Raw genomic sequence first — 71,436 nt, 5'->3', positions numbered from 1 at the left:
CCTACAGTAATTATAGTCAATGATACTACGAAGGTAACAATGAATTGTGTAAAACCCATCGGTTTTATAATAGAAACAGAAATATAAATGATTTATTTCATTCGTCTTTGAAATTAGTGTTTTTCCTCATCTATATTAAAGCTACCTGCACATAAAATAGAAATTCTTATTTTTGTAAACATTGATATACTTGCGATTGACAGTTGACATGGTCAATAAATTATGAAGTCATTAATTAAAGTGTAGACTAGATTTTTAATCACGTCCCTTTCTCGTCATGTAGTGTATTGGATGGGTATGGTATCTGGCATGTGATATGCAGTTCTATTGGCTCAGTCCACCAATACTTATTCTGCTTTACAGGTACGTCACTTTGATAGTCTCTATTTGCTACGAGAATATGAACTAGTTCGCATCAGTCAAAAGCACTATTACAATTTTTTGAATATTCCAATTCCAACTGTCTTTTTTGTATTATAGGTCTTGGAAATGGGGCATGAGGTTAATCGCATCATTGTGTGTGGCGTGTTGGTGTGTCGTCGCTCTTATTTCTACTCATTTTGGGGAAGTTGCTTCAATATTCCATGAGTAATGATTTGTATATTATTTCACTGCAAATTAACTAATAAATTAACCACAATGTCGTCACATGCTGTAACATTTTTAGAGCTCTGCCACAAGTAGATTGTACTAATAATAGATGCATTTTTGTAACCAACTGTAAACATAAGTTTTTAGGGCTAATAGTTCACCCAATTAAAAGTTATACAGGCACATATAAGAAAGCTACTGTAATTTTCACATAAACTAATTGGTTACTGTTTTAAGAATATATACCAGAGGCGGTGGCACGAAATTTTGCATGAGGGGCAAGATCTGCTCACCAACATTGCGCGATATTTCTGGGGGTCCGGGCATGCTCCCCCTTAAAAATAGGAAATCTAGACCCTATTTCCTGCATTTTGCGGGGAAAATTTTGCTGACACAAAGGGTTTCAGTTTGATTTTGGAGGGGGTCGCCCCCTCTGCCAACACCCCTCCCCGTACCACCGCCGCTGTATACTTGATTGAGATTCTAGAAACACTATTTATTTGTGTATAGCATTGTTATGTGGCATAGAAATCTCAAATGTTTGCAGTTTTAATGTATGTTCCACTCACTTATGAATTTCGATCAGAACGGCGTTGAACCATGTAAATATACAGTGTGGTCCGAGTATCTAAGTGTTCATGAACCTGGATATCTGAGTGGCTATGAGCCGGGGTATTTAAGTGTCCATGAACCCGGGTTTCTGAATGGATACACGCCGGGGTATCTAAGTGTCCATGAACCTGGGTTTTTGAGTGGCTATGAGCCGGGGTATCTAAGTGTCCATGAACATGTTTTCTGAATGGATACAAGCCTGCGTATCTAAGTGTCCATGAACCTGGGTTTCTGAGTGGCTATGAGCCAGGGTATCTAAGTGTCCATGAACCTGGGTTTCTGAGTGGCTATGAGCCGGGGTATCTAAGTGTCCATTAACCTGGGTTTCTGAGTGGCTAAAAGCCTAGGTATCTAAGTGTCCATGAACCCGGGTTTCTGAGTGGCTATGAGCCGGGGTATCTAAGTGTCCATGAACCTGTTTTCTGAATGGATACAACCCGCGTATCTAAGTGTCCATGAACCTGGGTTTCTGAGTGGCTACGAGCCTGGGTATTTAAGTGTGGCATGAACCTGTTTTCTGAATGGATACACGCCTGCGTATCTAAGTGTCCATGAACCTGGGTTTCTGAGTGGCAACAAGCCTGGGTATCTAATTGTCCACGATCTTTAGTCTCAATTCTTGGTTTCTGGGTGAATGTAAATCTTGGTCTCTAGCATCATTTCTTGACCGAATCTGTGACCCACGTAGACATGGTTATGTCTAGTTAAATCAAATTTCTCTTTCTGACACTTCCCAAGGAGATACAATGATAACATCAATGATGCAAATGGTGACGACGTTATATATGGGAAACCATACACACGGTGGCCTGTGTACATGGTTGGCATGGTTACAGGATATATACTCTATAGATTGGAAGGGAAAACGTTCAAAATGAATGTGGTAAGTATCCGCCAACACACGACGGTTATATTCTTGTGGTAAACTTATTATTAAATGTAACATCTTTTTCATTGTTTGATTTACTGCCATGCGATAATCAAGTTTTATAGATCACATACCAAAATGGTGTCACGAAATTCACTGGAATACGTATCAAGTTATATAATACTTGGTGTATGATAGAAAGCTAGATATATAATGATAAAATAGGATAATTATGAGTTCCATTTTATGCATGGCAGGCATATGTAATTAGTGGTTGGTGTGCTGCCATTGCTACAGGATTGGCTATAATCTATGGTCTATGGTACACAGTAGAAGGACACTATATGCCACAATGGTTAGCTGTGTTATATATCACACTTAGTCGTCCAGCATGGGCTGCAGCATTGGGCTGGATGACAATATCATGTGTCACAGGATATGGAGGTAATAGTAAATTTCATTACATATTCATTACATATGCCAGACAGACATTATATAACTGAGAGAAAGACCACCCAGAAAACACTATTTTCTTCAGTTGATATATTTTGTGGCCACCTAAAGCCCGAGGAAACATAGTACCACATTTATGCACTGTAACATGGAAGTTTAGTGGGTAACATCCACTGTTTTGACCAAGTGGGAAAATGCACTATACAGTTTGTACTATGACTTTGGTAGGTAATTTGCATAGTTCAGCCCAGGAATTCGGTTGGCAACTTGCACTATTCGTTTTAGGAGTTCGGTGCGCATGAGTTCTAGTTTTAATTGTGACCAATATTCAATACTTTAGTTCTTCTTGCAACACAATGAATGTCACTCATAATTACGTAGAAATAGAATATGACAAATGTAGACATTTTCTCCATAAACGTTATGCGCAGCAAAGTACTTAGTGTTCAATTTTATTTACTGTTTTGGTAACTATTATCAGTGACGTTCTCTCTGTTCTCACTCGTTTTCAACAATTCAATTGTAATTCAACAAATTGGTAAGAGTAATGAACAATATTGAAGAAAATGTCATGTACTGAACAAAAACTAATTTGCATACATTTAAAGAGTTTACAGATACGTTCAAATAAAAATGAAATTAGGTTGAACCATAAAAATAGTTGAATCCCATTGGTTATACAATTTTTCTTCAGAACCACAGAACACATTGATATGTTCAATAGGAATTATTGTTTTCACAATTGCAACATTCAGCTGATTATTTTGTAAAAGCCGGATTTTCTGTAAATTACGTCATCTCCGGCAATTAATATTTAAAATAATCACGTGATTTTATCCTCCAGGTCCAGTCAACACTATTCTGTCATGGAAGATTTGGATACCATTGTCACGACTCACATTCAGTGCGTACATGATACATCTTCCTGTCATTGTCATGGGATACCTGAGCCGTGATAGGTTGTTATTCTATGACGTATACAATGTGGTGAGTAAACATGTGGTATATGTTGATATTCTGTGGCGTATACATACACATTTTCTATGACGTATGCAATATTTAGTCAATTTACACTGATAATTTGAATTGAGATATAAATTCCAATTCGCTACAGCGAATACCTGCTGATACATTGTGAAAGAAAGTAGAATTATGAAAATTCGTTCTTTTTAAGTATGCCAAGGGAACCATTGTATTTTAAACAAAGGTTGTATTTGCGAACATATTTAATTCGCTTATTGGGTTCTGTTTGATAGTGAGTATAATCTAGATAGTAGTTGGTCATTTTAATGGTTTATCTAGCATAGCACACTTCTAAAACGTATTCAGATGAGCTGAACTTAATTTAATGAATGGGGATGAACCCATATTATATTATTGTGCCCAAATATCATAATATTGATGTAAATATATTGAGAATTGTCACCTTGAAATTGAGGCTATACTTTCAAATCATAACCCCATTCTGCCCTTCAGTCTTATTATTGAGTTCGTCCCTAGAGGTGACATTTCTTTCGTCGTTCATCAATGGCAAAATAAAACATATACACTTTTCGATTTTCATTTGCAGGTTTATTTGATACTTGGGGGAATTGTCCTGACTTTTGCTGTGGCGTTTACCATATCCGTATTTTTAGAAAGCCCAACCATTGGCTGGGAGAAAATCGTACTGAAGAGAAAGAAGTGAACACTGAGAATCGTAACACCTGTGTTACAGGTGCAATGTTGATTTCCATATTCATGCAATAATTTGTTCTGTGTTTTGAATACCTGACGTTTTCTCCAAAAAGTATGTCACATGACAGAGAAAGTGATATGTTAGATTAGAACGGGAACTTGTACCGTACGCCTAATTTATACTAAACATGTAAACTAAAAAGAAATGTGTGTGGCGGTCATTTTTGAATCACTTGATTTTGGAATCACGTGACAATTCACAAAATCGAATATGAAGTACCTTGAAAAAAGACAATTATTGTGACATGAAATTATAGTAAAACACAGAAATGATGTTTTATAACAATGACAGGTAGACATGCTTTGAAAATTAGATCAAAAGTTTATTCTCTAGAGTGCAACCAATCACTTTTCTGTTGTAGTGAGAATAACGTTACTCGAATTACATCATTGAACTTAGAGTCTTATTTTAAATTGATAGCGCTCCAATAATGAGTGATTTTCCCAGTACCAAAAGAAAGAAAAGGAAAACAATCAAGAGCTCCAGACCTGCCCCTGGAACTAATTAAACATGTATGAATTGCTGGTTAAGAGTTATTATCAATAATTCATCATAATGATGACTTTTCAGTCAAATATGTTACGAGTAAATAAATACAAATTCGGTAATATGCATGGTTTTCACCTCTAAAATAATACGAAATGTATATTATTAAAAAAAGCAATGTATCATGATTCATTAAAATTTGTGCCACTGGAGATATCTGGAGATATTATTCAAGTAAAGTAATTAATAATCTCAAATTCCGTCACGCGGTGCTCGATTGAACAGACATACATATGCAAACTTTTTAAACAGTGGTTTAAAAACTTTTAAACCAAGAGTTTTGTAGGAGCGATTGGCTTTTTGAACATTTTAAAAGTTTTTTTGGCAGATATAATGAGCTTGTGGTTAAATACAATAACACCAATACAAATATGATCACAGATGTTATCAATATAACTTGGTTGATTACATCAGATACAATACAAAAACACTCTATTGTGACTCAGAATGATATATTGAGGGTGCCACGTGTGGGCAGATATGTGCACTCACTCGACATCACTTTGTGTATACTATGGATCGATATACTATTCATTTACTTATTTGACTGTACTTGTCAGTTGTTTTGTTCTCGTGAATTGTCGTTTGTTTTGTGTTCTTATACTTTTGTTTTAATGATCTACGGCTGAATATGTTATATATATTCACATTGTGTACTACGCACATGGAAGTCCAATATAGTTTGTACTGGATGAATGGCAGCCTGCCTCAATCATTTACCACTAGTATCCGTCTGTTTCACTGATATCTAATGAATCACTAATTTGATTTCAATGAAACTTGTACATAGATGATCTAGGACTATTTACATACCTGATGAGTTTTTGCTAAACATATGTGCATATTAACTACCTAATTCAAATTCCAATATACTCTTATGTGTCTATATGTCCGTAATATGCCTGTATACTAGTTCTAGTGACCTAATGACCTTAACAAATATTGGCTTGTTATGTTCAATTTAGTTCATTTTGTAATTTCACCAGTTAAGGATTCGTTATGTTGTACAAAAGTATTAATATTAGATCACATGACAAATTGTCAGAAGGACTTCATCCAATATGGTCAAAAGGAAATTTACGAATCCAAAACACAAAATAAGACAACCAATAAGGCCATCAGTGCCTAACATAAATCTTCCATAAAGTGCTGTATAAGGCACATTTACACTTTACCTCAAAATTGTTTAAATTTTAAATACTTCAAGTGTGGTGTTTCAACCTAAAACGCGTTAATTTTGTATTCGGTATTTGATGTCATACCCATAACAATCAATATTGAGGAATGTATACAGCTTATTGATGAGATAACATTGTTTTGAGTGAGAGGTTTCAGCACACGTATCAGCAAAATTATTGCGCAATTTGTAAAATAATCGTAGCTATAAATTTATTACCAAACGCTTCAGCGTGATATTTAGGGTTTGTTTTCAGGGGTGGGTGATACCAAGGGGGAAAATGCATGCACTTATGGGGAAATCCTGGAATTACAATAGAAAGGGTTCAGGCCGAAATGCAATATATAGTGTTTTCATGTTTCGTCTGATATTTCTGTGGTATTCTGCTGCTGTAACTAATGCAAGATTTGTTCCGAATTTCTCTGTGTTTTGTGCACTCTAGGGTTATTCGTTTTTTTGCTGAAAACACCCCTATTGTTTAATGGCAGAGTCGAACCAGTTTCACTCCCACTGGGAAATCTGCATTGTTGCTTGAATGAGAGCTAATTAAACACTTTTCCAGACCGGCGAAAGTATATGTAACAGCCAATTTTAATAGCCTATCACGTGATTTTACTCAAAATGTCAAACATAGAAAGAGGCTTTTCCATTTTACGCAGGAATAATTGGAAGTAGAATATGTGAGGGATAGTATCAACAGAAATGTGTATACTGAAAAGTAATATATGTCCTTCTTTTGCATCTCTGAGCATTTCCGTTTTAGTATACTGGTTTGAAAATGTTGAATTTGCATGATTTGCGATTTTTTTACTGAAACTCTCTTATTGATTGAATCCCGGGTTTGAAGGAGAACGACACACCACGTGATTCGTTTGAATAGAATGGTGAAGGGCGCAGATAGGCCGCCGTCAATGATTGGATAGAAAAACAAACAAAATACAAATACTCCAAGATTTGTTTGACTTAATTTAAAAATAAAATCGTTTTTGTAGGATGGAAACTGACCCCCCCCCCCCAAACTAAAGCAAATAAGTTTTTTATACGACATCGATCTTTTGACGTCGTCCCTTAAGTTGATACAGTGTAACAATGTCGGCGCCGGTGATCTCTTACCGGTGTGCAACGTAGCCAAAATAAAAGGCATGATCATTTGAACACTGTTATTACAAGACTGGTAGGAGGTAATACATTTTGGGCGAAAGTATTCAAAAAACAGTGTGGCCAGAATTTGTTTTCAAATGTTTACAACCTAACTAGAGTGAAGGTTTGACTTGCCTGCCAAGTTTGAGCCAAATCGGCCCAGCCAGTAAAATCACAGAAGAGTTAAAAAGCCATTCCCGGTGAACAGTTATCCTAACTTTGGGGGCAAATTTCTCATTAATGAAAAAAGGCATCAAAAATGCAAATAGTAACTTTGTGCCCACACTCAAGTTGAGTAGAATAAGCTATGTCAGATGTGTTGTATCCTAAATTTGTAGGAGGAGATACATTTAGCGCGAAGCTATTCAAAACAGGGTTTTTTTCTGCTGTTGCTATGTTCCTAGTAACCAGGGTGAAGGTGTAACCTACCTGCTAAGTTTGAGCGAAATCGGCCAAGCCAAACAAATCACAGAAGAATTAATACGTGAACACATTGGAAATCACACAGACACACAAAAGTGATTTTAAGGGCAATCCTAGTGGAGCGGATCGCCAATACCATGTTCATTTGCATATTGACCATGAAAAACATTATTGCATAGGTGATACGCAAATTAGTTTTAGTCAAAATAAGTGACTACCTAGAAGTATCATTACTGTTGTTCAAGTATATTCATGTATCCAAGGGTAAAATATCGTACTTCTAAATATTGGCGATCCGCTCCGCTAGGATAGCCCTTATAATTGGCGATCCGTTGTGCTAGGATTGCCCTTATAATCACTTTTGTCGTTTTGTGTGTGTGTCTGTGTGTGTGTGTGTGTGATTTCCAGTGTTTTCATGTATGATTTCTTATGGCCACAGTCCCTCGTGGAGGTACTGTGTTCTGGCCCACCACTGCCATTGCAACATCCAAAAACTGTTTTTTGAATACTTTCGCCCCAAATGTATTACTTCCTACCAATTTTGTACACAGTCAGCTGGCATCGGTGTCGCTGGGTGTATATGATATTAAAAGAGAAGTTGTGCAACCAAATTTGCCGAGTTCGCAGTTTTTCGCTAATACAAAAATAACTAAGGCAAAAACTCACGGTTTTTCAGCATTTTTGTAATAAAGACATTATTCTCTATCAATAATCCGCCCAAAACAGGAACATTTCTACTAATTCTTGTGTTTTTTCGACGTTTTTCGAAAAACCTGCGATTAGGCTGCGAAAGTAGAACATTCCGAAAGGGGTGAAACGGAAGAGCCAAACTTAAAGCGTAAAAATAGAACGCGTATTTTAACCTCTACGTGGCCAACCAATGGCTGAACACGGATACGTTTGCGGTCGTTGCCAAAGAGCCCTGCGTCCATCGCCTGGCGATATGCTCTTCCGTTTCACCCCCTCCGGAATGTTCTACTTTCGCAGTATTGTACTGAATAGAAAAAAAGAATTAATTTTATTTTTTCCTGCCCTCCTCAAAAAAATTGCCTTATAAAAACTCGCGAGACAAGGAATAAAAAAGTCTGGCCTTATGTCACACTATGGAAACAACCAAAAACATGTTGCTTGTTTTTGAGCGGATCGGATCGCCATCCAGCCTAGCGGCTTGTTGTTTATTTCTGCTATGTTTCGAAAAAACGCTACTCTTGAAAGGACTACTTTGTATGCTCTCAGACTACATTTGCATATGGGGTGTGGAAATACCGATTTTGAATTCGGGACGTGTTATGATAGCGACTTCACGTTCGCACATTCCAATCCCACGCCGTTGCACTATTGTTTAGAATCTCAACAACTTGCATGTTTAGGGTGGAGATTATAAACATATATTACATGAATTTTATTAAAAGAGTGTTTACTTATTGTATTTAGTAGTGGCGACTTCGTAAGGCTTTAACCGTGAGACACAACCCTGATAATCACGTGATCGTGCCAACGACTGCAGCGATTGGCTGGTCGCATGGTTACTCTGCCACGTCTCAGAGATTTTACTTTTAATATAGAGTTTGTAAACTTTTGTAAAAGGAGGGAGAGAATGAGAGAACAGTGCAGCTGGGCTATCTGTAATGAACTTATGCGTATTCATTTGGGTCGAATCTGGTACATCTACGTATGAGTGACATCAGCCAAGCGAGACGAAGTTCCCTGATCCCTGAACACAACGCTTGTGTTCACAACAGACGAATTAAAATAAATTACAGTACATATGTAATAATGTGGAATACTGCATTTTAACTGTAAACATTTTTCCGCAAAAATAAATTCCAGTGAAAATGCCATTTTCCCCCTACTCTATTGAGACTTGACACAGCACAGTGAAAATTGGATTCACACGTAATGCTTGAAAACTTTTCATGCATAATAAATTAAGTGAAATTCTATGTGACTTCATGAGATTTGGAAATGAACAAATTATATGACACTCGACCCTACCACTCCATACACAATGTAAACTACACCCCAAAACATTCTTTCACCAGTGCTATTAATTGCATGGGAGTGCCAGTCTTTTATTTTCTATTGTAATGCCAAATTCTTGCGATTACTCGGAACATGAAGCTGTAACCACAGACCGTCTAGGTGCTGTAACTAAATTTTGGTATAAGCACTGGTTAGGCAGGCTTGAACTATGCATGTGAAGCCAGCTGAGAGGTATATCCAATCCTATATATTTCTCATTGTTTGGTAACTATTTGCTGCAAATGCAACAAAAATCAATATTACCCACACAGCATTCTACAGGTTACTTGTAGATTTTAGTATTTTCAATAAACAGTTCTATATATATTTATAGTAGTTACTACACACTCTGCTTATGAATACGAATGATAAAAACAAAGAAATGTGTGGATTCACTAAAGTAAACCAACGGTCAGAACAATTGGTCACATGACAAAAGGTATTAATCAATGATAAAGCATAGTTCGATTTATTCTACAGTATGAATCAATTCACTAGTAAAAAATATTTCTTGTTTATATTCCACCAGTAATTCTTTAATGGATGTGTTCAGTTGTATGTGATCATTTACTAACTTCACATCTTTTAAATATTTATGTCGTCATGGCATCATCCGTGATCAGCATCATCAATTTCACTCGAATTGCAAATGAAAAGTCTCATATTCTGCTGTAAATTTGCATAGAACCTAGTTTCAGTCAAAACTATTTTATATGTATAGCATCAGGTTAGCCCAAAAAACGATACGTCATACAATAGCAGACTATTTTGTAGATGGTGTCTTATGTTGACTTTGGCATTGATACAAGTATACAATTTCCTCCATCGAATCAATCTATGACATATATTATAGGTATAGTGAAATAGATCACTACAAGACACACATTACCAGCCTTTTGTTGAATAATACAACAAGGGCAGGAATATGTCTGAAGGGTCCATCGATGTCAGTAAACTCGTGGTCTCCAAACCTGGCCCAAACTCTGTTAGCAGTTGATTGTTCTGTGTCTCCGTACTAAATGTGGGGTATTTAGTCCCACGCAGGTTCTCAGCACTACTAATTTCCGGAGGTTAGCATGTCAACCAGATTCTGACTGTGTGGTCACCACAACACTGGTAGCTGGGCTAAGTTCTTTACAGTTTTCAATGAACTAGAAGTATATACAAACGCTGGAATGTCAAGTGGTTTCCACAGTTATATACTCGTCTTCTGGTTGCTCTATTCTCCAAAATTTCAACATTGTCCACGCAAGTAACTTCAGTTCTGCCAACTTCAGCTGCACTAACCGTTGCTCCTACTTTAAAGGGTTTCTGTTCCTTTTCATTTGATTGTATGTAATTTGCACCAAAGAATCTCCCCGTATAGAGTAACAAATGCCATAAAAAGATACAGACAAAAATCATTATACAAACAACAATCTCTTTATCTCTTTAGCACTACGTCATGTCTGAAAATAAGTGACTCGTGCCATTGACGCTACCGGTCAGGGTCCTCTCATTCATTTCAGTCATTTCCTTACCAAACTATACTAGTCCTAGCAATTGCATAATCAGAAATAAGTTTATACTGTCAATTCCGTGAGTGGAATGCGTAGTTTCACGAATAAACACCAGCGGCAAAGCGCTATTTTAGCCAAAATTAACTAGTAAAGCGTCATATGACATAGGTCTATTCTTGGACAGCACGTCTTTTGACGACACAACTAACTCTGTACTTTGTTTAAAACAGTACTTTGACCTACGCTGACTACGGTGTGACCTTTATCCCCACGTTCTCTATCACACAGTGCTCAGATGTTACTTTGTCGCAGGCCAAAAGGTAATTTTCATTCCATTACATATTATTGGAATGTTTGTCCTATGCATATTACAAAAGAAATGTCAGCAATTGCCCACAGAAAATCCCACCTATTACAATGTTATTTCCCTGACTTAGGGATAGAAAAACATTTGTTTTTAAATGTCACTCTAGTTTGGTCTAAAATTGCAACTTAATGTGCAAATATTTCAAACTAAATAATCTGCATATGTATAGTGTCTCTGTTTAATTTACATTGATGCATGTAAGCTATTTAAATATGGCGGATTAGTGACTCATCTTTGATAAATATGCATGATGTGCACATACCTTTTGTGAAATATGACCAATGACGTAGAGATGACTAATCGAAGTTTGTGATTATCAGAGCAAGCTGTTCAGTTGATGTTAAGTACAGTTTCATCTCAGAAAACATGGAACTGCTGTACAAACTGGTGATATTGATGTTGTTGCTTCCAAGCCACTGCTCCCACGTATCAGCGCACGCGCTCAGCAAAGGTTTTGCACCATTTGCCGCCAAACTATCTGTTTCTGAATCGCTCCTTCCAGATATTGTTGGGACTGTAGATTCCAATCACTTTAAATACTTGTCGTTAGTGGACGACGTTTGGAAAGCAGCGTCCCGCCTCCCATGTGTACGGAACAATGGGTCGAGTAACTTGGTCCACAGCACAGCACGGATGAATATATCTGAGCAATGTCGTCGAGATCTGGAAGAATATTACTGCGATCTTGAAGAATCTAAACTATACGCCTTACAGAGTATGTATTTTTATCCATCGCTTTTATTGTCGCCTGTTTTTGTACGTCAAGGAATCCACATTTGTGTTCGCCCTGAAACTTAATAGTTGCCTTATTGTTCAAGGTTAAGACAATATTTATTTGATCACTGGCATACAATAAATACAGGTAAAGGTCAATGTCAGCGGGTGTAACGACGCTGTTATGTACAAAATAACACCGACAACCCAGAATGTGCGAAATAACAGAATTCTTTGTTCTTTAAAATTTCCGACCACAATTTTGGTTATTTCTTATCAAAAAACGTCCCACGTCGATGTAATTGGCTGCAGAGCATTCCTACCCAAAATAAAGTTGAATACCTCCCTGAGACCGCACTACAAGTGCAGCTATTAAACGTGTTATTATTAAATAGAACAAGATAGTCCGAGATTAACTGCTTAGCAACAGAATCACACTTGAAAAGGTCGACCTGCGTTTACCTAGAACATTGCTGGCGTGTTTCCATAGACCGCACCTTTATGATGTATATTCTGAAGTAGATGTGTCATATGCATCATGCAATACTACGTAGTTGATCATACGATAAGATGTTCATTGTTTGCAGACAATCCAGGCTATCACTTTACTACATCTTTGAAGACTTTGATGATGGCAGTTCAGACATTGCTTGTCACCTTGTTTACGATTTTTTTTGTTTATCCCGATTTACTCATTGTACAGTGCAGTGAGCCGTCACTACAAGCGAATACGATACATAAGGTCATTCCTGTGAACAATACGAGTTTATACCTTTACATCATTGCAGTTCATGTTTTCTGTGATGTACATAATTATTCATTTCCGGAATTTATGATGATGAGTGAATATGTCATATGCTTGAGCGATAACCTTACATATTTGCAGTTATTACACCGATGGCTACACACTGCTACACAATTTTGCTGACGTAAAAACAACTTAGTGATAACAAATATTTTATTCGCCTATTTTGTTTACAGTGTTTTCTGCAAATGGCGAGTTGCCTTTAGATTTCATGGTTACAGGAAACACCAAATCACTTGGAACGTTCAGTCAGTGTGAAGCAGTCAAAGATACCCCAACTGAGTCGTCGTTTGATGCGAATTACTGCTTAGTTACTGTTGATGCATTAATACTACCAGTAAGAAATTTGTTATGTATTTAAGCGAATGTACCACAAATGTAACAACATAATATGTTTCTAACAAAAACTTCCCTCTAGCAAAGAATGGCTTTCGTGACGTTAAAATATACAATGCTGTTCAAATAATTTTCTCTGCAAGTTGTCTTTTATAATAAAACAAAAGCACTACGTTTTATTAACGAGCGACAGAGCAAACCAATATCGATACTGTTAAAAGCGACCATCTCTGCATTGCTCAAATGAACGGGCGAACACCCATATACACTAATTAAAAAACTGACAAATAAAAATCATATTTTAACTATGAAAAGAAATATGCCGTGTTCTGAAAAAAAGACGTTTGTAAAATAAAAGATTAAAAACTGTAAAAAAAATAAGTTGATAAAATGTCTTACTTGTAAACATGTTGTATCACAGGGAGCCCAGGAACTATGCTCAACTGTACACACTCCCTGTGAGCGAGGGGGGGTATCGGCTGGTATCTAGTGTAAGAAATAGACGCACGAACGGACGGCACAGTTGGAGGCGTGGCCTGTTCAGCATTTTGTCAACAACCAATCACAAGACTGGTTACGAACCAGTTGAGCAAGGCTAACCGAGTCGTGACCTCGATGTGGTTCGTAACCAGTCTTGTGATTGGTTGTTGACAAAATGCTGAACAGGCCACGCCTCCAACTGTGCCGTGCGTTCGGGCAAACCGTTAGGAATTCCTAGATGGAGTCCAATTTGTGTAGTTTTCTTGATTTATTCTGCAGATATCGGTAAAATGTAGGTAAGGCTTTGGCGAAATTTGAAGGAGCAACTAATATTCTTCAACCTGGTATTTTTTTTTAGATTTTATTTTTCATTCATTTCGTCTGTTTTTTTCGAGTTTAAAAAATGTGAGCTGACTGGAGCCTTCATCCCTTGTCTATTTCTTACACTGGATACCAGCCGATACCCCCCCCCCCCGCTTATAGAGACTGCGTACTACAGTTGATTATAGTTCCTGGGCTCCCTGTGGTTGTATGAATAATTTCGTGATTACGATTACAAAGTAGAAAAGTAGGTATGTAGTCATAAACATTTTATCATACACAATTATTTAATTTTATTTCCAATGCACTAAACCATATTCCAACTAATAAGACCTCTCTTAGTCGTTTAAATTAGGATACTGTGTTCCAAAGTCGTGCGGAAACGAAGATGTGGTCACAATAGTAGAAACCGGTAAGTTTGATTCATTTTATGATAATGAGATAATGACGTGTTTTCCGTTTGCATGATATGTTAAAACGTCGATACTGTTTTGTCTTTCAGTGACCAGTATTCTTCCTCCCCATCTACGGATGAGTTCGACTTCTACGTGTAACAAGGATTATGATCTGGATGCTGGTGCCATAGCAACAATGTAAGTACAGAACTGAATTGAAAAGTATGTGACTAGAATAATCACTGTCATTATTATTGTAAAAATAACCACATCTTCGAATAAAAACACGCATAGTCAGAAAGTGAATATCCAAATGCTTTTAGTGGACATTTGGACACACAACAAACGGACAACAACATGGTAGAAAAGGACAGACTTTGGTAATATTACTGAATGTTTATTAAAACCATCGTTAGAAAATTGAAAATCTGTAAATTTGGAATCCAATAACCTTGGACTAATTACAATTATACTCATATGGCAAGCTACGAATGGGCGCATTTCTCCGGTCGAGGTTGTACGTGACTAAACGGAAATTGACAGTGAAGCGGGCAGGCCATCGGATGAATCATTTTACTGATAGCTGGTAGTAAGACTATTGGCTGTCATTCATTTATTCTTTTATTCCAGATGTTTCTGTGTCATATTTGGTGCCTTGGTTGTCATCGGTACAATATATGATATATACATTAAAATCAGGCGACCTACTCACGAAAAGATTTTAGTTCACAGTAACGCTGGTGGCAGAGTCACACATAAAGGTACTTTAACATACAGTAAATGTTTGTAGTTTCCGGAAATGTTTTTTTTTTTTAATTTGCCATGACTAAGCCCAAAACCTATAACAAGACTATTTTGCTGCATGATACATCAGACAGGTGTCTACAAACTTCATTTAAATACATCCGTGACCATGGTTTCGTAAATAGCGTCCTCTGCTATGAAGCAACTGGTCACAGCTATAGAGGGCCAAAAAAACAATACGAGAGGTTTATTATTGAAAAGAATTTCTGAAACATATCAGTAGCTTAAACTATATATAATAACAATAATTTGTATTATGTATCAATGTCGACGTCTGCACAATGATTGATGACTCTCTCTCTCTCTCTCTTATTCGTTGATGCAATTCCAAGAGATATTAGCTGCGATACAACCACTGTATGATATTATATTAAAATACATGTTGTAAGAAAAAGACAGATTCGATTTACATAAGCCATTTAATAATAATTACTATCAATACGAACGCAATAGGAATAAGTTGCAAGTTCGATTTAAAGCTGATATATCAACATTACTATCCAATCATTGTGTTTCCCAATTTTTAATCCAGAGGTATGAATCTTACTGAACCCTATGATAGGGCACCTCACTGTATATTTTGTTCAGTTGCAACAGTTTTCTTCAGTTTGTTGTAACAATGCAATAATAAACAGTGTATTGTTTAGATGCACATCACGCTGCCTTTATTAGGCTGTACAGTCCAATGCATGCAGCTTGAACCCGGTCGAATGTGAGCGAATATTATCCACGAGCTATTTCATTGAAGACAAATTATTTGTGTATATCTATTGGTTTGCTGTATAATGGCTGGGTATAGTGTGAGAGTTGACTGCGTTGCAATATCAAGAACTATCATATATTGGTCGGACTGGTACGGTTTGACAGATAAAGTGTGAATCGAAACATGGTGGCCCCTATGTAGAAATATGTATGTTGTTTCCAATAATTTGTTTTCAATGGGAGAGTTAGCTTATACAAGATTTCCCAGCCATGTATGCATGCATGTTTGCTCTTATATGCTCCCATATACTGTATCAATCTGCTGTGTACTATAACGATATATGCAGATATCATAATTAGCATGGTTATGTATAATGCAGAATAAATATCATCGCGATGGACTTTCAAAAACCACCTATATAACCATTCGTCTTTTTATTAGGGTATATCCATCAGTTCATCTTGGCGTGTTCGTTCCTGGAAAATGGTCGTAAGATTCTGTCGGCCAAGATAACCACTCCATATCTGCTGTGTTTGAACGGAATACGTGTACTTAGTTATTCATGGGTGTTAATTGGTCACGTGTTTACAGCAATGTTTCTTGTTACCGGTATGTATGAATTTATCTTTAGTTTTTTTCTGTTTTATTTCTCTATTACTATACTGTTCAGCTGAATTATTAATCAAACAAACGACAAACAACACTTTGAAACAGAAAAAAGTCCGAAGTTGTTCTTTTTTGCTTCATCTATACATTAAAAGATAATATCAGTATGTGTAATTAACATTATCTTGGCAATATAACTCAAATTGCGTAACCGATTTCAAAAAGTCATAATACAATGCACTGCTCTATTACTTATACCGATCCAGTATCTAAAACAAATTAATCAAACAATTGATGAATTGATATTTAATAGATATTTCTATTTTGTTTTCAAGAAAATTATTAGGAATCACTGTTTTGTATACGCGTGGGCAACAAATAACATATATGAAAGATAGGCGTTGTGGTTTTATCGATGTAAAATTTAATAGATCAGTATTTAATCTTTAGTACATAAATCAACAAAAAATAAAATTAATGATAACAAATTTCAATATAAAAGAAAGCCACGTTTGTTTGGAGAACGTACACATTCCATCAAACAAATACTGTTTTGTTTCCAAATTAAAGTTTCTGTTCTACAATATTCGATTGTTCCTTCAATGACCAAGACATCTGAGATTAGTGACAACTATTCTCAGTACCTGCATTCAACGCGCCTGATCAGAGTTAGCGACACGATATTTGCATGGCGGTGGCGAGATCGGCTCACCATCCCTAGTGCCGAAGGCGCAATTGTTTTCTCCGAAGGCCCAACTTTTCAAGGAGATTCTGGGGCGTGTTCCCCCGAAATTTTGGAATCTAGTCCCTCTGAATTTTGCTGACATAAATAACAAGATAATACAAAGGGTTAAAATTTGATTTTTTAGGTAGGGCGACTACGATATAACACATCAACTCACCAACATATTTGAAATATTGCTTGACCAATATATTAAACTACAAAACATTCCACGAATGTCAGGAGTATAATTTCTACTATCCAATCTCAACTGAGAGTCTGAAACAAGAAATATTTGCTCATAAATAATGCAATTTTTCCGGGAAAAAATATTTTTATTCAGCATTTTGTTTTATTAAAAACAGTTCACACATGGGACCAAGTTCAGATCATGACCATTATAATAAGCCAGTTTCATTATGTCTTAATATTACGCGAGTTTCTTTAGTTTTACGTATTTAGCTTTATAATAGCAACTTCGATCTTTCTCCGTCACGCAATACGTGAAACACAGAGAACAGGTTTCAAAGATGGCGCAGTTATTATATTCTGCGCATTCAAAAGTCGAATGATCTTTGATTTTTTTATACAGAGAACTTCAAGTATTTTCTCAACTGTTTCAAAGGATTTTGGTATCAAGCGATATGGAATGCAACGTATTCTGTGGACTCCTTCTTTTATTTAAGGTTGGTAAATTGTGGATCTTTATATCGAATCAGATGTGGAAAACTGGTCTGCATGATTAATCATATACAATATAAAAATTTCACATTTGTGCTTAAAAATCAAAATGGATTAGGCACACACGTAAGACAGACGCGCCAATTGGTGTAATACGTCAACGACTCAATTGGCGCATATAACCCGTGGTTTACGACAATGAAATCGAGGTAATGTCTTCATTGCAACCAGATCCAGTCAATTGGTCTCGAGGGCAACCCCTTCCAAAGATTGACAATTATTCACGACATTTTGGGATCTAGCAACAGGTTGAAATTTTTTCTTAGACGTTTTTCTTTCTAAGAATTTCACAAAGATTCGTCCAGTTATCCTGCTTGAAAGGCGGTGGTCGTCGCGCTTTGCGTGCTTAAATTTTGTGTATACAAAAAATGTATTTAACACATATATATTGTATACGCTATGTATGTATAGCCTTCTCGTCAATTTGTGAAAATTTGAGGCACTTAATAAATGCATGCAGCATGAAGTAATTTCGAAGGTAAATCTGAAAGTCAACCCTCATGTCCGAGTAAGATTACTCGATGCTATCAGCATCACCAAAATGAATCCGTAGAGACATACGAATAAAACTTACCACCATGTAAACAACCAGTAACAGATCCGACCAAAAAATACCGTGAATTATACTCTACACATATTTGACATTAGACAGCTTGATAAAATAATACACATTTCCACCTTATAACGTAGATATAATTGCTGAATGTATTCTTCCTAGGTGTAACCTACTGTGTGATATTTTCTGTTTGTAGTGGTTTGTTAGTGACATATCTATCAATGAAACAGATGGCTAGAAACAATGGTAAAATGAACTGGTTGGTGTATTACATTCATCGCTATTGGAGAATAACATGGGTGTTGCTGTTTGTAATGTTGTTTTATACATACCTCATTCTACACATATTTGACGGACCGATGTATCAATCGACCTATGAAGAAATGGCTGAGTACTGCAAGGAGTATTGGTGGACGAATATTTTGTATATAAACAACTTGTATCCGTTTCCTGGCGTTAACGGTCCAGTAAGTTTAACGTATATTTATTAATGACAGTTGCAGTCGCAGCAACGTAAAATGTGTATATAAAAAGTTGTTTTAGATAAAAACAAATATCGAATATATTTAATTATTATCCTACCCTGACTTAGTAGCAAGAGAAAATGTTTTAAATTAAATCTTAGTCAAAATAAGTTCACTGACAAGGCTAATTGACATGACGTGTAACTTCACTATGAAGTAGACAAGCACATTCAGTACATAACATACATTGTCAAGATGAAATAATTATTCTGCAACATCATAATCCCTAACGTTACAACGAATACTATTGTAAAATCGCGCTCAGCTGCCTAATATTACAAACAATAACTGATGTTTATTCTTTAAATGACAAAAATGTTATATAATATAGGGTAGTTAAGACGTAATACAGCACACATCAAATATACATATCACTAAGTTTGATTATTATTCAATCGTTCCAAAAAAATCGATTTTAATTTCTTCAATGACCATTGACTTTTATTTTTAAATGTCTATGTTCTGTTGATATCTTGGGGGACTTTTCCATGTGACATACATAAATACATACTTGACCAAGTCTGCAGGCCCTGGCTGTAAATAATACATTGACCGCAAAATGTGGTAAGGTCTCGCTAGTCCCATGTGAAACATTTGTGCAAATTACTATAGCACTGACTATTTTTCATAGGTAGTCTAAACCTATATAAGTTTAATGAAATACAATGCAAATAATAGAAACAAAATCATACATTTAGTAACTTTAAAGTGGATGAGTGGGGTAGGTAGAGTTATATTAAATGTAACATGAATGAAACCATATCTTACCTCTTTACTAATCCTAAGCAAGGCAAACTTAAGTTAAATTTAATTACATTGATAAAAATTATGATTATTATAACAGTAAGGGTCATCACTTGGTTAGATTGGTAGTTCGGTTGCCAAACTCCAGTTTCTATACCTCTGAGGTCTGTACTATAAGAATCTGAATGATGCCACTATGTCAATCTTGGGCATTCCGCACAATATGAAAATTAAGGCAGCTATTATGGAAAATCTTGTTTTTGTCAATATCTCATTAACTACACATAGTATCAAAATTATTTGGGTTTCTATTTCCATGTTTTATGGGCTAAAGGATCAGATTAAGCCATTTCAGTAAAGTGTACACAAATATTTTTTTGCTGAATAGGCATAGAATATGCAAATTAGGGCGGTCATTACGGAAATGTTTGTTTGTGTCGATATCCCATTAACTACACATAGAATCAAAATGTTTTTGGTCTCTATCCCCGTGTGTTGAGAGGTAAAGAATCCGAATAAACCATTTCTGTAAAGATCACGGCAAAGTTTTACTGAAAACATAACATAACATGATTATGATTATTTTACTGACTCAGTACTCTAACAAGTCGCTCTCACTTGTCACCCATCTGGTGTGCTCATTCTGGCAGTGTGTATCCCCGTGACATCCACAAAACATTGTATATGGCAAGTGAGCTGCTGTGGAACAGGGTGTATCCGTACCACAACCACACTTTATCATTTCCAGCAACTCCGGTGGAGCAACACTAACATTTTTCTACCCATTCTTCACGTCCAGACTTCTCCACGGACCTCAGACATGTTCGACGTCATCACGTTTTTGAACCCGTAGCAGGCAGCCATGAATACTATTGCTTCTTCAATGATGTCACCTATGTTCTCAAATAACACGCCCAATGTGTGCAGTTCTACACCACTCTTAAGGACTTTGAAGATGTTGTTTTTCCTACACCAAAGCACTGAGCCACGGTGTCACAGCCTTAGAGAGCATGAGTAGCTAGCAGCTGTGAAAGCAAGTGTCCATCCTCACTTGCAGTTGCCCCAATGTCTATAGTGGTTCGTTCATAACATGTTCCTTCCAGAGTGAGATGGCAAATCAGCAACTCCCTGTAGTAGTGCAGCATAAGGACGAAAACATCTGTGTCCTCACATACAACATTTATTCTTTGCACTCTACTTTCAGCAGTCTTAACCATTTAATGTGTGATTATCACATCCGCTTCTTTTTGCCAAGTCCGGAGATCTTCTCTGTGGAAGACAATGCCGTCCTGAATTACATCTTGTAAAAGGTCAGTAGAGGTAATGACCAGACTGTGATTACTTGGCTCTTCCTGTGCTTTATGGATCAAGTCCTGACATATCAGATATATGACCTGTATCTTATTCAAGGTAACTGTAAGGACAAGTTTCAGAGGTGGCAATGGAGTATGTAACTGCAGTCTGTGTCTTGGGCTCGCTTCATCACCAGCTCAAGCTGCACACGTTCCACTTTTAATGCTAAAGTTAAAGTAGCGATCAAAGATCAGGTATGTGTCCTGGTTGGCAACCCTTTTCATCACTTTCCTCGTGAAGACGTTGACAAAATCTGCCACAGTTCCATGATTAGGCCAGTTTATAACACAAAGGAGAGCACATCCATCTGATATTTCTACCTCTGATTTCTCAACTAAGCGATGTGTCACCTACAGCTTCTTCTTCAGTGTGGATTTCGTAGTTGCGATTCTCATATTGCCCTCATCATCAAACATGGAGGTAGAGATGGGTGACAGTTTATGCACAAGGACAGTTTTGATATTAATTTCTCGAGACTGTTGCAACCCTAGTACCTGAGAGTAGATTGGATTTGTGTCATACAATTTACTGTTCCCAATCTTTACTGCCTTCTTCTTCACTGCCATAGTCGCCACAACCTTGGACAAGGACTCAATAAATCTTCCAGGCCAGCTCTTTTCAAATGACACAAGTTGACCACTCCCAATATCCACTGCATCATGTGTGTTTCAAGTGCAATCTGTCCAGTAAAGACACTGATCAAATCAGCAGGACGAGCAGTTGGATCCAGGGGATTAATGCAAGTCAAAATTTTGTCCCGTTGCTTGCCTCTGTCCTCGACATTCAAAGTGATGCGTGACGGCTTATCTTCTTTACAACTTTCTTTACGTCACCTCTTTCTCTCCACTGTCATCCGACATATCCGCAATATCCTGAATGATCATGCTGCAAGAGTGCATACTGTACGCCCATCGTTTCAAGGTTTCAGGCTTCAGAGTTATGCCTATAATTCCATTTGGACTATACTCAGAATGCATGAAGGTCGTCTCCATCCATATGTCAGACCAGATCCCATTCCAGAGTCCCAGCGTGTGGCACATGGTATGTTTACCACTCATGAACCACTGAAGTACTTCAGGTGGTAGGTACTTCGTTGTCATCAGGTAGTACAACCTGTATCTTGCAGAGACAAAAATAATGGCATCATTTACTCTACTGCCCAGAGGTGGAGTGGCCAGTCTACCCCTCGTTCTGCCCACACTCATACCATCATGATGAAGGTTTTATCATGTTTCGAACCCAGAGGCGGGTTGTTATGTTTCTTAATGAGAGAATTGCAAATGCTTCAAGCATCTCCTCATGACTTTCACATCCTTCCAGATGTGGATGCAACAGTTCTTCTGTCACTGACCAAAGGACTCTAAAGTTTTGTAGGAACACAGCTAATAAAACTATGTATGTGCATGCCCCCGAGCCATGGTATGAAATCTGAGAATCTCTCTTGCTAAGCCCACTTCACATTGACTGCAACTCTGTAGAGATGCTGATCATTTGTCAGAATAGTAATGTCCTGTCCATATTCCTTCATTAGACGCTGAGCTTCAGTAATGGCTGTGATAATAGAGTCTGGATGGGCTAGATTCATATCAAGCAATGGCAGATAAATGGCCTTTGTCACTTGTTTCACACTCTGCCCTTGTTCTCTACACAGTTTGGTGTTGAAGCCACCAAACTCGATCGGGTTTGTGCTTGTAGCAACACACTTAAAGAACTCAAAGTCTAAATGATGGGCCTTTTCTAAAGCAACAACTTAGTGTGCCATTACTTTAAGTGGACTGAACTGACCGAACAATTCACTTCACAAGGCATGTTTGGCTTCTTAGGATCATAGTATCTCAGGTCGATAATCTATTCTTTCCTATGCAGTGAAAGATCTACCTATTGGAATCATCTCTACCATGCTTATCCACAAATTATAGTAGCATTACGAGAGTGTGTGGATAGGAGCCCAGTATGTGATGAAATCTTGGCGCATCAAAATTGTCAGAGACAAGTTGAACAAGTCTGTCTTCAGCATGGACATGTCCTCTGATGCATTGCTTACAGCTGCTGCTGCCACCGATGCATTGAACCTAAGAACTTCATCATAAGTACAAGATGCAAAGAATTCATGAAATTGTTTCTGTTTAAGACAAAGCCTGGATCGCGATCTTGAGGGTTGTAAATCTGGCATTGGTAACAATGTTTCCAAAGAGAGTGGCTGGTAAGGTGAAATCCAACTTTGTAGAAAGCTTAGATACCAAGGATAACAAAGTGGAACTGATACATTCATTGGCATTGTCCATATCAACCCTGGCATGATAGTTCTTGTCATCAACTGATGACTGCGTTACATTGATGAGCAACCTTTTCCAGCCCAATCTCAACATCATCTTCATCACCACTCGGCATTAGTTTCAACAAACTTACTTCGCCTTACTTCGAAAGATGAGAAGACCAGCAACACTTATGCCACTCAGCAAGAGAAGATCAGAACCAAAGTGAATTCCATACTCGTGATGAATCTACTCTCACTTCACTGACTGTCGCTTCAAATTCTACATCCATCTCCTCCTGGCTACTACTACATACTGCAGAAGCTGACTTCATTGACCAAGGTGGACAAATCGTCTCGTAATAGTCTTTGTGGTAACTACCATTAGTTGCATGCAGATAACTCACTGCCCCAGCTAAATGTGTCTCTACTTCGCATCCCCCAGTTGTCCTGAGATCTACAGATATCTAGAAGGGTTTTCGTGAAATTCTTTCTGCCCTAACCACTGTCCTACAAAGAACAACCCTGCGCCAATGGTTCTGGATGCTTGATGTCAATGTCAAGGCATTCCTCGCTGCAGAAAAGGCAATGTTGCATAAAGTTGAAGGTTGTCGATCTGGACCGATGCAGACGTTTTACTGCAGATCTATCTTCATAACTTTTTGATGCACTCAGTTTATTCAAGTGTCTCTTGATGTGAGATTTGGATGTATAACTGGATACACCTGTAAATTCTTGTCTGCCAACACTCTAGTTTCAAGACTTTCATGGATATCATCAAATCTCCGTTTATTGATGCAATGACAGTCTATATCCTGCCAGTCCCTGCGATACTAAGTTCCTTCTTGCTTCCATCTTCTTTGAAAAAGATACAACACCCATTCATCGTTCAGCTCTAAATAGAACAGAATATCTATATGAGCTACTTTTACAGAACGCTTGAATAACAAACAGAGACGTGGCTACTTTTACCATTGTGTAGCTACTAAGATATTGCCAAAAGCAAGATTGTCAGTAATGGCAAATTTTCAGTAATGGTGGCCTTGATATGCCTAATAAATTTCTCCGTTTCCTTAAAAATGTTAATACAGGTTTTGCCGTCAATCTATACAACCCCATCAGACACCCCACCCCCACGCATGCATGTTCTGTAATTAGGTACAAGAAGATTGTTGGATAGGTAATCAGACACGAAAAGAAACACGAAAAGCAGAAATATTATTTACCTACCACTAGCTATCATACATAAGTTCTGTTTTTTTGACAACAAAGCACAGCTTATTTACAGGCAAAACAAGTGGAGAAAGACCAAGTGGTAATACACACACATAGTGAATAGTAACCCTGATTGGTGGACTGATTTTTTCTTATAAGCCTTCTGATTGGTAGATGTTTTTTGAATGGCTTTTTGGCGGGAAATTCAAATACATTAATCTGATCGCTGTTTTGCGGGAAATTCAGAATAATTAATCTGATCTAAAACAGAAATTATTGTCATACCATGTGTAATACCATGTATTGACACAAGCAAGATTTTCCATAATGACATACTTAATTTGCAAAAGAATATGTCCATTCAGCACAAAATATTTGTGTAAACTTTACTGAAATAGGTTTATGTGATTCTTTACCCCTCAAAACATGGGGATAGACACCAACATTATTTTGATACTGAGTGAAGTTAATGAATTATTGACGAAAAAATAGATAATAATGGCCACCTTAATTTGCATATTTTGCGGCTTGCCCAAGGGTAACAGACAGGCATCATCCAGATTCTCAAAGGTAGAGAAACAACAACAAAACTTTGTTTGGACCGTATTGCACGCTTTTCGGTCTCTGCCACCAGACTATGGCGTCATTTTCTGTTATTCATTGAAAATCGTCTAGACATGATTCACAATCCACCAACATTCCACACGCGCCCCATTCATTCCCACAAATACTCCATCCTACCCCACACACACACTCGCAAATATATTTAAATGAAATATGCTACAACAAATATTTGTTACGCAGTGCGCTTGTCCTTCGACTTTGTAGTCATTGGTTTGTAAAATAAACAACTTATGAATATTTATGATCTAATTCGTAACATTGTGTGTCCAACACCAATGACCAAATATCCGGGTGAACATTAACTTGGCAAATATGAGGTTTAACCCAGCCAGCCTTCTATTTAACACAACAAGAGCATTGACTTGATGAAGTGAGTCAGACCCGGAAACATGAGATTAAGTGCGTGAAAAGTTCAGCAAAATCATATTTCAATTTACAATCACGTTCTTTGTCACGTAGTGTATTGGATGGGTGTGGTATCTGGCATGTGATATGCAGTTCTATTGGCTCAGTCCACCAATACTGATTCTGCTTTACAGGTAAGTCATTTTGATAATCTTCATATTTTTTTGAATAATCTGCTCAAATGTTGTTTCAAACAAGCTAACAACCTAAAAAGAGAAAATATTTGCAGTAAAAAAAACCAAGCCTGAATAAATAACTTTGAACTATCTGACAGTTATCCGACACCTCGATGACGTAAGAATATTTATTTAATATGGATGTTTTTGGTTCTTGTCAGTCATACAAGTACTAATCACTCATGTCCGTTTATGTTATAGGTCTTGGAAATGGGGCATGGGTTTAATCGCATCGCTATGTGTGGCGTGTTGGTGTGTCGTCGCTCTTATTGCTACACATTTTGGAGAAGTTGCTTCAATGTTCCATGAGTAAAGATTTCATTTTATTGCACTGAAAATCTAATCTGTTTACCAAAATGACATTAGAAATTAGATTGCCATAATGCTGAGGAAACTTGCATATAACTGCATGGTGCATAAATTGTGTGTGCCATCATGTCACGAATGAAGCATATTACTATAACACTGTGATACACATGACGGGTTAGGTAAAGATGTGAAACAGATAAGCGAGTGGAAACTGAAATAACTCTTAGAGTATAGTTCCGTTTGATTTAGAATGTCTACACTATGTATGCAGGCTTTTTATCTAAAAAAGAACATCCAGGTGTTTTGATGGAAAATTGTGTCCTCATGTAATGAAATTATGTGTTTAATTATGTGGCAAACGCTATGTCTGGTATGGAAAAACAAATACAACAAAATTCCCGTATATAATATAATATAATATAATATAATATAATATAATATAATATAATATAATATAATATAATATAATATAATATAATATAATATAATATAATATAATATAATATAATATAATATAATATAATATAATATAATATAATATAATATAATATAATATAATATAATATAATATAATATAATATGAGTGTTTTAAGTATGTTCATGGTTGCATCTTTTCCCAAGGAGGTACAATGATAACATCGATGATGCTAATGGTGTTGACGTTATATATGGGAAATCATACACACGGTGGCCTGTGTACATGGTTGGCATGGTTACAGGATATATACTCTATAGATTGGAGGGGGGAAAGTTCAAAATGAGAGTGGTAAGTAATGACAGTATTGAGTTGAAAGAACTGTATGACAAAAATGCATAATTACATATGATTAACACGGATTTAGTTATGAAACCTTAATCAACTATGTCTAAAATAAATTTCACATGGTTTGGAAAACTACGATGTTAACTTAGTGAAATGTATCTTCATCACGTGACTATAATAGTTCTTATTTCTATTCTCCGAATGGAAGGCGTATGTAGTTAGTGGTTGGTGTGCAGCCATTGCTACGGGATTGGCTATTATCTATGGTTTATGGTACACAGTAGAAGGACACTATATGCCACAATGGTTAGCCGTGTTATATATCACACTTAGTCGTCCAGCATGGGCTGCAGCATTGGGTTGGATGACAATAGCATGTGTCACAGGATATGGAGGTAATAGTCAAATTCATCATTACATATGCCAGACAAACATTATATTAACTATTGACTGGCCATAAAGACATCAGTTCATCTCTGTTTCCTGGAGAGTAGGTCATCCATAAAACAACTTTTTCCCAAAAGTTGTTTAAGTTGACCCACAGTTCCGAGATGGACACATGTATAACACACCACATTCTACGGTGGTTAACAAGTGACAACATATGTTTATTCATCGCAGCAAAACTCTATTATTTCACGGCAAAACTTTGTTATTTGATGGCCAAACACTATGTCTTCACGGCAAAACTCAATTATTTCACATTGACCAGTCTTGCGTTTGATTGAAAAACAGCCCCAGAAGTGAGAATTATGGGATATCATGGCAACTTCCGCCGTGGGAGATGGAGAGTTTTGCCGTGACGCGGAGAGTTTTGCCACGACAAGTGATAGAGTTTTGTTGCGAAGTAACAGAGCTTTGCCGCAACTAATTAAAGTTTTGCCGTCAAATTGTGGAGTTTTGCCGTGAAGTAATAGTGTTTTGCTGTGAAATAATATAGTTTTGCCGTGAAGTAGTATTGTTTTGTTGACTTATTGGGAATTTTGTCAGTAACTTGCACAGCTCGGCACATGATTTCAATGGGTAATTTGCACAGCTTGAGTCATGAATTTTCTTCGTAACTTGCACAGTTTAGCCAAGTACACTGGAGGGTAGCTGACATGACAACGAGTTATGTGTGTTTTTCTCAGTTCAGCCCAGCAGTTCATTGGGTAACTAGCAGATCATTGTTCAGCCCAGGACTGTGGTGGATGACTTCCATTCAAAGTTCAGATTAGAAATTCAGTGGTTAGCCTGCGCTGTACAGCTTATTATTTAGGTGGGCAACTTGTATGTGCACTGTCATTCCAGAATTTGTGTGGCCGACATAAACGGTTCGATGAGAAGCTTGCGCAGTTTAGCTTAGAGGTTTGTTGGGTAAATTACACTCTTTGGTGCAGAGGTTGGGTAGGCAACTTGCACGGTTCGGTCCATGAGTTCAGTGGGCATCTTGTACAGTTTGGCCTAGCATTTTGGCGGATAACTTCGACGGTTTTGCCTAGTTTGCAACAGTTTGGTGGGTAAATTGTACAGTTCGGTTCATGATTTCGGTAGGCACAGTGGGTAACTTGCATAGTTTAATGAGCAACTTGCAGAATAATCTAAGAATTTGGTGGACAACTAACATCAGATATGCATCATGTGACAGTTCTTCCTCGGTCGTAAGAGTAGCATGTATGTTCAGTGCGTCGTTGACGTCGTCTGCTAACAAGTAGAATCTTGTTTGCAAACGGCATTTACGCATTGCAACTGTTTCAAAACTAACGCCATTTCGGGATCAGTTCAACAACTGTTGTTTCTTAAAATACAGTCGTGGACGATGAGCAAATGTGAATTCAGTCTTACAACGTACAATTATATTATAAGCATCCAAAATATTTTGTTACAACTTTTATGTTATTGTCTATTTATTGTTTATTTTATTCTCGAATGCTCTACGAAGGTTTTTCCATTGTTAAACTTAGATTGGAATCCATAATAAATTCTGCCATCTCCACAAATAATATCTCCACTGATATTTATATTAACCATGTTATATTATTTCCAGGCCCAGTCAACACTATTCTGTCATGGAGGATTTGGATACCATTGTCACGACTCACATTCAGTGCGTACATGATACATCTTCCTGTTATTGCTATGTGTTACTACAGCCGTGATAGGTTGTTATTCTATGACGTATACAATCTGGTGAGTAAATTCACACGTGATAGATTGATATTCATTAAGATTTCTTTTGCAAATGTCTTTGGGAAAGGGTCGTCACGTCATGCTACTTATGTTCAACATTTGTGTTGATAAACATAATTGTCCCGCTATCTGGATACGATTGTGCATTCACTCCGCAGAATATTTGGCGATGTATTAAAATCATCCGGGAATTGCCCAGTTGAATCTGCAAGACTTTATGGCCGTATGAGACTCATATCTAGCGCGCGCCAATCACTGGCCTTTAATCTAGACAGTGCTCATTCTGGTTAAGCTGTAGTTGTCTAGTTCACGATTCTATTCGTAAATTACAATACTCAGATTATGTTACAGTTTTAGTGTATTTAGTCTGTGAAATGCATAGGGATAAACAAAGTAAAGTACATGCCCTGTTGTGGATACAAAGAACAGAGCTCTCATTGACATATGATAAGGGTATGTGAGGCGGTGCGGCAATTCAGCTGACATTTTTTTCACACCTGAACTATAAAATTATGGTCCACACTTTATCGAGTTCGACGCCGAATACAAAATACTATACCAGAAGCGACAAATTAAAGAATAAAATATCCTTTGATTTTCATTTTCAGGTATATTTGGTACTTGGTGGAATTGTTCTGACGTTTTCTGTGGCGTTCGCCATATCGGTGTTTTTAGAAAGCCCAACTATTGGATGGGAGAAAATACTACTGAAAAGAAAGAAATAGATTCTGACAATACACGAAGACAATTAACTCCGTTGTACAAAAACAAGGATTATTCAGCTGCCGGCTAATATCTATATCATACATTATACATATTATTTAGAATGTAAATCATTTTTTTTATATTCATGCAATCATTTGCTCAATGTTTGTTACTTTATTGACGCCCCAAGTATGTCACATAACACAGTAATTTTTGTTAGATCAGCTCAGGTCACCACGTCTCTCTATTATTGGAAACAGTCCGGGTTAGACACTGGGACGGCATGTGATACCGGATGCGTCCATCATTCATACTAAAGCTCTAAATATAGAAAATAAATCGTTATTTGAATAGATCTTTCTTTCTATTTTAAATATACCCATTTATATTATTGTATATGCAGATTCCCTTGTAGATTTGCTACACAACAAAAATATTGTTATCAGTGCATCAGTAAAATCTTTGATTGCGATTATTGATACATTTCTTCTGTGAAACTCATTAGTATATTTATTTTGATAATTATATCAAGAGTGTATTAATTTACAATTTCTGACATGCAACCAATCACTTTTTATTGTATGTAGCAACAATGTAAATTACCTTGAAATGTGCTTAAGTGAGAATAATATTACGGGTAATTGGTTCATTAACTTTAGTGTCGCTTCAATATGAAGTGTTCTTCAACCACTAAATGTGTCACTCATCTTCACTGATTTGTCATTTGAGTCACACAATCATTTATTTTGGACACATTGTATGACAATAGTCAGTTCACTCCATAATCATAGAAACCATAGATCAAGTTATGAAAGTATTCGAATACAAAAAAAAACAATGTTTAGAATTATTAACAGATTTATTATTAGTTTTTATATCAGATGCATGTCGGCTAACATAGATTTTTCTTAAATCAGATACATGTCTGCTAAAATATCTCCGTTCTTGAATAAGCGGCATGTTGGCTAAGCCAGCTTTGTTCTTAAATCAGATACATGACAGCTACGGTAGCTCTATTCTTAAAGCAGATGCATGCCAGCAAAGATATCTCTGTTCTTAAATCAAATTCAAGTTTGCTAAGATAGCTCTGTTTTAAATCAGATTTATGTCAGCTAAGATAACTGTGTTGTGAAATCAGATGCATGCCATATAAGATTACTCTGTTCTCAAATCAGATGCATGCCATATAAGATTACTCTGTTCTCAAATCAGATGCATGCCATATAAGATTACTCTGTTCTCAAATCAGATGCATGCCATATAAGATTACTCTGTTCTCAAATCAGATGCATGCCATATAAGATTACTCTGTTCTCAAATCAGATGCATGCCATATAAGATTACTCTGTTCTCAAATCAGATGCATGCCATATAAGATTACTCTGTTCTCAAATCAGATGCATGCCATATAAGATTACTCTGTTCTCAAATCAGATGCATGCCATATAAGATTACTCTGTTCTCAAATCAGATGCATGCCATATAAGATTACTCTGTTCTCAAATCAGATGCATGCCATATAAGATTACTCTGTTCTCAAATCAGATGCATGCCATATAAGATTACTCTGTTTTAAATCAGATTTATGTCAGCTAAGATAACTGTGTTGTGAAATCAGATGCATGCCATATAAGATTACTCTGTTCTCAAATCAGATGCATGCCATATAAGATTACTCTGTTCTCAAATCAGATGCATGCCATATAAGATTACTCTGTTCTCAAATCAGATGCATGCCATATAAGATTACTCTGTTCTCAAATCAGATGCATGCCATATAAGATTACTCTGTTCTCAAATCAGATGCATGCCATATAAGATTACTCTGTTCTCAAATCAGATGCATGTCATATAAGATTACTATGTTCTCAAATCAGATGCATGCCATATAAGATTACTCTGTTCTCAAATCAGATGCATGCCATATAAGATTACTCTGTTCTCAAATCAGATGCATGTCATATAAGATTACTCTGTTCTCAAATCAGATGCATGCCATATAAGATTACTCTGTTCTCAAATCAGATGCATGCCATATAAGATTACTCTGTTTTAAATCAGATTTATGTCAGCTAAGATAACTGTTGTGAAATCAGATGCATGCCATATAAGATTACTCTGTTCTCAAATCAGATGCATGCCATATAAGATTACTCTGTTCTCAAATCAGATGCTTGCCATATAAGATTACTCTGTTCTCAAATCAGATGCATGCCATATAAGATTACTCTGTTCTCAAATCAGATGCATGCCATATAAGATTACTCTGTTCTCAAATCAGATGCATGCCATATAAGATTACTCTGTTTTAAATCAGATTTATGTCAGCTAAGATAACTGTGTTGTGAAATCAGATGCATGCCATATAAGATTACTCTGTTCTCAAATCAGATGCATGCCATATAAGATTACTCTGTTTTAAATCAGATTTATGTCAGCTAAGATAACTGTGTTGTGAAATCAGATGCATGCCATATAAGATTACTCTGTTCTCAAATCAGATGCATGCCATATAAGATTACTCTGTTCTCAAATCAGATGCATGCCATAAGAGATTACTCTGTTCTCAAATCAGATGCATGCCATATAAGATTACTCTGTTCTCAAATCAGATGCATGCCATATAAGATTACTCTGTTCTCAAATCAGATGCATGCCATATAAGATTACTCTGTTTTAAATCAGATTTATGTCAGCTAAGATAACTGTGTTGTGAAATCAGATGCATGCCATATAAGATTACTCTCTTCTCAAATCAGATGCATACCATATAAGATTACTCTGTTCTCAAATCAGATGCTTGCCATATAAGATTACTCTGTTCTCAAATCAGATGCATGCCATATAAGATTACTCTGTTCTCAAATCAGATGCATGCCATATAAGATTACTCTGTTCTCAAATCAGATGCATGCCATATAAGATTACTCTGTTCTCAAATCAGATGCATGCCATATAAGATTACTCTGTTCTCAAATCAGATGCATGCCATATAAGATTACTCTGTTCTCAAATCAGATGCATGCCATATAAGATTACTCTGTTCTCAAATCAGATGCATGTCATATAAGATTACTCTGTTCTCAAATCAGATGCATGCCATATAAGATTACTCTGTTCTCAAATCAGATGCATGCCATATAAGATTACTCTGTTTTAAATCAGATTTATGTCAGCTAAGATAACTGTGTTGTGAAATCAGATGCATGCCATATAAGATTACTCTGTTCTCAAATCAGATGCATGCCATATAAGATTACTCTGTTCTCAAATCAGATGCTTGCCATATAAGATTACTCTGTTCTCAAATCAGATGCATGCCATATAAGATTACTCTGTTCTCAAATCAGATGCATGCCATATAAGATTACTCTGTTCTCAAATCAGATGCATGCCATATAAGATTACTCTGTTTTAAATCAGATTTATGTCAGCTAAGATAACTGTGTTGTGAAATCAGATGCATGCCATATAAGATTACTCTGTTCTCAAATCAGATGCATGCCATATAAGATTACTCTGTTCTCAAATCAGATGCATGCCATATAAGATTACTCTGTTCTCAAATCAGATGCATGCCATATAAGATTACTCTGTTCTCAAATCAGATGCATGCCATATAAGATTACTCTGTTTTAAATCAGATTTATGTCAGCTAAGATAACTGTGTTGTGAAATCAGATGCATGCCATATAAGATTACTGTGTTGTGAAATCAGATGCATGCCATATAAGATTACTCTGTTCTCAAATCAGATGCATGCCATAAGAGATTACTCTGTTCTCAAATCAGATGCATGCCATATAAGATTACTCTGTTCTCAAATCAGATGCATGCCATATAAGATTACTCTGTTCTCAAATCAGATGCATGCCATATAAGATTACTCTGTTTTAAATCAGATTTATGTCAGCTAAGATAACTGTGTTGTGAAATCAGATGCATGCCATATAAGATTACTCTGTTCTCAAATCAGATGCATGCCATATAAGATTACTCTGTTCTCAAATCAGATGCTTGCCATATAAGATTACTCTGTTCTCAAATCAGATGCATGCCATATAAGATTACTCTGTTCTCAAATCAGATGCATGCCATATAAGATTACTCTGTTCTCAAATCAGATGCATGCCATATAAGATTACTCTGTTTTAAATCAGATTTATGTCAGCTAAGATAACTGTGTTGTGAAATCAGATGCATGCCATATAAGATTACTCTGTTCTCAAATCAGATGCATGCCATATAAGATTACTCTGTTCTCAAATCAGATGCATGCCATATAAGATTACTCTGTTCTCAAATCAGATGCATGCCATATAAGATTACTCTGTTCTCAAATCAGATGCATGCCATATAAGATTACTCTGTTTTAAATCAGATTTATGTCAGCTAAGATAACTGTGTTGTGAAATCAGATGCATGCCATATAAGATTACTGTGTTGTGAAATCAGATGCATGCCATATAAGATTACTCTGTTCTCAAATCAGATGCATGCCATAAGAGATTACTCTGTTCTCAAATCAGATGCATGCCATATAAGATTACTCTGTTCTCAAATCAGATGCATGCCATATAAGATTACTCTGTTCTCAAATCAGATGCATGCCATATAAGATTACTCTGTTTTAAATCAGATTTATGTCAGCTAAGATAACTGTGTTGTGAAATCAGATGCATGCCATATAAGATTACTCTGTTCTCAAATCAGATGCATGCCATATAAGATTACTCTGTTCTCAAATCAGATGCTTGCCATATAAGATTACTCTGTTCTCAAATCAGATGCATGCCATATAAGATTACTCTGTTCTCAAATCAGATGCATGCCATATAAGATTACTCTGTTCTCAAATCAGATGCATGCCATATAAGATTACTCTGTTTTAAATCAGATTTATGTCAGCTAAGATAACTGTGTTGTGAAATCAGATGCATGCCATATAAGATTACTCTGTTCTCAAATCAGATGCATGCCATATAAGATTACTCTGTTCTCAAATCAGATGCATGCCATATAAGATTACTCTGTTCTCAAATCAGATGCATGCCATATTAGATTACTCTGTTCTCAAATCAGATGCATGCCATATAAGATTACTCTGTTTTAAATCAGATTTATGTCAGCTAAGATAACTGTGTTGTGAAATCAGATGCATGCCATATAAGATTACTCTGTTCTCAAATCAGATGCATGCCATATAAGATTACTCTGTTCTCAAATCAGATGCATGCCATAAGAGATTACTCTGTTCTCAAATCAGATGCATGCCATATAAGATTACTCTGTTCTCAAATCAGATGCATGCCATATAAGATTACTCTGTTCTCAAACCAGATGCATGCCATATAAGATTACTCAGTTTTAAATCAGATTTATGTCAGCTAAGATAACTGTGTTGTGAAATCAGATGCATGCCATATAAGATTACTCTGTTCTCAAATCAGATGCATGCCATATAAGATTACTCTGTTCTCAAATCAGATGCATGCCATATAAGATTACTCTGTTCTCAAATCAGATGCATGCCATATAAGATTACTCTGTTCTCAAATCAGATGCATGCCATATAAGATTACTCTGTTTTAAATCAGATTTATGTCAGCTAAGATAACTGTGTTGTGAAATCAGATGCATGCCATATAAGATTACTGTGTTGTGAAATCAGATGCATGCCATATAAGATTACTCTGTTCTCAAATCAGATGCATGCCATAAGAGATTACTCTGTTCTCAAATCAGATGCATGCCATATAAGATTACTCTGTTCTCAAATCAGATGCATGCCATATAAGATTACTCTGTTCTCAAATCAGATGCATGCCATATAAGATTACTCTGTTTTAAATCAGATTTATGTCAGCTAAGATAACTGTGTTGTGAAATCAGATGCATGCCATATAAGATTACTCTGTTCTCAAATCAGATGCATGCCATATAAGATTACTCTGTTCTCAAATCAGATGCTTGCCATATAAGATTACTCTGTTCTCAAATCAGATGCATGCCATATAAGATTACTCTGTTCTCAAATCAGATGCATGCCATATAAGATTACTCTGTTCTCAAATCAGATGCATGCCATATAAGATTACTCTGTTTTAAATCAGATTTATGTCAGCTAAGATAACTGTGTTGTGAAATCAGATGCATGCCATATAAGATTACTCTGTTCTCAAATCAGATGCATGCCATATAAGATTACTCTGTTCTCAAATCAGATGCATGCCATATAAGATTACTCTGTTCTCAAATCAGATGCATGCCATATTAGATTACTCTGTTCTCAAATCAGATGCATGCCATATAAGATTACTCTGTTTTAAATCAGATTTATGTCAGCTAAGATAACTGTGTTGTGAAATCAGATGCATGCCATATAAGATTACTCTGTTCTCAAATCAGATGCATGCCATATAAGATTACTCTGTTCTCAAATCAGATGCATGCCATAAGAGATTACTCTGTTCTCAAATCAGATGCATGCCATATAAGATTACTCTGTTCTCAAATCAGATGCATGCCATATAAGATTACTCTGTTCTCAAACCAGATGCATGCCATATAAGATTACTCTGTTTTAAATCAGATTTATGTCAGCTAAGATAACTGTGTTGTGAAATCAGATGCATGCCATATAAGATTACTCTGTTCTCAAATCAGATGCATGCCATATAAGATTACTCTGTTCTCAAATCAGATGCATGCCATATAAGATTACTCTGTTTTAAATCAGATGCATGCCATATAAGATTACTCTGTTCTCAAATCAGATGCATGCCATATAAGATAACTCTGTTCTCAAATCAGATGCATGCCATATAAGATTACTCTGTTCTCAAATCAGATGCATGCCATATAAGATTACTCTGTTCTCAAATCAGATGCATGCCATAAGAGATTACTCTGTTCTCAAATCAGATGCATGCCATATAAGATTACTCTGTTCTCAAATCAGATGCATGCCATATAAGATTACTCTGTTCTCAAATCAGATGCATGCCATATAAGATTACTCTGTTTTAAATCAGATTTATGTCAGCTAAGATAACTGTGTTGTGAAATCAGATGCATGCCATATAAGATTACTCTGTTCTCAAATCAGATGCATGCCATATAAGATTACTCTGTTCTCAAATCAGATGCTTGCCATATAAGATTACTCTGTTCTCAAATCAGATGCATGCCATATAAGATTACTCTGTTCTCAAATCAGATGCATGCCATATAAGATTACTCTGTTCTCAAATCAGATGCATGCCATATAAGATTACTCTGTTTTAAATCAGATTTATGTCAGCTAAGATAACTGTGTTGTGAAATCAGATGCATGCCATATAAGATTACTCTGTTCTCAAATCAGATGCATGCCATATAAGATTACTCTGTTCTCAAATCAGATGCATGCCATATAAGATTACTCTGTTCTCAAATCAGATGCATGCCATATAAGATTACTCTGTTCTCAAATCAGATGCATGCCATATAAGATTACTCTGTTCTCAAATCAGATGCATGCCATATAAGATTACTCTGTTTTAAATCAGATTTATGTCAGCTAAGATAACTGTGTTGTGAAATCAGATGCATGCCATATAAGATTACTCTGTTCTCAAATCAGATGCATGCCATATAAGATTACTCTGTTCTCAAATCAGATGCATGCCATATAAGATTACTCTGTTCTCAAATCAGATGCATGCCATATTAGATTACTCTGTTCTCAAATCAGATGCATGCCATATAAGATTACTCTGTTTTAAATCAGATTTATGTCAGCTAAGATAACTGTGTTGTGAAATCAGATGCATGCCATATAAGATTACTCTGTTCTCAAATCAGATGCATGCCATATAAGATTACTCTGTTCTCAAATCAGATGCATGCCATAAGAGATTACTCTGTTCTCAAATCAGATGCATGCCATATAAGATTACTCTGTTCTCAAATCAGATGCATGCCATATAAGATTACTCTGTTCTCAAACCAGATGCATGCCATATAAGATTACTCTGTTTTAAATCAGATTTATGTCAGCTAAGATAACTGTGTTGTGAAATCAGATGCATGCCATATAAGATTACTCTGTTCTCAAATCAGATGCATGCCATATAAGATTACTCTGTTCTCAAATCAGATGCATGCCATATAAGATTACTCTGTTTTAAATCAGATGCATGCCATATAAGATTACTCTGTTCTCAAATCAGATGCATGCCATATAAGATAACTCTGTTCTCAAATCAGATGCATGCCATATAAGATTACTCTGTTCTCAAATCAGATGCATGCCATATAAGATTACTCTGTTCTCAAATCAGATGCATGCCATAAGAGATTACTCTGTTCTCAAATCAGATGCATGCCATATAAGATTACTCTGTTCTCAAATCAGATGCATGCCATATAAGATTACTCTGTTCTCAAATCAGATGCATGCCATATAAGATTACTCTGTTTTAAATCAGATTTATGTCAGCTAAGATAACTGTGTTGTGAAATCAGATGCATGCCATATAAGATTACTCTGTTCTCAAATCAGATGCATGCCATATAAGATTACTCTGTTCTCAAATCAGATGCTTGCCATATAAGATTACTCTGTTCTCAAATCAGATGCATGCCATATAAGATTACTCTGTTCTCAAATCAGATGCATGCCATATAAGATTACTCTGTTCTCAAATCAGATGCATGCCATATAAGATTACTCTGTTTTAAATCAGATTTATGTCAGCTAAGATAACTGTGTTGTGAAATCAGATGCATGCCATATAAGATTACTCTGTTCTCAAATCAGATGCATGCCATATAAGATTACTCTGTTCTCAAATCAGATGCATGCCATATAAGATTACTCTGTTCTCAAATCAGATGCATGCCATATTAGATTACTCTGTTCTCAAATCAGATGCATGCCATATAAGATTACTCTGTTTTAAATCAGATTTATGTCAGCTAAGATAACTGTGTTGTGAAATCAGATGCATGCCATATAAGATTACTCTGTTCTCAAATCAGATGCATGCCATATAAGATTACTCTGTTCTCAAATCAGATGCATGCCATAAGAGATTACTCTGTTCTCAAATCAGATGCATGCCATATAAGATTACTCTGTTCTCAAATCAGATGCATGCCATATAAGATTACTCTGTTCTCAAATCAGATGCATGCCATATAAGATTACTCTGTTTTAAATCAGATTTATGTCAGCTAAGATAACTGTGTTGTGAAATCAGATGCATGCCATATAAGATTACTCTGTTCTCAAATCAGATGCATGCCATATAAGATTACTCTGTTCTCAAATCAGATGCATGCCATATAAGATTACTCTGTTTTAAATCAGATGCATGCCATATAAGATTACTCTGTTCTCAAATCAGATGCATGCCATATAAGATACCTCTGTTCTCAAATCAGATGCATGCCATATAAGATTACTCTGTTCTCAAATCAGATGCATGCCATATAAGATTACTCTGTTCTCAAATCAGATGCATGCCATATAAGATTACTCTGTTCTCAAATCAGATGCATGCCATATAAGATAACTCTGTTCTCAAATCAGATGCATGCCATATAAGATTACTCTGTTCTCAAATCAGATGCATGCCATATAAGCTTACTCTGTTCTCAAATCAGATGCATGCCATATAAGATTACTCTGTTCTCAAATCAGATGCATGCCATATAAGATTACTCTGTTCTCAAATCAGATGCATGCCATATAAGATTACTCTGTTCTGAAATCAGATGCATGCCATATAAGATTACTCTGTTCTGAAATCAGATGCATGCCATATAAGATTACTCTGTTCTGAAATCAGATGCATGCCATATAAGATTACTCTGTTCTCAAATCAGATGCATGTCATATAAGATTACTCTGTTCTCAAATCAGATGCATGCCATATAAGATTACTCTGTTCTCAAATCAGATACATGCCATATAAGATTACTCTGTTCTCAAATCAGATGCATGCCATATAAGATTACTCTGTTCTCAAATCAGATGCATGCCATATAAGATTACTCTGTTCTCAAATCAGATGCATGCCATATAAGATTACTCTGTTCTCAAATCAGATGCATGCCATATAAGATTACTCTGTTCTCAAATCAGATGCATGCCATATAAGATTACTCTGTTCTCAAATCAGATGCATGCCATATAAGATTACTCTGTTCTGAAATCAGATGCATGCCATATAAGATTACTCTGTTCACAAATCAGATGCATGCCATATAAGATTACTCTGTTCACAAATCAGATGCATGCCATATAAGATTACCTCTGTTCTCAAATCAGATGCATGCCATATAAGATTACTCTGTTCTCAAATCAAATGCATGCCATATAAGATTACTCTGTTCTCAAATCAGATGCATGCCATATAAGATTACTCTGTTCACAAATCAGATGCATGCCATATAAGATTACTCTGTTCTCAAATCAAATGCATGCCATATAAGATTACTCTGTTCTCAAATCAGATGCATGCCATATAAGATTACTCTGTTCTCAAATCAAATGCATGCCATATAAGATTACTCTGTTCTCAAATCAGATACATGCCATATAAGATTACTCTGTTCTCAAATCAGATGCATGCCATATAAGATTACTCTGTTCTCAAATCAGATACATGCCATATAAGATTACTCTGTTTTAAATCAGATTTATGTCAGCTAAGATAACTGTGTTGTGAAATCAGATACATGCCATATAAGATTACTCTGTTCTCAAATCAGATGCATGCCATATAAGATTACTCTGTTCTCAAATCAGATGCATGCCATAAGAGATTACTCTGTTCTCAAATCAGATGCATGCCATATAAGATTACTCTGTTCTCAAATCAGATGCATGCCATATAAGATTACTCTGTTCTCAAATCAGATGCATGCCATATAAGATTACTCTGTTCTCAAATCAGATGCATGCCATATAAGATTACTCTGTTTTAAATCAGATTTATGTCAGCTAAGATAACTGTGTTGTGAAATCAGATGCATGCCATATAAGATTACTCTGTTCTCAAATCAGATGCATGCCATATAAGATTACTCTGTTTTAAATCAGATGCATGCCATATAAGATTACTCTGTTCTCAAATCAGATGCATGCCATATAAGATAACTCTGTTCTCAAATCAGATGCATGCCATATAAGATTACTCTGTTCTCAAATCAGATGCATGCCATATAAGATTACTCTGTTCTCAAATCAGATACATGCCATATAAGATTACTCTGTTTTAAATCAGATTTATGTCAGCTAAGATAACTGTGTTGTGAAATCAGATGCATGCCATATAAGATTACTCTGTTCTCAAATCAGATGCATGCCATATAAGATTACTCTGTTCTCAAATCAGATGCATGCCATAAGAGATTACTCTGTTCTCAAATCAGATGCATGCCATATAAGATTACTCTGTTCTCAAATCAGATGCATGCCATATAAGATTACTCTGTTCTCAAATCAGATGCATGCCATATAAGATTACTCTGTTCTCAAATCAGATGCATGCCATATAAGATTACTCTGTTTTAAATCAGATTTATGTCAGCTAAGATAACTGTGTTGTGAAATCAGATGCATGCCATATAAGATTACTCTGTTCTCAAATCAGATGCATGCCATATAAGATTACTCTGTTTTAAATCAGATGCATGCCATATAAGATTACTCTGTTCTCAAATCAGATGCATGCCATATAAGATAACTCTGTTCTCAAATCAGATGCATGCCATATAAGATTACTCTGTTCTCAAATCAGATGCATGCCATATAAGATTACTCTGTTCTCAAATCAGATGCATGCCATATAAGATTACTCTGTTCTCAAATCAGATGCATGCCATATAAGATTACTCTGTTCTCAAATCAGATGCATGCCATATAAGATTACTCTGTTCTCAAATCAGATGCATGCCATATAAGATTACTCTGTTCTCAAATCAGATGCATGCCATATAAGATTACTCTGTTCTCAAATCAGATGCATGCCATATAAGATTACTCTGTTCTCAAATCAGATGCATGCCATATAAGATTACTCTGTTCTCAAATCAGATGCATGCCATATAAGATTACTCTGTTCTCAAATCAGATGCATGCCATATAAGATTACTCTGTTCTCAAATCAGATGCATGCCATATAAGATTACTCTGTTTTAAATCAGATTTATGTCAGCTAAGATAACTGTGTTGTGAAATCAGATGCATGCCATATAAGATTACTCTGTTCTCAAATCAGATGCATGCCATATAAGATTACTCTGTTCTCAAATCAGATGCATGCCATATAAGATTACTCTGTTCTCAAATCAGATGCATGCCATATAAGATTACTCTGTTCTCAAATCAGATGCATGCCATATAAGATTACTCTGTTCTCAAATCAGATGCATGCCATATAAGATTACTCTGTTCTCAAATCAGATGCATGTCATATAAGATTACTATGTTCTCAAATCAGATGCATGCCATATAAGATTACTCTGTTCTCAAATCAGATGCATGCCATATAAGATTACTCTGTTCTCAAATCAGATGCATGTCATATAAGATTACTCTGTTCTCAAATCAGATGCATGCCATATAAGATTACTCTGTTCTCAAATCAGATGCATGCCATATAAGATTACTCTGTTTTAAATCAGATTTATGTCAGCTAAGATAACTGTTGTGAAATCAGATGCATGCCATATAAGATTACTCTGTTCTCAAATCAGATGCATGCCATATAAGATTACTCTGTTCTCAAATCAGATGCTTGCCATATAAGATTACTCTGTTCTCAAATCAGATGCATGCCATATAAGATTACTCTGTTCTCAAATCAGATGCATGCCATATAAGATTACTCTGTTCTCAAATCAGATGCATGCCATATAAGATTACTCTGTTTTAAATCAGATTTATGTCAGCTAAGATAACTGTGTTGTGAAATCAGATGCATGCCATATAAGATTACTCTGTTCTCAAATCAGATGCATGCCATATAAGATTACTCTGTTTTAAATCAGATTTATGTCAGCTAAGATAACTGTGTTGTGAAATCAGATGCATGCCATATAAGATTACTCTGTTCTCAAATCAGATGCATGCCATATAAGATTACTCTGTTCTCAAATCAGATGCATGCCATAAGAGATTACTCTGTTCTCAAATCAGATGCATGCCATATAAGATTACTCTGTTCTCAAATCAGATGCATGCCATATAAGATTACTCTGTTCTCAAATCAGATGCATGCCATATAAGATTACTCTGTTTTAAATCAGATTTATGTCAGCTAAGATAACTGTGTTGTGAAATCAGATGCATGCCATATAAGATTACTCTCTTCTCAAATCAGATGCATACCATATAAGATTACTCTGTTCTCAAATCAGATGCTTGCCATATAAGATTACTCTGTTCTCAAATCAGATGCATGCCATATAAGATTACTCTGTTCTCAAATCAGATGCATGCCATATAAGATTACTCTGTTCTCAAATCAGATGCATGCCATATAAGATTACTCTGTTCTCAAATCAGATGCATGCCATATAAGATTACTCTGTTTTAAATCAGATTTATGTCAGCTAAGATAACTGTGTTGTGAAATCAGATGCATGCCATATAAGATTACTATGTTCTCAAATCAGATGCATGCCATATAAGATTACTCTGTTCTCAAATCAGATGCATGCCATATAAGATTACTCTGTTCTCAAATCAGATGCATGTCATATAAGATTACTCTGTTCTCAAATCAGATGCATGCCATATAAGATTACTCTGTTCTCAAATCAGATGCATGCCATATAAGATTACTCTGTTTTAAATCAGATTTATGTCAGCTAAGATAACTGTTGTGAAATCAGATGCATGCCATATAAGATTACTCTGTTCTCAAATCAGATGCATGCCATATAAGATTACTCTGTTCTCAAATCAGATGCTTGCCATATAAGATTACTCTGTTCTCAAATCAGATGCATGCCATATAAGATTACTCTGTTCTCAAATCAGATGCATGCCATATAAGATTACTCTGTTCTCAAATCAGATGCATGCCATATAAGATTACTCTGTTTTAAATCAGATTTATGTCAGCTAAGATAACTGTGTTGTGAAATCAGATGCATGCCATATAAGATTACTCTGTTCTCAAATCAGATGCATGCCATATAAGATTACTCTGTTTTAAATCAGATTTATGTCAGCTAAGATAACTGTGTTGTGAAATCAGATGCATGCCATATAAGATTACTCTGTTCTCAAATCAGATGCATGCCATATAAGATTACTCTGTTCTCAAATCAGATGCATGCCATAAGAGATTACTCTGTTCTCAAATCAGATGCATGCCATATAAGATTACTCTGTTCTCAAATCAGATGCATGCCATATAAGATTACTCTGTTCTCAAATCAGATGCATGCCATATAAGATTACTCTGTTTTAAATCAGATTTATGTCAGCTAAGATAACTGTGTTGTGAAATCAGATGCATGCCATATAAGATTACTCTCTTCTCAAATCAGATGCATACCATATAAGATTACTCTGTTCTCAAATCAGATGCTTGCCATATAAGATTACTCTGTTCTCAAATCAGATGCATGCCATATAAGATTACTCTGTTCTCAAATCAGATGCATGCCATATAAGATTACTCTGTTCTCAAATCAGATGCATGCCATATAAGATTACTCTGTTCTCAAATCAGATGCATGCCATATAAGATTACTCTGTTCTCAAATCAGATGCATGCCATATAAGATTACTCTGTTCTCAAATCAGATGCATGCCATATAAGATTACTCTGTTCTCAAATCAGATGCATGTTATATAAGATTACTCTGTTCTCAAATCAGATGCATGCCATATAAGATTACTCTGTTCTCAAATCAGATGCATGCCATATAAGATTACTCTGTTTTAAATCAGATTTATGTCAGCTAAGATAACTGTGTTGTGAAATCAGATGCATGCCATATAAGATTACTCTGTTCTCAAATCAGATGCATGCCATATAAGATTACTCTGTTCTCAAATCAGATGCTTGCCATATAAGATTACTCTGTTCTCAAATCAGATGCATGCCATATAAGATTACTCTGTTCTCAAATCAGATGCATGCCATATAAGATTACTCTGTTCTCAAATCAGATGCATGCCATATAAGATTACTCTGTTTTAAATCAGATTTATGTCAGCTAAGATAACTGTGTTGTGAAATCAGATGCATGCCATATAAGATTACTCTGTTCTCAAATCAGATGCATGCCATATAAGATTACTCTGTTCTCAAATCAGATGCATGCCATATAAGATTACTCTGTTCTCAAATCAGATGCATGCCATATAAGATTACTCTGTTCTCAAAACAGATGCATGCCATATAAGATTACTCTGTTTTAAATCAGATTTATGTCAGCTAAGATAACTGTGTTGTGAAATCAGATGCATGCCATATAAGATTACTCTGTTCTCAAATCAGATGCATGCCATATAAGATTACTCTGTTCTCAAATCAGATGCATGCCATAAGAGATTACTCTGTTCTCAAATCAGATGCATGCCATATAAGATTACTCTGTTCTCAAATCAGATGCATGCCATATAAGATTACTCTGTTCTCAAATCAGATGCATGCCATATAAGATTACTCTGTTTTAAATCAGATTTATGTCAGCTAAGATAACTGTGTTGTGAAATCAGATGCATGCCATATAAGATTACTCTCTTCTCAAATCAGATGCATACCATATAAGATTACTCTGTTCTCAAATCAGATGCTTGCCATATAAGATTACTCTGTTCTCAAATCAGATGCATGCCATATAAGATTACTCTGTTCTCAAATCAGATGCATGCCATATAAGATTACTCTGTTCTCAAATCAGATGCATGCCATATAAGATTACTCTGTTCTCAAATCAGATGCATGCCATATAAGATTACTCTGTTCTCAAATCAGATGCATGCCATATAAGATTACTCTGTTCTCAAATCAGATGCATGCCATATAAGATTACTCTGTTCTCAAATCAGATGCATGTCATATAAGATTACTCTGTTCTCAAATCAGATGCATGCCATATAAGATTACTCTGTTCTCAAATCAGATGCATGCCATATAAGATTACTCTGTTTTAAATCAGATTTATGTCAGCTAAGATAAATGTGTTGTGAAATCAGATGCATGCCATATAAGATTACTCTGTTCTCAAATCAGATGCATGCCATATAAGATTACTCTGTTCTCAAATCAGATGCTTGCCATATAAGATTACTCTGTTCTCAAATCAGATGCATGCCATATAAGATTACTCTGTTCTCAAATCAGATGCATGCCATATAAGATTACTCTGTTCTCAAATCAGATGCATGCCATATAAGATTACTCTGTTTTAAATCAGATTTATGTCAGCTAAGATAACTGTGTTGTGAAATCAGATGCATGCCATATAAGATTACTCTGTTCTCAAATCAGATGCATGCCATATAAGATTACTCTGTTCTCAAATCAGATGCATGCCATATAAGATTACTCTGTTCTCAAATCAGATGCATGCCATATAAGATTACTCTGTTCTCAAATCAGATGCATGCCATATAAGATTACTCTGTTTTAAATCAGATTTATGTCAGCTAAGATAACTGTGTTGTGAAATCAGATGCATGCCATATAAGATTACTGTGTTGTGAAATCAGATGCATGCCATATAAGATTACTCTGTTCTCAAATCAGATGCATGCCATAAGAGATTACTCTGTTCTCAAATCAGATGCATGCCATATAAGATTACTCTGTTCTCAAATCAGATGCATGCCATATAAGATTACTCTGTTCTCAAATCAGATGCATGCCATATAAGATTACTCTGTTTTAAATCAGATTTATGTCAGCTAAGATAACTGTGTTGTGAAATCAGATGCATGCCATATAAGATTACTCTGTTCTCAAATCAGATGCATGCCATATAAGATTACTCTGTTCTCAAATCAGATGCTTGCCATATAAGATTACTCTGTTCTCAAATCAGATGCATGCCATATAAGATTACTCTGTTCTCAAATCAGATGCATGCCATATAAGATTACTCTGTTCTCAAATCAGATGCATGCCATATAAGATTACTCTGTTTTAAATCAGATTTATGTCAGCTAAGATAACTGTGTTGTGAAATCAGATGCATGCCATATAAGATTACTCTGTTCTCAAATCAGATGCATGCCATATAAGATTACTCTGTTCTCAAATCAGATGCATGCCATATAAGATTACTCTGTTCTCAAATCAGATGCATGCCATATTAGATTACTCTGTTCTCAAATCAGATGCATGCCATATAAGATTACTCTGTTTTAAATCAGATTTATGTCAGCTAAGATAACTGTGTTGTGAAATCAGATGCATGCCATATAAGATTACTCTGTTCTCAAATCAGATGCATGCCATATAAGATTACTCTGTTCTCAAATCAGATGCATGCCATAAGAGATTACTCTGTTCTCAAATCAGATGCATGCCATATAAGATTACTCTGTTCTCAAATCAGATGCATGCCATATAAGATTACTCTGTTCTCAAACCAGATGCATGCCATATAAGATTACTCTGTTTTAAATCAGATTTATGTCAGCTAAGATAACTGTGTTGTGAAATCAGATGCATGCCATATAAGATTACTCTGTTCTCAAATCAGATGCATGCCATATAAGATTACTCTGTTCTCAAATCAGATGCATGCCATATAAGATTACTCTGATTTAAATCAGATGCATGCCATATAAGATTACTCTGTTCTCAAATCAGATGCATGCCATATAAGATAACTCTGTTCTCAAATCAGATGCATGCCATATAAGATTACTCTGTTCTCAAATCAGATGCATGCCATATAAGATTACTCTGTTCTCAAATCAGATGCATGCCATAAGAGATTACTCTGTTCTCAAATCAGATGCATGCCATATAAGATTACTCTGTTCTCAAATCAGATGCATGCCATATAAGATTACTCTGTTCTCAAATCAGATGCATGCCATATAAGATTACTCTGTTTTAAATCAGATTTATGTCAGCTAAGATAACTGTGTTGTGAAATCAGATGCATGCCATATAAGATTACTCTGTTCTCAAATCAGATGCATGCCATATAAGATTACTCTGTTCTCAAATCAGATGCTTGCCATATAAGATTACTCTGTTCTCAAATCAGATGCATGCCATATAAGATTACTCTGTTCTCAAATCAGATGCATGCCATATAAGATTACTCTGTTCTCAAATCAGATGCATGCCATATAAGATTACTCTGTTTTAAATCAGATTTATGTCAGCTAAGATAACTGTGTTGTGAAATCAGATGCATGCCATATAAGATTACTCTGTTCTCAAATCAGATGCATGCCATATAAGATTACTCTGTTCTCAAATCAGATGCATGCCATATAAGATTACTCTGTTCTCAAATCAGATGCATGCCATATTAGATTACTCTGTTCTCAAATCAGATGCATGCCATATAAGATTACTCTGTTTTAAATCAGATTTATGTCAGCTAAGATAACTGTGTTGTGAAATCAGATGCATGCCATATAAGATTACTCTGTTCTCAAATCAGATGCATGCCATATAAGATTACTCTGTTCTCAAATCAGATGCATGCCATAAGAGATTACTCTGTTCTCAAATCAGATGCATGCCATATAAGATTACTCTGTTCTCAAATCAGATGCATGCCATATAAGATTACTCTGTTCTCAAATCAGATGCATGCCATATAAGATTACTCTGTTTTAAATCAGATTTATGTCAGCTAAGATAACTGTGTTGTGAAATCAGATGCATGCCATATAAGATTACTCTGTTCTCAAATCAGATGCATGCCATATAAGATTACTCTGTTCTCAAATCAGATGCATGCCATATAAGATTACTCTGTTTTAAATCAGATGCATGCCATATAAGATTACTCTGTTCTCAAATCAGATGCATGCCATATAAGATAACTCTGTTCTCAAATCAGATGCATGCCATATAAGATTACTCTGTTCTCAAATCAGATGCATGCCATATAAGATTACTCTGTTCTCAAATCAGATGCATGCCATATAAGATTACTCTGTTCTCAAATCAGATGCATGCCATATAAGATAACTCTGTTCTCAAATCAGATGCATGCCATATAAGATTACTCTGTTCTCAAATCAGATGCATGCCATATAAGCTTACTCTGTTCTCAAATCAGATGCATGCCATATAAGATTACTCTGTTCTCAAATCAGATGCATGCCATATAAGATTACTCTGTTCTCAAATCAGATGCATGCCATATAAGATTACTCTGTTCTGAAATCAGATGCATGCCATATAAGATTACTCTGTTCTGAAATCAGATGCATGCCATATAAGATTACTCTGTTCTGAAATCAGATGCATGCCATATAAGATTACTCTGTTCTCAAATCAGATGCATGTCATATAAGATTACTCTGTTCTCAAATCAGATGCATGCCATATAAGATTACTCTGTTCTCAAATCAGATACATGCCATATAAGATTACTCTGTTCTCAAATCAGATGCATGCCATATAAGATTACTCTGTTCTCAAATCAGATGCATGCCATATAAGATTACTCTGTTCTCAAATCAGATGCATGCCATATAAGATTACTCTGTTCTCAAATCAGATGCATGCCATATAAGATTACTCTGTTCTCAAATCAGATGCATGCCATATAAGATTACTCTGTTCTCAAATCAGATGCATGCCATATAAGATTACTCTGTTCTGAAATCAGATGCATGCCATATAAGATTACTCTGTTCACAAATCAGATGCATGCCATATAAGATTACTCTGTTCACAAATCAGATGCATGCCATATAAGATTACCTCTGTTCTCAAATCAGATGCATGCCATATAAGATTACTCTGTTCTCAAATCAAATGCATGCCATATAAGATTACTCTGTTCTCAAATCAGATGCATGCCATATAAGATTACTCTGTTCACAAATCAGATGCATGCCATATAAGATTACTCTGTTCTCAAATCAAATGCATGCCATATAAGATTACTCTGTTCTCAAATCAGATGCATGCCATATAAGATTACTCTGTTCTCAAATCAAATGCATGCCATATAAGATTACTCTGTTCTCAAATCAGATACATGCCATATAAGATTACTCTGTTCTCAAATCAGATGCATGCCATATAAGATTACTCTGTTCTCAAATCAGATACATGCCATATAAGATTACTCTGTTTTAAATCAGATTTATGTCAGCTAAGATAACTGTGTTGTGAAATCAGATGCATGCCATATAAGATTACTCTGTTCTCAAATCAGATGCATGCCATATAAGATTACTCTGTTCTCAAATCAGATGCATGCCATAAGAGATTACTCTGTTCTCAAATCAGATGCATGCCATATAAGATTACTCTGTTCTCAAATCAGATGCATGCCATATAAGATTACTCTGTTCTCAAATCAGATGCATGCCATATAAGATTACTCTGTTTTAAATCAGATTTATGTCAGCTAAGATAACTGTGTTGTGAAATCAGATGCATGCCATATAAGATTACTCTGTTCTCAAATCAGATGCATGCCATATAAGATTACTCTGTTCTCAAATCAGATGCATGCCATATAAGATTACTCTGTTTTAAATCAGATGCATGCCATATAAGATTACTCTGTTCTCAAATCAGATGCATGCCATATAAGATAACTCTGTTCTCAAATCAGATGCATGCCATATAAGATTACTCTGTTCTCAAATCAGATGCATGCCATATAAGATTACTCTGTTCTCAAATCAGATGCATGCCATATAAGATTACTCTGTTCTCAAATCAGATGCATGCCATATAAGATAACTCTGTTCTCAAATCAGATGCATGCCATATAAGATTACTCTGTTCTCAAATCAGATGCATGCCATATAAGCTTACTCTGTTCTCAAATCAGATGCATGCCATATAAGATTACTCTGTTCTCAAATCAGATGCATGCCATATAAGATTACTCTGTTCTCAAATCAGATGCATGCCATATAAGATTACTCTGTTCTGAAATCAGATGCATGCCATATAAGATTACTCTGTTCTGAAATCAGATGCATGCCATATAAGATTACTCTGTTCTGAAATCAGATGCATGCCATATAAGATTACTCTGTTCTCAAATCAGATGCATGCCATATAAGATTACTCTGTTCTCAAATCAGATGCATGCCATATAAGATTACTCTGTTCTCAAATCAGATACATGCCATATAAGATTACTCTGTTCTCAAATCAGATGCATGCCATATAAGATTACTCTGTTCTCAAATCAGATGCATGCCATATAAGATTACTCTGTTCTCAAATCAGATGCATGCCATATAAGATTACTCTGTTCTCAAATCAGATGCATGCCATATAAGATTACTCTGTTCTCAAATCAGATGCATGCCATATAAGATTACTCTGTTCTCAAATCAGATGCATGCCATATAAGATTACTCTGTTCACAAATCAGATGCATGCCATATAAGATTACTCTGTTCACAAATCAGATGCATGCCATATAAGATTACCTCTGTTCTCAAATCAGATGCATGCCATATAAGATTACTCTGTTCTCAAATCAAATGCATGCCATATAAGATTACTCTGTTCTCAAATCAGATGCATGCCATATAAGATTACTCTGTTCACAAATCAGATGCATGCCATATAAGATTACTCTGTTCTCAAATCAAATGCATGCCATATAAGATTACTCTGTTCTCAAATCAGATGCATGCCATATAAGATTACTCTGTTCTCAAATCAAATGCATGCCATATAAGATTACTCTGTTCTCAAATCAGATACATGCCATATAAGATTACTCTGTTATCAAATCAGATGCATGCCATATAAGATTACTCTGTTCTCAAATCAGATACATGCCATATAAGATTACTCTGTTCTCAAATCAGATGCATGCCATATAAGATTATTCTGTTCTCAAATCAGATGCATGCCATATAAGATTACTCTGTTCTCAAATCAGATGCATGCCATAAGATATTACTCTGTTCTCAAATCAGATGCATGCCATATAAGATTACTCTGTTTTAAATCAGATTTATGTCAGCTAAGATAACTGTGTTGTGAAATCAGATGCATGCCATATAAGATTACTCTGTTCTCAAATCAGATGCATGCCATATAAGATTACTCTGTTCTCAAATCAGATGCTTGCCATATAAGATTACTCTGTTCTCAAATCAGATGCATGCCATATAAGATTACTCTGTTCTCAAATCAGATGCATGCCATATAAGATTACTCTGTTCTCAAATCAGATGCATGCCATATAAGATTACTCTGTTCTCAAATCAGATGCATGCCATATAAGATTACTCTGTTCTCAAATCAGATGCATGCCATATAAGATTACTCTGTTCTCAAATCAGATGCATGCCATATAAGATTACTCTGTTCTCAAATCAGATGCATGTCATATAAGATTACTCTGTTCTCAAATCAGATGCATGCCATATAAGATTACTCTGTTCTCAAATCAGATGCATGCCATATAAGATTACTCTGTTTTAAATCAGATTTATGTCAGCTAAGATAACTGTGTTGTGAAATCAGATGCATGCCATATAAGATTACTCTGTTCTCAAATCAGATGCATGCCATATAAGATTACTCTGTTCTCAAATCAGATGCTTGCCATATAAGATTACTCTGTTCTCAAATCAGATGCATGCCATATAAGATTACTCTGTTCTCAAATCAGATGCATGCCATATAAGATTACTCTGTTCTCAAATCAGATGCATGCCATATAAGATTACTCTGTTTTAAATCAGATTTATGTCAGCTAAGATAACTGTGTTGTGAAATCAGATGCATGCCATATAAGATTACTCTGTTCTCAAATCAGATGCATGCCATATAAGATTACTCTGTTCTCAAATCAGATGCATGCCATATAAGATTACTCTGTTCTCAAATCAGATGCATGCCATATAAGATTACTCTGTTCTCAAATCAGATGCATGCCATATAAGATTACTCTGTTTTAAATCAGATTTATGTCAGCTAAGATAACTGTGTTGTGAAATCAGATGCATGCCATATAAGATTACTCTGTTCACAAATCAGATGCATGCCATATAAGATTACTCTGTTCACAAATCAGATGCATGCCATATAAGATTACCTCTGTTCTCAAATCAGATGCATGCCATATAAGATTACTCTGTTCTCAAATCAAATGCATGCCATATAAGATTACTCTGTTCTCAAATCAGATGCATGCCATATAAGATTACTCTGTTCACAAATCAGATGCATGCCATATAAGATTACTCTGTTCTCAAATCAAATGCATGCCATATAAGATTACTCTGTTCTCAAATCAGATGCATGCCATATAAGATTACTCTGTTCTCAAATCAAATGCATGCCATATAAGATTACTCTGTTCTCAAATCAGATACATGCCATATAAGATTACTCTGTTCTCAAATCAGATGCATGCCATATAAGATTACTCTGTTCTCAAATCAGATACATGCCATATAAGATTACTCTGTTCTCAAATCAGATGCATGCCGTATAAGATTATTCTGTTCTCAAATCAGATGCATGCCATATAAGATTACTCTGTTCTCAAATCAGATGCATGCCATAAGAGATTACTCTGTTCTGAAATCAGATGCATGCCATATAAGATTACTCTGTTTTAAATCAGATTTATGTCAGCTAAGATAACTGTGTTGTGAAATCAGATGCATGCCATATAAGATTACTCTGTTCTCAAATCAGATGCATGCCATATAAGATTACTCTGTTCTCAAATCAGATGCTTGCCATATAAGATTACTCTGTTCTCAAATCAGATGCATGCCATATAAGATTACTCTGTTCTCAAATCAGATGCATGCCATATAAGATTACTCTGTTCTCAAATCAGATGCATGCCATATAAGATTACTCTGTTCTCAAATCAGATGCATGCCATATAAGATTACTCTGTTCTCAAATCAGATGCATGTCATATAAGATTACTCTGTTCTCAAATCAGATGCATGCCATATAAGATTACTCTGTTCTCAAATCAGATGTATGCCATATAAGATTACTCTGTTTTAAATCAGATTTATGTCAGCTAAGATAACTGTGTTGTGAAATCAGATGCATGCCATATAAGATTACTCTGTTCTCAAATCAGATGCATGCCATATAAGATTACTCTGTTCTCAAATCAGATGCTTGCCATATAAGATTACTCTGTTCTCAAATCAGATGCATGCCATATAAGATTACTCTGTTCTCAAATCAGATGCATGCCATATAAGATTACTCTGTTCTCAAATCAGATGCATGCCATATAAGATTACTCTGTTTTAAATCAGATTTATGTCAGCTAAGATAACTGTGTTGTGAAATCAGATGCATGCCATATAAGATTACTCTGTTCTCAAATCAGATGCATGCCATATAAGATTACTCTGTTCTCAAATCAGATGCATGCCATATAAGATTACTCTGTTTTAAATCAGATGCATGCCATATAAGATTACTCTGTTCTCAAATCAGATGCATGCCATATAAGATAACTCTGTTCTCAAATCAGATGCATGCCATATAAGATTACTCTGTTCTCAAATCAGATGCATGCCATATAAGATTACTCTGTTCTCAAATCAGATGCATGCCATATAAGATTACTCTGTTCTCAAATCAGATGCATGCCATATAAGATTACTCTGTTCTCAAATCAGATGCATGCCATATAAGATTACTCTGTTTTAAATCAGATTTATGTCAGCTAAGATAACGGTGTTGTGAAATCAGATGCATGCCATATAAGATTACTCTGTTCTCAAATCAGATGCATGCCATATAAGATTACTCTGTTCTCAAATCAGATGCTTGCCATATAAGATTACTCTGTTCTCAAATCAGATGCATGCCATATAAGATTACTCTGTTCTCAAATCAGATGCATGCCATATAAGATTACTCTGTTCTCAAATCAGATGCATGCCATATAAGATTACTCTGTTTTAAATCAGATTTATGTCAGCTAAGATAACTGTGTTGTGAAATCAGATGCATGCCATATAAGATTACTCTGTTCTCAAATCAGATGCATGCCATATAAGATTACTCTGTTCTCAAATCAGATGCATGCCATATAAGATTACTCTGTTTTAAATCAGATTTATGTCAGCTAAGATAACTGTGTTGTGAAATCAGATGCATGCCATATAAGATTACTCTGTTCTCAAATCAGATGCATGCCATGTAAGATTACTCTGTTCTCAAATCAGATGCATGCCATACGAGATTACTCTGTTCTCAAATCAGATGCATGCCATATAAGATTACTCTGTTCTCAAATCAGATGCATGCCATATAAGATTACTCTGTTCTCAAATCAGATGCATGCCATATAAGATTACTCTGTTTTAAATCAGATTTATGTCAGCTAAGATAACTGTGTTGTGAAATCAGATGCATGCCATATAAGATTACTCTGTTCTCAAATCAGATGCATGCCATATAAGATTACTCTGTTCTCAAATCAGATGCATGCCATATAAGATTACTCTGTTCTCAAATCAAATGCATGCCATATAAGATTACTCTGTTCTCAAATCAGATGCATGCCATATAAGATAACTCTGTTCTCAAATCAGATGCATGCCATATAAGATTACTCTGTTCTCAAATCAGATGCATGCCATATAAGATTACTCTGTTCTCAAATCAGATGCATGCCATATAAGATTACTCTGTTCTCAAATCAGATGCATGCCATAAGAGATTACTCTGTTCTCAAATCAGATGCATGCCATATAAGATTACTCTGTTTTAAATCAGATTTATGTCAGCTAAGATAACTGTGTTGTGAAATCAGATGCATGCCATATAAGATTACTCTGTTCTCAAATCAGATGCATGCCATATAAGATTACTCTGTTCTCAAATCAGATGCTTGCCATATAAGATTACTCTGTTCTCAAATCAGATGCATGCCATATAAGATTACTCTGTTCTCAAATCAGATGCATGCCATATAAGATTACTCTGTTCTCAAATCAGATGCATGCCATATAAGATTACTCTGTTCTCAAATCAGATGCATGCCATATAAGATTACTCTGTTCTCAAATCAGATGCATGCCATATAAGATTACTCTGTTCTCAAATCAGATGCATGTCATATAAGATTACTCTGTTCTCAAATCAGATGCATGCCATATAAGATTACTCTGTTCTCAAATCAGATGTATGCCATATAAGATTACTCTGTTTTAAATCAGATTTATGTCAGCTAAGATAACTGTGTTGTGAAATCAGATGCATGCCATATAAGATTACTCTGTTCTCAAATCAGATGCATGCCATATAAGATTACTCTGTTCTCAAATCAGATGCTTGCCATATAAGATTACTCTGTTCTCAAATCAGATGCATGCCATATAAGATTACTCTGTTCTCAAATCAGATGCATGCCATATAAGATTACTCTGTTCTCAAATCAGATGCATGCCATATAAGATTACTCTGTTTTAAATCAGATTTATGTCAGCTAAGATAACTGTGTTGTGAAATCAGATGCATGCCATATAAGATTACTCTGTTCTCAAATCAGATGCATGCCATATAAGATTACTCTATTCTCAAATCAGATGCATGCCATATAAGATTACTCTGTTTTAAATCAGATGCATGCCATATAAGATTACTCTGTTCTCAAATCAGATGCATGCCATATAAGATAACTCTGTTCTCAAATCAGATGCATGCCATATAAGATTACTCTGTTCTCAAATCAGATGCATGCCATATAAGATTACTCTGTTCTCAAATCAGATGCATGCCATATAAGATTACTCTGTTCTCAAATCAGATGCATGCCATATAAGATTACTCTGTTCTCAAATCAGATGCATGCCATATAAGATTACTCTGTTTTAAATCAGATTTATGTCAGCTAAGATAACTGTGTTGTGAAATCAGATGCATGCCATATAAGATTACTCTGTTCTCAAATCAGATGCATGCCATATAAGATTACTCTGTTCTCAAATCAGATGCTTGCCATATAAGATTACTCTGTTCTCAAATCAGATGCATGCCATATAAGATTACTCTGTTCTCAAATCAGATGCATGCCATATAAGATTACTCTGTTCTCAAATCAGATGCATGCCATATAAGATTACTCTGTTTTAAATCAGATTTATGTCAGCTAAGATAACTGTGTTGTGAAATCAGATGCATGCCATATAAGATTACTCTGTTCTCAAATCAGATGCATGCCATATAAGATTACTCTGTTCTCAAATCAGATGCATGCCATATAAGATTACTCTGTTCTCAAATCAGATGCATGCCATATAAGATTACTCTGTTCTCAAATCAGATGCATGCCATATAAGATTACTCTATTCTCAAATCAGATGCATGCCATATAAGATTACTCTGTTTTAAATCAGATGCATGCCATATAAGATTACTCTGTTCTCAAATCAGATGCATGCCATATAAGATAACTCTGTTCTCAAATCAGATGCATGCCATATAAGATTACTCTGTTCTCAAATCAGATGCATGCCATATAAGATTACTCTGTTCTCAAATCAGATGCATGCCATATAAGATTACTCTGTTCTCAAATCAGATGCATGCCATATAAGATTACTCTGTTCTCAAATCAGATGCATGCCATATAAGATTACTCTGTTTTAAATCAGATTTATGTCAGCTAAGATAACTGTGTTGTGAAATCAGATGCATGCCATATAAGATTACTCTGTTCTCAAATCAGATGCATGCCATATAAGATTACTCTGTTCTCAAATCAGATGCTTGCCATATAAGATTACTCTGTTCTCAAATCAGATGCATGCCATATAAGATTACTCTGTTCTCAAATCAGATGCATGCCATATAAGATTACTCTGTTCTCAAATCAGATGCATGCCATATAAGATTACTCTGTTTTAAATCAGATTTATGTCAGCTAAGATAACTGTGTTGTGAAATCAGATGCATGCCATATAAGATTACTCTGTTCTCAAATCAGATGCATGCCATATAAGATTACTCTGTTCTCAAATCAGATGCATGCCATATAAGATTACTCTGTTCTCAAATCAGATGCATGCCATATAAGATTACTCTGTTCTCAAATCAGATGCATGCCATATAAGATTACTCTGTTTTAAATCAGATTTATGTCAGCTAAGATAACTGTGTTGTGAAATCAAATGCATGCCATATAAGATTACTCTGTTCTCAAATCAGATGCATGCCATATAAGATAACTCTGTTCTCAAATCAGATGCATGCCATATAAGATTACTCTGTTCTCAAATCAGATGCATGCCATATAAGATTACTCTGTTCTCAAATCAGATGCATGCCATATAAGATTACTCTGTTCTCAAATCAGATGCATGCCATAAGAGATTACTCTGTTCTCAAATCAGATGCATGCCATATAAGATTACTCTGTTTTAAATCAGATTTATGTCAGCTAAGATAACTGTGTTGTGAAATCAGATGCATGCCATATAAGATTACTCTGTTCTCAAATCAGATGCATGCCATATAAGATTACTCTGTTCTCAAATCAGATGCTTGCCATATAAGATTACTCTGTTCTCAAATCAGATGCATGCCATATAAGATTACTCTGTTCTCAAATCAGATGCATGCCATATAAGATTACTCTGTTCTCAAATCAGATGCATGCCATATAAGATTACTCTGTTCTCAAATCAGATGCATGCCATATAAGATTACTCTGTTCTCAAATCAGATGCATGCCATATAAGATTACTCTGTTCTCAAATCAGATGCATGTCATATAAGATTACTCTGTTCTCAAATCAGATGCATGCCATATAAGATTACTCTGTTCTCAAATCAGATGTATGCCATATAAGATTACTCTGTTTTAAATCAGATTTATGTCAGCTAAGATAACTGTGTTGTGAAATCAGATGCATGCCATATAAGATTACTCTGTTCTCAAATCAGATGCATGCCATATAAGATTACTCTGTTCTCAAATCAGATGCTTGCCATATAAGATTACTCTGTTCTCAAATCAGATGCATGCCATATAAGATTACTCTGTTCTCAAATCAGATGCATGCCATATAAGATTACTCTGTTCTCAAATCAGATGCATGCCATATAAGATTACTCTGTTTTAAATCAGATTTATGTCAGCTAAGATAACTGTGTTGTGAAATCAGATGCATGCCATATAAGATTACTCTGTTCTCAAATCAGATGCATGCCATATAAGATTACTCTATTCTCAAATCAGATGCATGCCATATAAGATTACTCTGTTTTAAATCAGATGCATGCCATATAAGATTACTCTGTTCTCAAATCAGATGCATGCCATATAAGATAACTCTGTTCTCAAATCAGATGCATGCCATATAAGATTACTCTGTTCTCAAATCAGATGCATGCCATATAAGATTACTCTGTTCTCAAATCAGATGCATGCCATATAAGATTACTCTGTTCTCAAATCAGATGCATGCCATATAAGATTACTCTGTTCTCAAATCAGATGCATGCCATATAAGATTACTCTGTTTTAAATCAGATTTATGTCAGCTAAGATAACTGTGTTGTGAAATCAGATGCATGCCATATAAGATTACTCTGTTCTCAAATCAGATGCATGCCATATAAGATTACTCTGTTCTCAAATCAGATGCTTGCCATATAAGATTACTCTGTTCTCAAATCAGATGCATGCCATATAAGATTACTCTGTTCTCAAATCAGATGCATGCCATATAAGATTACTCTGTTCTCAAATCAGATGCATGCCATATAAGATTACTCTGTTTTAAATCAGATTTATGTCAGCTAAGATAACTGTGTTGTGAAATCAGATGCATGCCATATAAGATTACTCTGTTCTCAAATCAGATGCATGCCATATAAGATTACTCTGTTCTCAAATCAGATGCATGCCATATAAGATTACTCTGTTCTCAAATCAGATGCATGCCATATAAGATTACTCTGTTCTCAAATCAGATGCATGCCATATAAGATTACTCTGTTTTAAATCAGATTTATGTCAGCTAAGATAACTGTGTTGTGAAATCAGATGCATGCCATATAAGATTACTCTGTTCTCAAATCAGATGCATGCCATGTAAGATTACTCTGTTCTCAAATCAGATGCATGCCATACGAGATTACTCTGTTCTCAAATCAGATGCATGCCATATAAGATTACTCTGTTCTCAAATCAGATGCATGCCATATAAGATTACTCTGTTCTCAAATCAGATGCATGCCATATAAGATTACTCTGTTTTAAATCAGATTTATGTCAGCTAAGATAACTGTGTTGTGAAATCAGATGCATGCCATATAAGATTACTCTGTTCTCAAATCAGATGCATGCCATATAAGATTACTCTGTTCTCAAATCAGATGCATGCCATATAAGATTACTCTGTTCTCAAATCAAATGCATGCCATATAAGATTACTCTGTTCTCAAATCAGATGCATGCCATATAAGATAACTCTGTTCTCAAATCAGATGCATGCCATATAAGATTACTCTGTTCTCAAATCAGATGCATGCCATATAAGATTACTCTGTTCTCAAATCAGATGCATGCCATATAAGATTACTCTGTTCTCAAATCAGATGCATGCCATATAAGATTACTCTGTTCTCAAATCAGATGCATGCCATATAAGATTACTCTGTTCTCAAATCAGATGCATGCCATATAAGATTACTCTGTTTTAAATCAGATTTATGTCAGCTAAGATAACTGTGTTGTGAAATCAGATGCATGCCATATAAGATTACTCTGTTCACAAATCAGATGCATGCCATATAAGATTACTCTGTTCACAAATCAGATGCATGCCATATAAGATTACCTCTGTTCTCAAATCAGATGCATGCCATATAAGATTACTCTGTTCTCAAATCAAATGCATGCCATATAAGATTACTCTGTTCTCAAATCAGATGCATGCCATATAAGATTACTCTGTTCACAAATCAGATGCATGCCATATAAGATTACTCTGTTCTCAAATCAAATGCATGCCATATAAGATTACTCTGTTCTCAAATCAGATGCATGCCATATAAGATTACTCTGTTCTCAAATCAAATGCATGCCATATAAGATTACTCTGTTCTCAAATCAGATACATGCCATATAAGATTACTCTGTTCTCAAATCAGATGCATGCCATATAAGATTACTCTGTTCTCAAATCAGATACATGCCATATTAGATTATTCTGTTCTCAAATCAGATGCATGCCATATAAGATTACTCTGTTCTCAAATCAGATGCATGCCATAAGAGATTACTCTGTTCTCAAATCAGATGCATGCCATATAAGATTACTCTGTTTTAAATCAGATTTATGTCAGCTAAGATAACTGTGTTGTGAAATCAGATGCATGCCATATAAGATTACTCTGTTCTCAAATCAGATGCATGCCATATAAGATTACTCTGTTCTCAAATCAGATGCTTGCCATATAAGATTACTCTGTTCTCAAATCAGATGCATGCCATATAAGATTACTCTGTTCTCAAATCAGATGCATGCCATATAAGATTACTCTGTTCTCAAATCAGATGCATGCCATATAAGATTACTCTGTTCTCAAATCAGATGCATGCCATATAAGATTACTCTGTTCTCAAATCAGATGCATGCCATATAAGATTACTCTGTTCTCAAATCAGATGCATGTCATATAAGATTACTCTGTTCTCAAATCAGATGCATGCCATATAAGATTACTCTGTTCTCAAATCAGATGTATGCCATATAAGATTACTCTGTTTTAAATCAGATTTATGTCAGCTAAGATAACTGTGTTGTGAAATCAGATGCATGCCATATAAGATTACTCTGTTCTCAAATCAGATGCATGCCATATAAGATTACTCTGTTCTCAAATCAGATGCTTGCCATATAAGATTACTCTGTTCTCAAATCAGATGCATGCCATATAAGATTACTCTGTTCTCAAATCAGATGCATGCCATATAAGATTACTCTGTTCTCAAATCAGATGCATGCCATATAAGATTACTCTGTTTTAAATCAGATTTATGTCAGCTAAGATAACTGTGTTGTGAAATCAGATGCATGCCATATAAGATTACTCTGTTCTCAAATCAGATGCATGCCATATAAGATTACTCTGTTCTCAAATCAGATGCATGCCATATAAGATTACTCTGTTTTAAATCAGATGCATGCCATATAAGATTACTCTGTTCTCAAATCAGATGCATGCCATATAAGATAACTCTGTTCTCAAATCAGATGCATGCCATATAAGATTACTCTGTTCTCAAATCAGATGCATGCCATATAAGATTACTCTGTTCTCAAATCAGATGCATGCCATATAAGATTACTCTGTTCTCAAATCAGATGCATGCCATATAAGATTACTCTGTTCTCAAATCAGATGCATGCCATATAAGATTACTCTGTTTTAAATCAGATTTATGTCAGCTAAGATAACTGTGTTGTGAAATCAGATGCATGCCATATAAGATTACTCTGTTCTCAAATCAGATGCATGCCATATAAGATTACTCTGTTCTCAAATCAGATGCTTGCCATATAAGATTACTCTGTTCTCAAATCAGATGCATGCCATATAAGATTACTCTGTTCTCAAATCAGATGCATGCCATATAAGATTACTCTGTTCTCAAATCAGATGCATGCCATATAAGATTACTCTGTTTTAAATCAGATTTATGTCAGCTAAGATAACTGTGTTGTGAAATCAGATGCATGCCATATAAGATTACTCTGTTCTCAAATCAGATGCATGCCATATAAGATTACTCTGTTCTCAAATCAGATGCATGCCATATAAGATTACTCTGTTCTCAAATCAGATGCATGCCATATAAGATTACTCTGTTCTCAAATCAGATGCATGCCATATAAGATTACTCTGTTTTAAATCAGATTTATGTCAGCTAAGATAACTGTGTTGTGAAATCAGATGCATGCCATATAAGATTACTCTGTTCTCAAATCAGATGCATGCCATGTAAGATTACTCTGTTCTCAAATCAGATGCATGCCATACGAGATTACTCTGTTCTCAAATCAGATGCATGCCATATAAGATTACTCTGTTCTCAAATCAGATGCATGCCATATAAGATTACTCTGTTCTCAAATCAGATGCATGCCATATAAGATTACTCTGTTTTAAATCAGATTTATGTCAGCTAAGATAACTGTGTTGTGAAATCAGATGCATGCCATATAAGATTACTCTGTTCTCAAATCAGATGCATGCCATATAAGATTACTCTGTTCTCAAATCAGATGCATGCCATATAAGATTACTCTGTTCTCAAATCAAATGCATGCCATATAAGATTACTCTGTTCTCAAATCAGATGCATGCCATATAAGATAACTCTGTTCTCAAATCAGATGCATGCCATATAAGATTACTCTGTTCTCAAATCAGATGCATGCCATATAAGATTACTCTGTTCTCAAATCAGATGCATGCCATATAAGATTACTCTGTTCTCAAATCAGATGCATGCCATATAAGATAACTCTGTTCTCAAATCAGATGCATGCCATATAAGATTACTCTGTTCTCAAATCAGATGCATGCCATATAAGATTACTCTGTTCTCAAATCAGATGCATGCCATATAAGATTACTCTGTTCTCAAATCAGATGCATGCCATATAAGATTACTCTGTTCTCAAATCAGATGCATGCCATATAAGATTACTCTGTTCTCAAATCAGATGCATGCCATATAAGATTACTCTGTTCTCAAATCAGATGCATGCCATATAAGATTACTCTGTTCTGAAATCAGATGCATGCCATATAAGATTACTCTGTTCTGAAATCAGATGCATGCCATATAAGATTACTCTGTTCTGAAATCAGATGCATGCCATATAAGATTACTCTGTTCTCAAATCAGATGCATGCCATATAAGATTACTCTGTTCTCAAATCAGATACATGCCATATAAGATTACTCTGTTCTCAAATCAGATGCATGCCATATAAGATTACTCTGTTCTCAAATCAGATGCATGCCATATAAGATTACTCTGTTCTCAAATCAGATGCATGCCATATAAGATTACTCTGTTCTCAAATCAGATGCATGCCATATAAGATTACTCTGTTCTCAAATCAGATGCATGCCATATAAGATTACTCTGTTCTCAAATCAGATGCTTGCCATATAAGATTACTCTGTTCTCAAATCAGATGCATGCCATATAAGATTACTCTGTTCTCAAATCAGATGCATGCCATATAAGATTACTCTGTTCTCAAATCAGATGCATGCCATATAAGATTACTCTGTTTTAAATCAGATTTATGTCAGCTAAGATAACTGTGTTGTGAAATCAGATGCATGCCATATAAGATTACTCTGTTCTCAAATCAGATGCATGCCATATAAGATTACTCTATTCTCAAATCAGATGCATGCCATATAAGATTACTCTGTTTTAAATCAGATGCATGCCATATAAGATTACTCTGTTCTCAAATCAGATGCATGCCATATAAGATAACTCTGTTCTCAAATCAGATGCATGCCATATAAGATTACTCTGTTCTCAAATCAGATGCATGCCATATAAGATTACTCTGTTCTCAAATCAGATGCATGCCATATAAGATTACTCTGTTCTCAAATCAGATGCATGCCATATAAGATTACTCTGTTCTCAAATCAGATGCATGCCATATAAGATTACTCTGTTTTAAATCAGATTTATGTCAGCTAAGATAACTGTGTTGTGAAATCAGATGCATGCCATATAAGATTACTCTGTTCTCAAATCAGATGCATGCCATATAAGATTACTCTGTTCTCAAATCAGATGCTTGCCATATAAGATTACTCTGTTCTCAAATCAGATGCATGCCATATAAGATTACTCTGTTCTCAAATCAGATGCATGCCATATAAGATTACTCTGTTCTCAAATCAGATGCATGCCATATAAGATTACTCTGTTTTAAATCAGATTTATGTCAGCTAAGATAACTGTGTTGTGAAATCAGATGCATGCCATATAAGATTACTCTGTTCTCAAATCAGATGCATGCCATATAAGATTACTCTGTTCTCAAATCAGATGCATGCCATATAAGATTACTCTGTTCTCAAATCAGATGCATGCCATATAAGATTACTCTGTTCTCAAATCAGATGCATGCCATATAAGATTACTCTGTTTTAAATCAGATTTATGTCAGCTAAGATAACTGTGTTGTGAAATCAGATGCATGCCATATAAGATTACTCTGTTCTCAAATCAGATGCATGCCATGTAAGATTACTCTGTTCTCAAATCAGATGCATGCCATACGAGATTACTCTGTTCTCAAATCAGATGCATGCCATATAAGATTACTCTGTTCTCAAATCAGATGCATGCCATATAAGATTACTCTGTTCTCAAATCAGATGCATGCCATATAAGATTACTCTGTTTTAAATCAGATTTATGTCAGCTAAGATAACTGTGTTGTGAAATCAGATGCATGCCATATAAGATTACTCTGTTCTCAAATCAGATGCATGCCATATAAGATTACTCTGTTCTCAAATCAGATGCATGCCATATAAGATTACTCTGTTCTCAAATCAAATGCATGCCATATAAGATTACTCTGTTCTCAAATCAGATGCATGCCATATAAGATAACTCTGTTCTCAAATCAGATGCATGCCATATAAGATTACTCTGTTCTCAAATCAGATGCATGCCATATAAGATTACTCTGTTCTCAAATCAGATGCATGCCATATAAGATTACTCTGTTCTCAAATCAGATGCATGCCATATAAGATTACTCTGTTCTCAAATCAGATGCATGCCATATAAGATTACTCTGTTCTCAAATCAGATGCATGCCATATAAGATTACTCTGTTTTAAATCAGATTTATGTCAGCTAAGATAACTGTGTTGTGAAATCAGATGCATGCCATATAAGATTACTCTGTTCACAAATCAGATGCATGCCATATAAGATTACTCTGTTCACAAATCAGATGCATGCCATATAAGATTACCTCTGTTCTCAAATCAGATGCATGCCATATAAGATTACTCTGTTCTCAAATCAAATGCATGCCATATAAGATTACTCTGTTCTCAAATCAGATGCATGCCATATAAGATTACTCTGTTCACAAATCAGATGCATGCCATATAAGATTACTCTGTTCTCAAATCAAATGCATGCCATATAAGATTACTCTGTTCTCAAATCAGATGCATGCCATATAAGATTACTCTGTTCTCAAATCAAATGCATGCCATATAAGATTACTCTGTTCTCAAATCAGATACATGCCATATAAGATTACTCTGTTCTCAAATCAGATGCATGCCATATAAGATTACTCTGTTCTCAAATCAGATACATGCCATATTAGATTATTCTGTTCTCAAATCAGATGCATGCCATGTAAGATTACTCTGTTCTCAAATCAGATGCATGCCATAAGAGATTACTCTGTTCTCAAATCAGATGCATGCCATATAAGATTACTCTGTTTTAAATCAGATTTATGTCAGCTAAGATAACTGTGTTGTGAAATCAGATGCATGCCATATAAGATTACTCTGTTCTCAAATCAGATGCATGCCATATAAGATTACTCTGTTCTCAAATCAGATGCTTGCCATATAAGATTACTCTGTTCTCAAATCAGATGCATGCCATATAAGATTACTCTGTTCTCAAATCAGATGCATGCCATATAAGATTACTCTGTTCTCAAATCAGATGCATGCCATATAAGATTACTCTGTTCTCAAATCAGATGCATGCCATATAAGATTACTCTGTTCTCAAATCAGATGCATGCCATATAAGATTACTCTGTTCTCAAATCAGATGCATGTCATATAAGATTACTCTGTTCTCAAATCAGATGCATGCCATATAAGATTACTCTGTTCTCAAATCAGATGTATGCCATATAAGATTACTCTGTTTTAAATCAGATTTATGTCAGCTAAGATAACTGTGTTGTGAAATCAGATGCATGCCATATAAGATTACTCTGTTCTCAAATCAGATGCATGCCATATAAGATTACTCTGTTCTCAAATCAGATGCTTGCCATATAAGATTACTCTGTTCTCAAATCAGATGCATGCCATATAAGATTACTCTGTTCTCAAATCAGATGCATGCCATATAAGATTACTCTGTTCTCAAATCAGATGCATGCCATATAAGATTACTCTGTTTTAAATCAGATTTATGTCAGCTAAGATAACTGTGTTGTGAAATCAGATGCATGCCATATAAGATTACTCTGTTCTCAAATCAGATGCATGCCATATAAGATTACTCTGTTCTCAAATCAGATGCATGCCATATAAGATTACTCTGTTTTAAATCAGATGCATGCCATATAAGATTACTCTGTTCTCAAATCAGATGCATGCCATATAAGATAACTCTGTTCTCAAATCAGATGCATGCCATATAAGATTACTCTGTTCTCAAATCAGATGCATGCCATATAAGATTACTCTGTTCTCAAATCAGATGCATGCCATATAAGATTACTCTGTTCTCAAATCAGATGCATGCCATATAAGATTACTCTGTTCTCAAATCAGATGCATGCCATATAAGATTACTCTGTTTTAAATCAGATTTATGTCAGCTAAGATAACTGTGTTGTGAAATCAGATGCATGCCATATAAGATTACTCTGTTCTCAAATCAGATGCATGCCATATAAGATTACTCTGTTCTCAAATCAGATGCTTGCCATATAAGATTACTCTGTTCTCAAATCAGATGCATGCCATATAAGATTACTCTGTTCTCAAATCAGATGCATGCCATATAAGATTACTCTGTTCTCAAATCAGATGCATGCCATATAAGATTACTCTGTTTTAAATCAGATTTATGTCAGCTAAGATAACTGTGTTGTGAAATCAGATGCATGCCATATAAGATTACTCTGTTCTCAAATCAGATGCATGCCATATAAGATTACTCTGTTCTCAAATCAGATGCATGCCATATAAGATTACTCTGTTCTCAAATCAGATGCATGCCATATAAGATTACTCTGTTCTCAAATCAGATGCATGCCATATAAGATTACTCTGTTTTAAATCAGATTTATGTCAGCTAAGATAACTGTGTTGTGAAATCAGATGCATGCCATATAAGATTACTCTGTTCTCAAATCAGATGCATGCCATGTAAGATTACTCTGTTCTCAAATCAGATGCATGCCATACGAGATTACTCTGTTCTCAAATCAGATGCATGCCATATAAGATTACTCTGTTCTCAAATCAGATGCATGACATATAAGATTACTCTGTTCTCAAATCAGATGCATGCCATATAAGATTACTCTGTTTTAAATCAGATTTATGTCAGCTAAGATAACTGTGTTGTGAAATCAGATGCATGCCATATAAGATTACTCTGTTCTCAAATCAGATGCATGCCATATAAGATTACTCTGTTCTCAAATCAGATGCATGCCATATAAGATTACTCTGTTCTCAAATCAAATGCATGCCATATAAGATTACTCTGTTCTCAAATCAGATGCATGCCATATAAGATAACTCTGTTCTCAAATCAGATGCATGCCATATAAGATTACTCTGTTCTCAAATCAGATGCATGCCATATAAGATTACTCTGTTCTCAAATCAGATGCATGCCATATAAGATTACTCTGTTCTCAAATCAGATGCATGCCATATAAGATAACTCTGTTCTCAAATCAGATGCATGCCATATAAGATTACTCTGTTCTCAAATCAGATGCATGCCATATAAGATTACTCTGTTCTCAAATCAGATGCATGCCATATAAGATTACTCTGTTCTCAAATCAGATGCATGCCATATAAGATTACTCTGTTCTCAAATCAGATGCATGCCATATAAGATTACTCTGTTCTCAAATCAGATGCATGCCATATAAGATTACTCTGTTCTCAAATCAGATGCATGCCATATAAGATTACTCTGTTCTGAAATCAGATGCATGCCATATAAGATTACTCTGTTCTGAAATCAGATGCATGCCATATAAGATTACTCTGTTCTCAAATCAGATGCATGCCATATAAGATTACTCTGTTCTCAAATCAGATGCATGCCATATAAGATTACTCTGTTCTCAAATCAGATACATGCCATATAAGATTACTCTGTTCTCAAATCAGATGCATGCCATATAAGATTACTCTGTTCTCAAATCAGATGCATGCCATATAAGATTACTCTGTTCTCAAATCAGATGCATGCCATATAAGATTACTCTGTTCTCAAATCAGATGCATGCCATATAAGATTACTCTGTTCTCAAATCAGATGCATGCCATATAAGATTACTCTGTTCTCAAATCAGATGCATGCCATATAAGATTACTCTGTTCTCAAATCAGATGCATGCCATATAAGATTACTCTGTTCTCAAATCAGATGCATGCCATATAAGATTACTCTGTTCTCAAATCAGATGCATGCCATATAAGATTACTCTGTTCTCAAATCAGATGCATGCCATATAAGATTACTCTGTTCTCAAATCAGATGCATGCCATATAAGATTACTCTGTTCACAAATCAGATGCATGCCATATAAGATTACTCTGTTCACAAATCAGATGCATGCCATATAAGATTACCTCTGTTCTCAAATCAGATGCATGCCATATAAGATTACTCTGTTCTCAAATCAAATGCATGCCATATAAGATTACTCTGTTCTCAAATCAGATGCATGCCATATAAGATTACTCTGTTCACAAATCAGATGCATGCCATATAAGATTACTCTGTTCTCAAATCAAATACATGCCATATAAGATTACTCTGTTCTCAATTCAGATGCATGCCATATAAGATTACTCTGTTCTCAAATCAAATGCATGCCATATAAGATTACTCTGTTCTCAAATCAGATGCATGCCATATAAGATTACTCTGTTCTCAAATCAGATGCATGCCATATAAGATTACTCTGTTCTCAAATCAGATACATGCCATATAAGATTACTCTGTTCTCAAATCAGATGCATGCCATATAAGATTATTCTGTTCTCAAATCAGATGCATGCCATATAAGATTACTCTGTTCTCAAATCAGATGCATGCCATATAAGATTACTCTGTTCTCAAATCAGATGCATGCCATATAAGATTACTCTGTTCTCAAATCAGATGCATGCCATATAAGATTACTCTGTTCTCAAATCAGATGCATGCCATATAAGATTACTCTGTTCTCAAATCAGATGCATGCCATATAAGATTACTCTGTTCTCAAATCAGATGCATGCCATATAAGATTACTCTGTTCTCAAATCAGATGCATGCCATATAAGATTATTCTGTTCTCAAATCAGATGCATGCCATATAAGATTACTCTGTTCTCAAATCAAACCCATTTGACCCAAGATAGCTTTGTTTGATGCATGTCAGCTAAGGTATTTAAAAAATGGCAAAATTTGCAATTAATATACATGGAATTCAACTCTAAGATCTGTGAATTGCCAAAAAAACTATGCACCATGTTTAATTTAAATCTGCTGATTGAGATTTCGGAAATTGAAAAAAAATGTACACATTTGGCAATATCCATAGATTTTAACCCCAAAACAGTTTCATTCAAATTTGATGAGCACTAGGTACTGGCCATATCTATGGAACACACTATGGAATTTGTCAATTTATCTAAATACAATTTTCTATGCACACATTTCAAGCCAAATCAGGTCTTTATAAGACATCTATGTACAAAGTATTATTGAAATGCGACAAGCAGTTGTTGATTCAAATATGATGGAAATGTGAAATTGAGGTGTTTCATATGCAAACTACATTTTGTTTAAATTCAGTCAAAACTATTTAAGTGAGGTTCACGTCTGGCTTTAGTGGCGAGGCGCATTGCCGGGTCATGCGCTCTAATCTTGTCTTTCCTGTTTATGTGTTTAAAATATAGTTAAATCTACATATTTGTCACGGCAACCATAACTGGCAATAATAACACGGTCACATAGTCATACTGACCTTCACACATCGGCTTCTGTGACGTCAAATGTTTGGCTTGCGCATATCAATCTAGTCATGTAAAGTGTACTTGGATTAGTTATTTTGGTGGATGGTTACTGCAGCTAATAGGGGTACGCATTTATGTGCAGCGACAAAGTGAAAAGACATTGCAGTGAGTTCTAATTGATGGATGGTTACTGCAGCTAATAGGGGTACGCATTTATGTGCAGCGACAAAGTGAAAAGACATTGCAGTGAGTTCCAATTGATGGATGGTTACTGCAGCTAATAGGGGTACGCATTTATGTGCAGCGACAAAGTGAAAAGACATTGCTGTGCGTTCCAATTGATGGATGGTTACTGCAGCTAATAGGGGTACGCATTTATGTGCAGCGACA

General features: G+C 35.4%; 3 protein-coding genes across 3 annotated transcripts; all 3 read left to right on the top strand.

Annotated features, from left to right (window-relative positions):
* The first annotated feature begins 486 nt into the window (after positions 1–486).
* LOC100367629 (nose resistant to fluoxetine protein 6-like) lies at positions 487–5,500 on the top strand. Its single transcript, XM_002738219.3, has 5 exons — positions 487–588; positions 1,942–2,086; positions 2,329–2,515; positions 3,369–3,511; positions 4,095–5,500. Exons 1-5 carry the CDS (start codon positions 497–499, stop codon positions 4,209–4,211), a joined length of 684 nt encoding a protein of 227 aa, XP_002738265.3. The 5' UTR covers positions 487–496; the 3' UTR covers positions 4,212–5,500.
* Positions 5,501–11,802: 6,302 nt separating this feature from the next.
* Positions 11,803–21,419, top strand: LOC146734342 (nose resistant to fluoxetine protein 6-like). Its single transcript, XM_085508586.1, has 9 exons — positions 11,803–12,151; positions 13,132–13,292; positions 14,435–14,504; positions 14,595–14,685; positions 15,118–15,248; positions 16,436–16,603; positions 17,914–18,007; positions 18,815–19,085; positions 21,297–21,419. The coding sequence occupies exons 1-9, from the start codon at positions 11,803–11,805 to the stop codon at positions 21,417–21,419; spliced, it is 1,458 nt and encodes a 485-aa protein (XP_085364712.1).
* A 2,001-nt stretch (positions 21,420–23,420) lies between these two features.
* On the top strand, positions 23,421–29,879 carry LOC100367777 (nose resistant to fluoxetine protein 6-like). Its single transcript, XM_085508585.1, has 7 exons — positions 23,421–23,447; positions 25,792–25,871; positions 26,115–26,222; positions 26,844–26,988; positions 27,194–27,380; positions 29,012–29,154; positions 29,763–29,879. Exons 1-7 carry the CDS (start codon positions 23,421–23,423, stop codon positions 29,877–29,879), a joined length of 807 nt encoding a protein of 268 aa, XP_085364711.1.
* The last annotated feature ends 41,557 nt before the right edge of the window (positions 29,880–71,436 follow it).

This window comes from Saccoglossus kowalevskii, chromosome 15 (assembly GCF_978046115.1).
Source record: "Saccoglossus kowalevskii chromosome 15, keSacKowa6.1, whole genome shotgun sequence".
NCBI classification, from domain to species: Eukaryota; Metazoa; Hemichordata; class Enteropneusta; family Harrimaniidae; genus Saccoglossus; species Saccoglossus kowalevskii.
The sequence above is the reverse complement of the archived record's forward strand: the minus strand, read 5'-3'. Positions and strand labels throughout refer to the sequence as shown.

Excerpts from the sequence above, each read along its gene's own strand:
- LOC100367629 (XM_002738219.3), top strand. The coding sequence starts at position 497 with ATGAGGTTAATCGCATCATTGTGTGTGGCGTGTTGGTGTGTCGTCGCT. Across the intron at positions 2,087-2,328 it reads AAACGTTCAAAATGAATGTG|GCATATGTAATTAGTGGTTG; the intron begins GTAAGTATCCGC and ends TATGCATGGCAG. Across the intron at positions 2,516-3,368 it reads ATGTGTCACAGGATATGGAG|GTCCAGTCAACACTATTCTG; the intron begins GTAATAGTAAAT and ends TTTATCCTCCAG.
- LOC146734342 (XM_085508586.1), top strand. The coding sequence starts at position 11,803 with ATGGAACTGCTGTACAAACTGGTGATATTGATGTTGTTGCTTCCAAGC. Across the intron at positions 13,293-14,434 it reads TTGATGCATTAATACTACCA|TCGTTTAAATTAGGATACTG; the intron begins GTAAGAAATTTG and ends GACCTCTCTTAG. Across the intron at positions 16,604-17,913 it reads AGCAATGTTTCTTGTTACCG|AGAACTTCAAGTATTTTCTC; the intron begins GTATGTATGAAT and ends TTTTTTATACAG.
- LOC100367777 (XM_085508585.1), top strand. The coding sequence starts at position 23,421 with ATGTTTCCAAAGAGAGTGGCTGGTAAG. Across the intron at positions 26,223-26,843 it reads GTTGCTTCAATGTTCCATGA|GAGGTACAATGATAACATCG; the intron begins GTAAAGATTTCA and ends TCTTTTCCCAAG. Across the intron at positions 27,381-29,011 it reads ATGTGTCACAGGATATGGAG|GCCCAGTCAACACTATTCTG; the intron begins GTAATAGTCAAA and ends TATTATTTCCAG.